General features: G+C 38.0%; 5 protein-coding genes across 10 annotated transcripts; 2 read left to right on the top strand and 3 right to left on the bottom strand.

Annotated features, from left to right (window-relative positions):
* Positions 1-16208: 16208 nt before the first annotated feature.
* Positions 16209-17830, top strand: LOC111016850 (dof zinc finger protein DOF1.7). The gene has a single exon (XM_022292391.2). It carries the CDS (start codon positions 16780-16782, stop codon positions 17434-17436), a length of 657 nt encoding a protein of 218 aa, XP_022148083.1. The 5' UTR covers positions 16209-16779; the 3' UTR covers positions 17437-17830.
* A 3902-nt stretch (positions 17831-21732) lies between these two features.
* LOC111016979 (glutamate receptor 2.7) lies at positions 21733-25964 on the bottom strand. The gene is made up of 5 exons (XM_022292599.2): positions 25400-25964; positions 23989-25313; positions 23082-23391; positions 22600-22994; positions 21733-22420 (listed from the first exon to the last, which is right to left on the bottom strand). Exons 1-5 carry the CDS (start codon positions 25683-25685, stop codon positions 21914-21916), a joined length of 2823 nt encoding a protein of 940 aa, XP_022148291.1. The 5' UTR covers positions 25686-25964; the 3' UTR covers positions 21733-21913.
* A 3420-nt stretch (positions 25965-29384) lies between these two features.
* LOC111016862 (dentin sialophosphoprotein-like protein) lies at positions 29385-38465 on the top strand. Of its 4 annotated transcripts, XM_022292412.2 has the most exons (13): positions 29385-29828; positions 31588-31814; positions 32782-32849; positions 33095-33172; positions 33384-33733; positions 34067-34135; positions 34419-34507; positions 34785-36718; positions 36818-36938; positions 37059-37136; positions 37265-37376; positions 37882-37944; positions 38032-38465. In XM_022292412.2, exons 1-13 carry the CDS (start codon positions 29472-29474, stop codon positions 38080-38082), a joined length of 3597 nt encoding a protein of 1198 aa, XP_022148104.1. In that variant the 5' UTR covers positions 29385-29471; the 3' UTR covers positions 38083-38465. The 4 variants fall into 4 exon arrangements, with proteins under 4 accessions (XP_022148104.1, XP_022148103.1, XP_022148102.1 ...); XM_022292411.2 differs by having other exon boundaries at positions 29386-29828; positions 34785-36938; positions 37894-37944; XM_022292410.2 differs by having other exon boundaries at positions 29386-29828; positions 34785-36938.
* A 1094-nt stretch (positions 38466-39559) lies between these two features.
* LOC111016861 (large ribosomal subunit protein eL28y) lies at positions 39560-41393 on the bottom strand. The gene is made up of 4 exons (XM_022292408.2): positions 41242-41393; positions 40947-41109; positions 40025-40188; positions 39560-39867 (listed from the first exon to the last, which is right to left on the bottom strand). The coding sequence occupies exons 2-4, from the start codon at positions 41092-41094 to the stop codon at positions 39739-39741; spliced, it is 441 nt and encodes a 146-aa protein (XP_022148100.1). The 5' UTR covers positions 41095-41109; positions 41242-41393; the 3' UTR covers positions 39560-39738.
* A 1537-nt stretch (positions 41394-42930) lies between these two features.
* On the bottom strand, positions 42931-51871 carry LOC111016868 (Amino acid dehydrogenase family protein). 3 transcript variants are annotated; one of them, XM_022292421.2, is made up of 16 exons: positions 51470-51870; positions 50304-50906; positions 49675-49804; positions 49379-49580; positions 47852-47938; positions 47714-47773; positions 47513-47599; positions 47059-47130; positions 46789-46844; positions 46514-46599; positions 45584-45674; positions 45325-45482; positions 45141-45232; positions 44296-44376; positions 43693-43766; positions 42931-43421 (listed from the first exon to the last, which is right to left on the bottom strand). In XM_022292421.2, exons 2-16 carry the CDS (start codon positions 50863-50865, stop codon positions 43346-43348), a joined length of 1914 nt encoding a protein of 637 aa, XP_022148113.1. In that variant the 5' UTR covers positions 50866-50906; positions 51470-51870; the 3' UTR covers positions 42931-43345. The 3 variants fall into 3 exon arrangements, 2 of the variants coding, with proteins under 2 accessions (XP_022148113.1, XP_087983624.1); XR_002602225.2 differs by lacking the exon at positions 42931-43421 and having other exon boundaries at positions 43687-43766; positions 45152-45232; positions 51470-51871; XM_088127498.1 differs by lacking the exons at positions 47513-47599; positions 47714-47773.
* Positions 51872-52356: the final 485 nt, after the last annotated feature.

The raw sequence follows: 52356 nt of genomic DNA, 5'->3' as shown, positions 1-52356 counted from the left end.
TAATAACTAAAATTTCAAAAATAGTATTAAAAAGCAACATATAGATTGTCATTTATTAATTTATTTTAGTTTTATAGAAATTAAATTTTTTTCCTATATATGTTTTTATTAAATACTTTTTAAATCTTAGTTAAATATGAAAAATAAGGACAAATCTTATTACCCCCTTCTTTTCCAATTTTTTAAAATTTTAAGTTAGTGTAGTTTTAACTCTCGTTTATTTTAGTTCTTATACTTTCAAAACGTCTATTTTGATTTTGATCCATGTTTACAAAATTTTAACAAAAAAAAATATAAATCGTGGAAACCATATAACACAAATTATGTCTACATTTCAAAAAGTATAATGAATTAAGTACGAGGCTAATGTTGTGATTGAAACAAAATGAGATAAAACATGAAAACAAATAGAAAAAATGATACTTCTTCAAAATACAGGGATGAAGATGAATATGAGAGACTAAAATGAACAAAAAGTTAACATTAATCAAGATTCAAGTTTTAAAAGTATAGGGCCAGAATAGGGATGTTCATGGGGTGGGGCAGGACGGGGAAGGTTTCCCTGTCCCCATACCCAGCTCCCATTTAATTCTCCATCCTCGAGAAATTCCCCACAAAGAAATTGCGGGGATCGGGGCAGGGTTCCCCACGGGAAATCTTTTTCCCATTTCTTTTTTTATTTTTTCAAATATTTTTCAATAAATATTTTTTCTTAAGTAAATTTTTATTCAATTGCTTAGTTTCTAAATTCTAATTCTTTCAAATATATATATTAGGTGGGTGGGTAGAGAAGAATGCATACTTTTTTTTAGTGTATATATAAAAGATGATAATATGATTATTTGATGATAATATAATTATTTTAGTGTGTATAATGTATATATAATATTAAAAAAATCAGGAAACAAGGAACGTATTCCCTATCCCTGTCACCTAATTTAGATGGTGAGGAAAATTTTTACCTCATCTCTGTGGTGAGAAATTTAAACAGGGATTCCCCACCGCATTTAAGTGGGTCCTTACTGGATGAGATTTCATAGGGACAATAAACATTCTTAGATTATAATGAATCAAAGTTGAGAGTACTCTACTAAAATTTTAATTATATTTTAAAAATTTTATTACAAAAAAAAATCAAATTTAATTTATAAAAATTTGCAAACTAAAAAGAAATACAATTTTTACAAATAAATAAAAGGATTATAAGATCTATTGATTTGTAAATAGGGGTGAGAAGAAGAGAAAAAGAAAATGGTAATAATTAGGGCTTATTTGGTGGAAGAATGAGAATTCGGAATTCGGAATGATCAGGATCGTCCACGTGGTGGTGATGATAATGAGATATGATTCAGTGCGGTGGGCCACACCAATCCTTGAAAAAATGGACAATGGCAATTGGCTGTGTCTGGTGTGCCTTGATTGACGGCTTGGATTTATTTTGGGGTTTTATTGCGTTCCAACTTCCTCATAACTCCCACGTTATAAATAAAATGGTGGGCCCAACTTTGTTGTCCATTTTCATCATTAACCACACTGATTACCAACGCATTCTCGCATTTTGCTTTCTTCCATTTTCTTTTCCATAAATGTTTAAATATTATTTTTATTCCTATATTTCCTACTTTGCTCCGCCGTCCATTTTGGTTAATGTACTTATCACGTGTATTGTTTTAGTCTTTATGATATTTTGAAACTTACATGGACTAAAATAGATGTTTTGAGTTCAACAATATATGATGATGAAGATTCGAACATTTAACCTTTTGATATATAATATATATTTTAACCAATTGAACTATGTTGATGTTCCGTTACTTAGTATTGCTTAATGATTCTGTCGAGAGCTAATTTTGAGTGAGTTTAAGCATTTTGGTGGTATATATGTTAAGTCAATCTGAGTTTAGCTCAATTGGTTAAGACACCTATCTCCGACTCAAAAGTTGCGAGTTTGAAGCCCTACCCTCACATATTCTATTAAAAAAGAGAGAAAGATCTAATAGACACAAAATTGATAGTTTATCTATTTGAAACTTTTTTATAGCATAGAACCTAAATAAATACAACCTTCAAAGTTCATTGATCTATTATATAATTTTTAAAGTAAGAAGACTTAATAGACACGACACAACCTTTCAAATTTAGGGACCAAAATTGTAATTTAGCCTATTTAGTTTAACTCTATCCTAGTATTTGTAGTGTCAATTTTAGTCCCAATACTTCAAAAAAAAAAGGATTTTTTGGTCCCTTAGTCTTTCTCATTTTTTCGATCACAATTTTAAGATAACATTACACTTAATTTTTTTTTTTTAAATATTGTCATGTTTTTATATTAAATAATTTTCATCAGGTATATAATTTGTGTTGAGATTTTGCAAACATAAATCAAAATATATATGAAGACTAAAATGAATGTTTGAAAATATAGAAACCAAAATAGATAAAAGAGCAAAAAATATTGAACCAAAATGAATGTTTAAAGATACAAGGACCAAGATAGATTTAAAATAAAAGTTTAAAGACAAAAATAGAATTTTAACCTTTTATTTATTTATACTAATTTTTAAAACCATGTTGTTAAGTTCTGTATCAAAAAATAAAAATAAAAATTAAGATACATTACACTATTAGCCCAAATCTTAGTATTTTTAAGTTTCAAAATCTATATATTTAGCCAAAATGAAGATTACAAAATTAACACTACCATTTAAATTGATTGATATAATTTAAACATAATTCAATTAATTATACATATGTTTTTACTAAAAAATCGTGAATTCTACTGAAAGTAAAAAGAAATTATTGGACGTGACATTTTTTACGTCTCTCTCTCCCTTATTTAATTTGATCCTTTAAAACTTTAAAATATTTTTCATTTAATCCTCGAAGAGTGCATCACTTTGTATAATGTGTCACACCATCCCCTTGAAATATATGACTTTCTACATTGGAATGTCCATGTGTTTGTACAGTTCCTTCGTATCTATCTCCTCAAAATTCATATCTATCTTTTTTGTTTTTCACAATGCATTGACTTTCAACCAACTTATTTATGATTAACTTAGTATTAATAATTACATTAAACATTATCCTCAAAGTTTTCAAAGTTTACTATGGAGGAGGTAAGATGGTTTCTGAACTTTTTAATTAATTTTAATATAAAATATGTTTTTGGTCCCTATCCCCTCAAGATCGTGGCTCTTTTGGCTCTGATACAATATTAATATTCATGGGGTTCCATCTCAAAATCAATTGGCAATGAGAGAAGTAGTCCAGGTCTATTATAAACTATTGTAAGGTCCCTATTCTTTTCAATGTGGGATCATTGACACACAAGTTACCAATCTTTTGATTTTGTCCTTTTACTAAAACAGGTTTAATAGAAACAAAAATTTATTAGACATGTACGTAACTGAAAAAACGTATTAGACATTGTTTGAGGAAGAGAATACCCTGGACACGTGGAGGACCCCTATTGGTGCTCCAAGATAACTCATGAGTCATGCCCAGCTCGGGCCGCCGAGATCACCACCACTACCGTTGACAGATGCTAAGTATGAGGGCCGAGGTGAACCTGGCCGAGGTCCGATCTACCGGGAAGCTCGGTGGGGGCCGAGGTGAGCTACTGTCAGCGGCGTGATTATCGGGTGTAACCGTCGGTCCCGAGATTACCGGGTGTAACCGACGGTCCCGAGATTACCGGGTGTAACTGTCGCGAGATTAGCGGGACTACCACCTATAAGTAGAGGACCTCACTCCACGATCAGGTACGATGATTTTCTAGCCTCGAACTAAACTGGGAATCCGACCTATACTGACTTGATCGTCGGAGTGCTCACCTTTTTGTGCAGGTCCGCCCAAGTATTCAGATCGGTCCAGAGGCCGAGTTCGAGCTGCAATCTGAAATACATTGTTGTGCATATCCTTGCATAAACATTTGGCGCCGTCTGTGGGAACGACAATCTAAGTCATCCCAATTCTTTTAAACCAACATGCAAGCGAAAATGGTTCAACCCGCAAACTCGACCAATACGGCAGATCGAAGGACCCTAGCTGCCAGCGATGCCCACCAAAGGGAGGTCGGAGCAGCAGTGGTAGAGGGGCAAGGTCGCGACGGCCTAGCAACAGAACCCCTCCGCAGGTCGGCACGAATCACCGCGCCTGTTCTACCACCTGCGCACCCCCCAAGGACATCCAAGGCCACCCGTGGCCAAGGTGGAACCTCTAAGAAGGGCGCCCGGGGTCCAACCCCGGCCCCGACAAGTGAGAACTTGGACGCACTCCAGAGAGAAATGGAGGCAATGCGCACAAAACTGCGGTCCATGGAGGAAATGTATAACGAAATGATATTAGCTGCAGGCGCAGGGTCCCGATCTGAGAACCGAATGATGCGCGTTGGCATACGCGAGCAAAGGGGTTCCCACCTCGGCCCAGTCGAGGAGGAACATCCCGAAGACAACGAGAGCGAGGGACACACTCGCCAGAGAGGAGACCTCCGTGAACACCTCAACAGAAAGAGAGGTTCATCTCTCCGAAAAGGACAGTCACCATCCCGCTCACACAGGAGCTCCAACCAGCAGGCTGAATCCTCTCGCAACCCAGCAACTCCTACAGGAGTGATTACAAGGGAGGAGTTCGACCAGCTGAGGGGCCAGCTCGACGCTCAGGTGGAGGCCTTAAAGGCCAAATGTGAGCAGAAAGAAGGTCCACTGAACGATGGCGACTTGAGAGAATCGCCCTTCACCTCGGACGTTTTGAAAGCACCGATCCCTCCGAAGTTCAAAGCTCCTACCGTGAAACCTTATGATGGGTCGAAGGACCCCAAGGATTATGTTGAGGTCTTTGAAGGCCTCATAGACTTCCAAGCGGCATCAGACGCAATCAAATGTCGCGCCTTTCAGATCGCGCTTACTGGCAGCGCGCGATTGTGGTATCAGAGACTGGCAGCCAGGTCGATCTCGACCTACTCTCAGCTGAGAAGGGAGTTCCTCGCCCAGTTCTCTTCTCGGCATTATGACAAAAAGATAGCGACCCATCTCGCCACCATCAGATAGAAGGAGGGTAAGACGCTGCGAGAATATGTCACCAGATTCCAGGAGGAACAATTGAAGGTCGCACACTGCTCCGATGACTCGGCCATGTGCTATTTTCTCACCGGTCTAGCCGACGAAGCCCTCACGGTGAAACTTGGAGAGCAGGCCCCGGCCACCTTCGCCGAGGTGCTTCAGAAGGCGAAGAAAGTCATCGATGGACAGGAGCTCCTCCGAACCAAAACCGGCCGACCAGAACGAAAGATCGGCCGGGGCAAAAGTGGAAAAGATATAGAAAAGGCAGATCCCAAGTCCAAGGACAAGGGATCCTTTTCCAGCGGCCGAGCTGAGTATCGAAGGGCGGAGAACGGACCTACCAGGAGCCGACCTTACGAACGGTTCACCCCGACCATGATTCCAATTTCCGAGATCCTAACGAACATCGAGGAGTCTGGAATGGAAAAACTACTCAAGCGTCCTGAGAAGCTTCGGGAACCCCGGAGAGGCGCAGCAAGGACAAGTATTGCCGCTTCCATCGGGAGCACGGCCATAACACGTCGAACTGCTGGGAGTTGAAGCGCCAAATTGAGGATCTAATTCAAGACGACTACTTCAAGAAATTTGTGGGAAAGCCCAAGACCAGCTCGGCAGAGAAAAAGAAAGAGCGGAAGCGTTCGAGGACGCCGCCCCGGCGCACTAACCGACCTGCGGTTATCAATACCATTTTCGGAGGGCCAAGCGGGGGTCGGTCCGGACATAAAAGAAAGGAGTTAGCTCGTGCAGCCAGGCGGGAGGTGTGCATCATCAGGGAGCAGAGGCCGACCTGCCCAATCACCTTCGACGGTGCAGACTTGGAGGCGGTCCACCTGCCCCACAATGATGCACTTGTGATCGCTCCCTTGATTGATCATGTGGTGGTCAGGAGGGTGCTGGTAGACGGAGGCGCATCTGCTAACATCCTGTCCTTACCGACCTACCTCGCCCTAGGATGGACGAGGTCACAATTGAAGGAAAGCCCGACGCCGCTGGTTGGGTTCTCTGGAGAATCGGTCATCCCAGAGGGTTACATCGACTTGCCGGTCACGCTTGGGTAGGACCAAACTCAGGTCACCCAAATGGCCGAGTTCATGGTAATTGACGGTAGATCGGCCTATAACGCCATCTATGGGAGACCCATCATCCACTCATTTCGGGTCATTCCCTCGACACTTCATCAAGTTTTGAAGTATTCCACCCCCAATGGCGTGGGCACGGTCCGAGGAGAACAGACCACTTCGAGGGAGTGCTATGCCTCCGCACTCAAAGGCTCATCGGTCTGCGCCTTTGAAACTCTCGCCAGTAGGGATGGGACGCTCGAGTTCAAGGCCGACCTGCCGAGGAGGGAGTTTGCCGCACCCACTGAGGAGCTCGAGCTTGTTCCTCTGCTTAGTCCCGAGAAGTAAGTAAGTATAGGAACCAAGTTGGGGGCCACCGACAGAGAGGAGCTAATCCACTTCCTCAGATCCAACTCGGACGTCTTTGCATGGTCCCATGAGGACATGCCTGGCATTGACCCGAAAATTATGACACATCGCCTCAGCATAGATCTGTCATTCCGACCTGTAAAACAAAAAAGAAGACCTATAAACAAGGAGAGGAGTGATGTAATTGTTGAGGAAGTTAGCAAACTTTTGAATGCTAAATACATAAGAGAAATTTCGTATCCCGAGTGGCTCTCCAATGTTGTATTAGTTAAAAATCTAACGGAAAGTGGAGAATGTGCGTAGATTTTACGAACTTAAATAAGGCATGCCCGAAAGATTGCTTCCCACTCCCAGATTAAGATCATACCGCATTCATAACAGACCAAGGTCTGTACTGTTACAAGGTCATGCCCTTCGGTTTAAAGAACGCATGAGCGACCTACCAGAGAATGGTGAACAAAATGTTCGCCAAGCAGATCGGCCGGAATATGGAAGTGTATGTGGACGACATGCTCGTCAAGAGCAAGCGGTCTAAGTCGCATCTTTCCGATCTGACCGAAGCCTTCGAGGTTCTAAGGACATATCAAATGAAGCTCAACCCAGCTAAATGTGCCTTTAGAGTCTCTTCGGGGAAATTCTTTGGCTCCATGGTGAACCACCGGGGGATCGAGGCCAACCCCGAAAAGATTAAAGCCGTGCTCGAGATGGAGGCACCCAAAACGCTGAAACAGCTTCAGTGCCTCAATGGCAGGATTGCAGCCCTGAACCGGTTTGTTTCAAGATCGACAGATAAGTGTCTCCCTTTCTTCAAAGTCCTACGAAAGAAAGGGTCGTTGGAATGGACAGCAGAGTGCGAACAAGCATTTCAGCAATTGAAGAGCTACCTCTGTTCGGCACCTTTGCTCGCCAAGCCCCTGCCAGGGGACAAGCTCCAATTGTACTTAGCAGTGTCTGACAGTGCCGTCAGCTCGGCCCTAATCAGGCAAGAGGAAGCGCGACAAAACACGGTCTACTACACAAGCAAGGCTATGACCGAAGCCGAGGCTAGATACCCTCAGATGGAAAAGTTGGCTCTCGCTTTAGTCACCTCGGCCCGACGGCTTAGACCGTACTTCCAAGCCCATACTGTGGTGGTGCCCACTAACTTGCCCCTAAAAAACATCTTTCATAAGCCGGAAGCTTCTGGACGCCTGATGAAGTGGGCAATGGAGCTAAGTGAGTACGACATCCAGTTCGAACTTAGAACTGCGTTGAAAGGGCAAGCAGTGGCAGACTTCATAGCCGAGCTCACACCACCTTCCGAGCCTGGCGAGTCCGACCTACCGTGGACAATCTATGTCGACGGATCCTCCAATGAGAAGGGGTGCGGGGCCGGGGTCCTCTTGCTCGGACTAGGAGGCGAGCGATTTGAGTATGCCTTGAGGTTCGGCTTCCGGACTTCCAATAACGAGGTTGAGTATGAAGCATTTATTGCCGGTCTACGAATCGCCAGAGCATTGGGGGCCTCTTGTGTTAAGATCTTCAGCGACTCCCAGCTGGTTGTGAGCCAGATCACAGAAGAGTACCAAGCCAGGGACTCCCGAATGGAGAAGTATTTGGGCAAGGTCAGATCGTACCTCGTCCAATTTCGAACTTCCGAAGTAAGCCGGGTTCCCCGAGCAGAAAATTCTAATGCCGACGCCTTGGCCAAGTTAGCATCAGCGTACGAGACCGACCTGGCCAGGTCGATCCCCGTCGAGATCTTAGATAATCCCTCGATCTCAGAGCCAGATCAATGGAGATCGATGCTCTAGAGTCCTCATGGATGGACCCGATTGTGGACTTTATTGGGGGCAATTCACCACAAGACCCCAAGGAGCGCAGAAGGTTGGCAAGGCAAGCAGCTCGGTTCGTGGTCCGAGGTGGAACGTTGTACCGACGCGGCTTTTCCCTGCCTCTATTGAAATGACTAACCCCTGAAGAGGGCCTATACGTCCTCAGAGAAATCCACGAAGGAGTGTGCGGCAATCACTCAGGCGCCCGGTCGCTGTCAGCCAAAGTGATCCGATAAGGATACTATTGGCCGACCCTCAGCCAGGACGCCAAGAAGTTCGTTAGAACTTGCGACAATTGCCAACGCTACAGAAACATAATCCACCAACCTCCCGAGCTGCTCACCCCCATCTTGTCCCCGTGGCCATTCGCGCAGTGGGGGGTAGATATCATTGGTCCTTTCCCTTTGGGCAAAGGCCAGACCAAGTTCGTTGTGGTTGCTGTGGACTACTTCACAAAGTGGGCCGAGGCCGAGGCACTCTCCCACATAACGGAATCCAGGTACGTCCTTTGTATGGACAAATATCGTATGTCGCTTTGGTATACCGAAGGCCATTATGACAGATAATGGGAAGCAGTTTGACAACGCGAAGCTCAAAAACTTTTGCAGCAAGCTTGGCATAAGTCACCTTAGCTCGTCCCCCGCACATCCGCAAGCAAATGGACAAGTGGAGGCAGTCAACAAGATCATCAAGCGAGGCATCAAACTTAGACTGGACTCCAAGAAAGGCAGGTGGGCCGATGAGCTACCAGAGGTTCTATGGTCGTACCGGACCACCCAAAGAGAATCGACGGGTGAGACCCCGTTCTCCCTGGCCTTCGGCTCCGAAGCTGTAGTCCCGGTTGAGATCGGCATGCAATCTGACAGAGTAGAGCATTACGAGCCTACAGCAAATGAGGAAGAGCTGCTCCTCAACCTCGACTTGCTGGAAGAAAGAAGAGCAATGGCCCAGCTACGCCTGGCGGAATATCAGGGCAGAATGGCCAGACACTACAACGCCCGCGTTCGACCTCGGACCTTCTAAGTCGGACATCTGGTCTTAAGGAAGGTCCAAACCCATGTGGGTGCCCTTGACCCGACCTGGGAGGGGCCGTTTGAGGTCAAGGGAATAGTCCGACCTGGGACGTACATATTGGCCGATCTGAAAGGAGACGTCCTCGCGCACCCGTGGAACGCGGAACACTTGAAGCGTTATTATCCTTGAAATGCCAAAAGGGTTTTCAATGGATCTGTAAAAACTGTTTCAAAAGAATTATGATCGGAATAAATGTGATGATTTAATTTCATGATTCCGAGTTCGACCAGAAATTAAATGGGGGCCACGGACTCCCACACGATCACATTCCAGCAGTCGGTTAAAATCCAATCCTCCAAAACCTAAGGGTACGAGGTGCGATGCCAAAACCACTGACGAACTTAAAATTCAAACCTTCAAGGTAAAGGGGCGATGTGAAAAGTTCAAAATGATCAAGCCTCCGAACTTGAGGGTACGAGGTGCGATATGAAGAACAGCTACGGACTTAGGATTTTAGCCTTTTAACGTTTTTTAAGTTAACGGTGCGATATTAAAAAATCCAGAGTTGGTGCAATGCATTGAATACTAGACAGAGATTCGAATTCAAAATTTCAAGTATTTTTGAAGGCGCGACCTCAAAAGTACGAGGTGCGAGGTGACATTGGCTTTAGCTTAAAGAAAAAGCAAAGAAAGGAAGGCAACAAAGTAAAAACAAACGAGAAGCCTCTTTATTGAATGAAAGGCAGAGCCAAGGCTTATAGACCTTGCAGCTCTTCCCTAACACTTACAAAAGAAGAGAAGAAAGACAGAGAAAGGCCTCATGAAAGGTGATCGCCTAAGAGCCTGCTTGAGGAGCGCCCTCCTGAGTGGTGCCGACCTGATCCTCTTTGAGGTCGGAGTAGTCAGAGTCCAGATCTCTGACGTACTTATCCACCAACGCTTGGGGGCCAGGGGTGCCACTAGGCCCAGACGCCCACTGCTCAGCATACCTCTTCTTCAGACCATCGAGATCGATCTGAAGGTCAGGCATGTCGGAAGCAATACCCTTCATGAGAAACTTGAAGCCCGCGTCAGAGAAGTCTTTGGCAAATCCATCGAATTCAGAATGTTGCCTGAACGATTCCTCCAATAGGGCTCCATTGCTGAGACGCTCCTTCACCATCTCCAACTCAGCAGTCGCGTGCTTCAGCACCTCCTCCTTCGTTTCAAGCGCCTGGAGCATGTCGTCCTTCTCCTTGAGGAGTTGGAACTTCTCATTCTCCAAGCCCTTGGTGATAGCATGGGCAGCTCGGAGCTGGGCCTTGCGTCTGTCCTCTTCTTTCTTCAGCAGCTCGGCCTTGGCCTCCACCTCAGCCTTCAAAATTTCCACCTCAGAGTGAGCCTTCAGCAGCTCATCCTTCATGGTGGAAGAGGCAGCCTCCAAGGCAGCAGAGAACTCCTCTTTCTCCCTCGCTGCCAGAGCTTCCCTCCCATCCAGCTCGGCCTTCACGGTCAGAGCCGATTGAATGGAAGCAACAAACGCCTGAGAAAAGGTACAAAGAAGAAAGTTAGACCGAGCTACCTGTTAGGTAAATTGAGCAAAAATGAAGACACCAATCTTACCTCAGCGGCTTAGTCGATGGTCCTCTGCAGGACGGACCCCGGGTCACTTACAAATTTGGACGCTCTTCTGACGCAGCGGTCCAAACTTGCAGCCGAGATGCGGGACACCTGGTCCCTCACCCCAGAACTTGACGGCTCGACTATGAACCGTGCTGTCACGTCGGACGTCCTGCCCATCCTGGCCTCAGGATCGTCCATCCGATCTGCGAAGCTCGCAGGCAGGGCCCCACGAGCTCCGACCTCCAAGGGGGAGGTGGTCTTCTTCTTCTTCCTCCTTCGCTTCAGAGGGGCCTCCTCCCTCACCTCCTCGCCAAGGACGAGACGTCCGCCGCCTCGGTCTGACCCCTGGGGCGCTTCTCCCTCGAAGGACCCCCAGAAGACTCCAGCTCGATCACTAGGGCTGGATCTTCCGAGGCTGGCCCTGCCACGGCAGGAGCGGCAGGTTCCGAACTCTGGGCAGCCTCAAGAGCATGGGCTCGGCCCTTGGACTTGCGTTTCACGTTGCTTGCAAATCCGCAAACCATGGCTGCAAAACAAAAACAGGAGTCAACACAAAGTTAGAGGAAAAAGGGGGGAGCAAGCTCGGCATACCAAGTTCGGAGTTCGGCCTTGAGGATTCAATGGGACGAACTGCAGGGTTGTAATCTAGCAGCCCGGCTTCAAGCAGCAGCTTGTCGGTCACCAAGGTTCCGACCTTCCTACCCCTCGAAAAATGCTCCTTGTAATATTTCAGCGTGTCGAAGGAGGCTTGCGTAAGCTCGGGGACTGGTCGGATTGAAACTGCACAAAGACAAAATCCGAGTCAGACCTGAATAACAAAAAAGAAAGTTATCACAAAAAGTAAGAGCTACTTCGTACCTAGGTTCCCAAACCTAGTGGGAACGTCAAAGAAGGAACGACCCGACTCGTCCTTTGCAAGCCATTCCCCGAAAGCGTAGAACCACTTCCTCACCCATCCTTTGATGGAGGTCGGCCCCTTAACTATACCGCTTGCGCCTTTCCTTACGCACATATAGAACCGACCAGGCTTCTTAACTATCCTTTTCGCTTCGAAACACGCGAGGAGCTGGTCTACGTCCAACAGCTCGGCCTCTTCACTATCCCGAGCTCGTAGCCAAAAAAGGATGACCAAAGCGAAAATGACACCCCACCTATTGGGGGCTACTTGAGCCGGAGCCAACCCAGTTCGGAAGAGAAATTCTTGGACAAAAGGGTGAAGCGGAAGCCTGAGGCCGTACTCAAACATTTTGAAGTAGAGAGTGACTCATCCCTCTGGAGGATTGTCAGCTCTCTCCCCCTCCTCCGGAATCCTAAGGAGGATGTTCTCAGGGATAGCGAACCCCCTACGAAGGGATCCGAGGTAGTGCTCAGGTATCCTAGAAGGGTATTCCAAACCCTGACCCGAGGTGGAGGCATCACTATCCTCTCCGTCATCGGAGAACCTAAAGTTTTCTATCTCCTCGAGCTCGGACTCTAACCTACGAGCTAAATCCTCATTGGACCCTAAGTCGCTGCTAAAAGAGGACGACATGGCAACTACGTTCGAAAGAGAAAGTGAGGGAAGAGACCGACCTACCAAGGGTTCGAGCTGCCTTCAGATCGAACTTTAAGAATTCAGGAAACGTAAGGTATGACCTGAAGGATTGGGGGTATTTATAGCTCGTCGGAAAAATTTCCCCACCGTACATGTGTAATCAACGAGCGGCTAGAATCCTCCCGAAGATCCGAAGCGTCGGAATATTTGAATATTCCAACGATAAATCCACCGTAATGGTTATATTTTCCCACGAATAGGAAGTCGCCACGCGTCCAAAGCAAGCCGAATGAACTTCTCTGCCAGGTCGAGATCGGACCAGACAGAGAGGGGGCCAATGTTTGGGGAAGAGAATACCCTGGACACGTGGAGGACCCCTATTGGTGCTCCAAGATGACTCATGAGTCATGCCCAGCTCGGGCCGCCGAGATCACCACCACTAGCGTTGACAGATGCTAAGTATGAGGGCCGAAGTGAACCTGGCCGAGGTCCGATCTACCGGGAAGCTCGGTGGGGGCCGAGGTGAGCTACTGTCAGCGGCGTGTTTATCGGGTGTAACCGTCGGTCCCGAGATTACCGGGTGTAACCGACGGTCCCGAGATTATCGGGTGTAACCGTCGCGAGATTAGCGGGACTACCACCCATAAGTAGAGGACCTCACTCCACGATCAGGTACGATGATTTTCTGGCCTCGAACTAAACTGGGAATCCGACCTATACTGACTTGATCGTCGGAGTGCTCACCTTTTTGTGCAGGTCCGCCCAAGTATTCAAATCGGTCCGGAGGCCGAGTTCGAGCTGCAATCTGAAATACATTGTTGTGCATATCCTTGCATAAACAGACATGTACTAAAAAAAACTTATTAGACATGTACATAACTAAAAGGTTGCATCAATGACTTACACTTTTTAAAGTAAAAAAGAAAAAAAAACTTATTAGACAATTTCAGAAACCTAACTTTTAGATGTTTTTTTAATTCAATGTTCTATTAGACATAATAATAACTTAATAAGATAATACTCACATTTGTCGTACTAAAAAAGATAGTCGGGTATAACTCAATTCTCACCAAAAATTTTAATTGGATCTAAATTAAATATCTAACTTTACTAATTTTATACATTTTTTTGTTTAAATACTATTTTAGTTCTCATATATATGTATATATTAATTTGATTCATTTTAATTTTTTACTTTCAAATCATCTATTTTGTTCTATATATTTTCAATTTTTGTTCCTCCATTTAGTTCATTCATTTTTATTTCTATCTCATTTATTTTTATTAAAGTTCCAGCATGATAGGTCACTTGTTAAATTTTTCTAAATGTAGTCATTACTTTATATTAAAATATTTTTATTGTGTATACTATAATTTTGAAACGAGAAGTATATAAACTAAAATAATATTGAAACCTACTTTCTATTAAAATTTAGAAGAAAAAGAAAATGGTGCCACGTGGTAGAGTAATGTCCATGTTGGATGGCTGAGCTGTCAGTCCACCAGTCGAAGTGGAAGGATAATACCATCGAGCTCCGTCATTATGTGGGGTTCCGACACGTGGTATCGCTCTCATTCGCGGGTGACGGTATCTTAACGCCACGATTCTCATATCTCGCATCGCTTGACACTTCAACGGTCCCGATCACCCCATTCAAATTCAATGGACGGTACTGATTCTGACAGTGATATCCCAATGATGCCTCCACTGGTGGCACTTGCGTTTTCTCCACGCAAATGTTCCCGGCTCGGCTCGGCTCGACTCACACGTTTGAGCCGATTAATTCCCCCCACGCCGCGACCCCTCGTCTTTCGCAAAAATAAATAAACAATAATAAAAGCAGCTAAATAAGTCAACCTGCCAAGAAAAATCTTTAATAATCTCACCTTGTTTTACTCTCATATTTATGCTTTCTCTTATTTTATTAACCGGTAATAAGGATAAAGAGGTCAACCTAAGAAGATATTTGTTCGGTCAAAAATAGACCATTGTCTTAATTATTTAAAAAAATATTTAAAATATATTGTTAGTATAGTTCAACGGGATCAAGATATATATTATTGACCAAAACGTCATAAGTTTGAAAAAGTTGAACTAAGTTCGGGAATTGGATGGACAATAAAATACTTAAAAAAATTGCAACTTAACTAACTGCAGTTGATAGTACGAGTAAAATGTCAAACTAATGAAAAAAAAATTTTTACTCTTTTTAAAAAATAGGAACATTAATTGAAATGAGGTATCAAGTAAAATTGAGATGGATATTTTAAATGTAAATATTCTTTTAAAGTATTAATTAAGTAATTAAAGAAAATACTTGATCAACTTTTAAATGTTTGGTTTTAGTTGATCTAAACATAACTCAAGAGACATCTCTTAAATTTTACTTCTAATTAAGACAGAAGGAAAAAAAAACCCTAAAAATTATTGTTTTAGCCACCAAATTTTGCATGGTATTTACTATTAATTTTTTATTCACCGTTTAACCAAATTTAAATTCTTTTTGAAAACCAACACTCAGCTTTAAATACATGCTAAATAAAAGATGTGGCTGTATCGAACTTTTATCAGATATTTTATTAAAGATTAATTATAATCACTAAAATAAAAGGTTTGAAAGCATAAACCTTAAAATATAATAAACATAAAAAAAGATTGGAGATTAAAATCAAATTAGAATATTTTTATTAGAAAAAAAAAACCATCGAATAATCGATTTCCTTATTGCGGAATAGGTGAAAAGTGGGCTTAGGTCGGTTTGATATTTGTTAGGTCTTCCATTAATGGAAGATCTGATCAAGATTTTGGAATAAAAGAATTAAGGTTTTAATATTTTTTTCTCAATATATTTTAGTCTATATATTTTTTTTATACTTTTCATTTTTCTTCATTTTAATTTATGCAATTTGAAACATTTGTTTGTATTTTTTAAAAGTAACATTTTTTCGCTAAAAAGATAACCGGAATATTGAAGGAATAAAAGAAGGGTGGTAGACAGATGAGCGTTTGCGACCGTTTACAACCACAACCAACATACGGGGCTCTAGAGCGATCCTCCACGTCTCAACAGTAGGGTCGTATAAAAGCTTTAAGAGATAAAGGGCTAGAGGTTCGGCTTACTTCTCCCCCACCTTTTAGCATTTGCATATGCGTCTGTCGATGTGTCTTCGGATTCGACTTTAGCTGAGACTTCTAACATAACATTCACTCCATTGCATTGCAGTTATGGCTCGGAGGTAGGTCGCTCGACATTCTTCTCCGACACATAAATGGAATGAACGAAATTACGTAAGAGAAAGAACCTCTTGGTGGAGTTTTCCTAGAGATATAATAACACAAAATTTCTTGAGATCAGTTATAAATTGTATTAAATAGTATCATTTATATTAAAATTTTACAAATAAGAACAAAAATAGTCATTTTTTAAATATACACATATCAAAATAGATATTTTAAAGATAGATTAAAATGAACCAAAGTTAGAGATCAAAATAAACCAAATTAACAACTAAAACAATATCAACACGTACAATTAAAATGTTGCATGTTCAAATCCTCCATCATCAACCCAAAAAAAAAATCAAGAATTAAGCCTTTTTTTTCTTGTGTTCTCTCTCTAAAAACCTTGAAAAAAGTAAATTAGGAGTGTTCAGTGTTATTCCAAAGTGTCCTAATCCCAAAACCCTAAAAAAAAACCCCATTTGGATTACTTTTTAATAAACAATTATGGCAGTCAGTTGGACTGTCTTGAACCCACAAGCTTAGCCTCTTCCCCAAACCCCACCTAGAGAGAGAAACAGAGGAGAGAGAGATTCCAAAATTCCACTCTAGAGAGAGAGAGAGAGAGAGAGAGAGAGAGCGCTTCATTCATTTCTTTATATATGTCGTCTGGTCGTCTCTTTCACGCGGATATTACAACAAATTTCTACTCGCCGGGAAAGTTTCCCGTCGCCGGCGACTCCCCTTTTCTCCGACAACGTTCCCCAACAAAACCCACTTCAGATTTTCGCGTCTTCCTCTGTAAAGTTGCATGCTTTTCGAGTTCTCTGTCGATTTGCTTTTTGGAAGCCATGAAAGCTACGGCTTGAAGCTTTCTTTTTCTTTTGTCGGTTTTTTGTAGCTCTCTGCTTCCTTTTCTCTGCTTCCTTACAATAGAACCCTTTTTGTCTTTCAAAGCTTGGAACCCTTTTTCAGTCCCCAACTCAGATCACCGAAACTTCTCCTTGGAAACTGAACCAAAATCTCTCAGATTACCCAATTAGCAAAATTTTTCTCGGGAAAATTTCAGTTTTTGGGCTCTTTTTCTAATCTGGGCATCCAAACAATGCAAGACCCATCAACGTTTCAGCCGATTAAACCCCAATTTCCCGAACAAGAGCAGCTGAAATGCCCTCGCTGTGATTCCACAAACACCAAATTTTGCTATTACAATAACTATAATCTTTCTCAGCCCCGCCACTTCTGCAAGAACTGCCGCCGCTACTGGACCAAGGGCGGCGCTCTCCGGAACATCCCCGTCGGCGGCGGCAGTCGGAAGAATTCCAAGCGGGCCTCCGCCGTCGCCAAACGGCCGTCGTCTTCCTCGTCCTCGTCTTCTTCCACCTCCACGCCGAACCCGGGTTCGGATCCTAACCCGACCCGGGTTTACAGCGGTGGGTTGGATCCGGACCGGCGAATGTTGGATATTCCGGGGAGCTTCAGTTCGCTGTTGGCGTCAAGTGGGCAATTCGGGAATCTTTTGGAGGGCGTGGATCCGAATCAGCCGGAGCTAAAAATGGTGGAATTGGGGGAATTTGCAGAGAATTTGAATTCTGGGTCTGGCCGGAAATCCGCGGCGGAGGCGCAGAGCACCGCCGCGCCGGGGAATTACTTGGGTGTCCTTCAAAACGGCGATTCGAGTTGTTGGAGCGGCGGCGGCGACGGCGGCAGTAATGGGTGGCCTGATCTTGCCATTTACACACCAGGGCCAAGTTATCAGTAGAACAGAGACGGCCACAGAAGAAAAATCCGCCATTTTTGCCGGAATTAAGCTCCTGATTGTGCTGATTATGAAAAATTTTATGTTAATTTTTCTGGGTGCGTGAAGAAATGGAATTAGAATCATCAGCTCAGAGTAAGAAGAAGAAGAAGAAGGTGGCAGAGACACATTACGGGACCACCTCAAACATTAGACATTCTATAGGTAAAAAAATTTCTTCTTGTTCTTTTGTGTGTGTGTGTGTGTTTTTTTTTTTTCTTTTTCATTTTTAATTTGATGTGTTCTGAATTTCTATGAATGAGAAGAAAAAGAGAGGCCCATGAATTGGAATTTGTTGATGTTTTTAATGACTCATTATCAGATAGAGCCAAAGCATTATTACATTTTATTTGGGTTCTTTTTCGGCTGTGGAGAAGTTGGGATTTATTTTGATTTAGCTGTTTGTGGATTTGATGTGATAAGATAATGTTGAAATCTTTGGTCATTTTGCTTGTTTCCATTGTCTTTTAATGGTTAGACAAAATATGTTTTGTATTTTCTTTATTCCAAAAATTTCTTCTTTGGTCTTATCATTATGTTTTTGGGCAGTCGGTCTATTTCACAAATTTTATGTTTTTTAGTATATTTTGTGTAGCTACTAATAGGATAATAGGATAATAGGGTTGAATACATGTGAAAATTTTCTAAGTTATTCGAGACACAATTGGTACACATTGTTAAGGATCCCGCGTTGAAAATAAAAATGACCTTACAATGGTTTATAATAGACGTGAGCTACTTCTCGTGAATTAATTTTGAGATGGAATCCAATAAATATTGAAACACAATACACAATTAGATATCCGAACACTTATGGATATAAAAAATTCTTTGAAATAAAATAGAAGAGACCTCCAAGAGAATGAAAATTGAAGGAAGAGGTTTAAATTTATGTAAAATGGTCCCAAAATAATGTTATTGATGAGAAGAATGGATCAAGAGTGGAGTCCCAAATGAGGTGGCAATGGGCGACCAATTAGAGTGGAACAAGTAAGGTGATAGGTGATGTTGGCATTCATTTTTGATGGAGAAGGGTTGTAAAAGCTAGCAAAGCAATGTCTTTTGTTCTTATTTATTTATTTTAACAAAAAAGACAGAAAATAAGGATTGTTTGCCCTTTTCAGCTTGAATTTCATGTCGTATGATTTAGTCGAATCTTACAAATTATCTTCGTGGTCGTAGGTCATTACTATATTGAATGTATGAATGTATGATGTTTTATATTTATACATCAACGAGCTTCTATGTTTTTTTAATAAATATTATTTTTTTGATATGCACGAGTGATTGTGTAAATTTGTGAATAGACTAATTTCACTGGATAACTATTTAACTTTAACTTTACTTTATTTGATCGCTAGAGATATTTGTAGGATATCAAATTTTAAATCGATGGTCATCTTGACTTGAAATATTTTTTATTTGGATGATCATCATTAAGTGTTTGAGTAAAAAAAATAGAAGAATATAGGTGATTTTTTGAGTGAGTAAAATAGAAAAATACTTAGATACTACTCGTTAACATCCATATTGTATTGATCACCATTAAATTAAATTTTGTACAAGTAGAAAAAAAGGGCCTAAAAAGGGATATTTTAGTAGTGTCCAGCAAAAATATAGGTACGAATCGTTGAGAATGCATATATAAATTTACTGTGCATTAGTTGAAACTTTTAAATTGAGTGGTGGTTTATTCATCCATAATACGATATTAGAATCGGAAGTTCTGAAAATCTTGGAATAAAATTAAAACCAAGTTCATGGTACTTTTTCTTTACAATTTTAGGGGGAAAAAAAGGTAGTTTGGGCATGGGCTTGGAATGGAATTCAATCAATGAGTTTAAATTTTGATGTGATATTCTTCGGCCGGAAGAGTTGAATCATCGACTTCCTCTTTCTGGTCCACAGTCCCTCTCTCTCCCATGGTCCACAAGAAAATGATTTTAAAATTTTAGAATTTTTCTTCCATATTTGAAATATAGATATGGTTCTACACTAATTTATTTTTAGTGTCTATTTTGAATGTCTCATGCTAATAAACATATCGCTCTATCTCATTTTTAGTTTAGTAACCCTCGATCTATTTTTATTCAAGTTGTTATTTCTTTTTTTAATAGACATGTGTTCGATAGAGTTCAATCGAAATTATAGAGTTACATGCATCTAGACTTTTGAATCCTACGTTTAGGAGCCAATTGAAGAATCGAGGGGGGAGACAATTGACCCATTCTTTGGTTCTACTTGCATTAAAATAGATTAAATATAAAAGTTTGAAACTATCATAAGTGAAATATTAGTTAGATGGTAAAATTTAGGGTCTGTTTGTTAATGTGTTTTTCGTTTCTAATTCTCTTAAGAAATTATCTAAGCATTTTGTTACTAACGATAGGTCTCTTGGACAACATTTTCATTTCTTGTTTTTCAAATCTAAATTTCTCAAGAAATCTAAGTATTTTGCGACTAATTATGTTTTTTCTATCTCATTTTTTAAAATATTCTTAAAATTGTATAAAAATTTTGGAAACAACAAAAGTAAGTTTCTTCTTTCTTATTTTCGTTTCTAATTTGTTCTAGAACATAAAAGGAAAAGGTTGTTTTATCACATGGATGAAATCTTGTGAAACATCCACGAAAAATAGCTTAAACTTTTAACCATTTTTATGGGAACCTAGTTTTCTTTAACTTTAAATAATATTTTGATTTCTATACTTTCAGTTTTTGTTCGTTTTAGTTTTCATATTTTAAAAAATGTCTATTCTAGCCATTGTACTCTTAACTTTTATTTATTTTAAACTTTATATTTTCAAAACGTCTGTTTTAGTACGTATTTTTAAAAATTAACTATTTTAATCTCTATTTGAAAATTTTTAACACAAATTTTATATACAATACAAAGTTTTAATAAAAATTATGACTACATTTCAAAAAAATTAGTGAGTGAGGTATCATGTTAAAATTGTAATAGAAATAAATGAGATAAAAATTAAATTAAATAGATCAAAATAAATGTTTCAAAAGTATAGAGATTAAAATGAACAAAAATTGAAAATACAGGAAGAAAAATAAAAATTTGACTTTGCGTCTACTATTTCAGCCTTATCGCAAACTTTGTCCTTAGGCCAACAACTTGAACTACGGCCTAGCCAGCTGCTATTATAGGCGTGGACTTTTTTTCCTTTTGACTTTCAACTCTTTGCCCCAACTAATGTCTTTTTTTGACCATGGAATAGTAGGACACTCTTAAGTTTAGATTATAATTATCACTCCAAAGTGAGTTACATGTTCTTTAATTTTTGTGTGGATTAAATCGCTGGTTTAAAAGATTATGTCTTTTCGAACTCTCGTATTTGAAACATGTCTAAAGTTTTAGACAATCGGCACGATGATACGTTGTAAACTCATCGATAGTGACGAATTGATAAATGATAAATACACGTCTAATTTAATTATAGAATTATTTTGTATATCATTATGTGATTTGAATTCTCAACGTGAACATGGAGTCCATGAGAAAATTTGAGATCTGTGGTTGGATTTTTCTAGCGATAAATATATGGTTTAAATACTACTTTAATCTCATATACTTTTTAGTTTTATTTCATTTTAATCCCTATATTTTCAAAACATTCCTTTTGGTTCCTGTGCTTTTTAAATTTTGTATCATTGTACTCTTAGACATAGTTATTTTGGTCTTTTCATTTTCATTTTTACCTCATTTATTTCGATCATAAAACTTCGATTGCTAAATTTCTTGAAACGTAGCCATAAATATGTATTATTGTGTATAAATTTTGTGTTAAAATTTTACGAGATAGGAACTAAAATGATTACTTTTAAGAGTATAGAGGCCACAACATTAGGAAAAAAAACAAATACTAAGATAAACAAAAGTTGAAAATATAGACTAAAATGATCGTTCTGAAAATATAAGAACCAAAATCAACACAGCTGAGAGTAGAAAGACAAAATCAATATTCAAACCTAAATATACCTACGGTTTCAACCCTTTTTTTAATCATATTGAATTATACTTCTTTGCCTATGTTTATTATTACTTTTTTTAATCCAAGGGAGTTTTCTACATTATATTGGTGAATTCTTTCTAATTTTATTACTTTGTCCTATATAATATCCAAAATCTCCTTCAACATTCTATCACTTTATCACTTTGTCAATACTTTTATTGATATTTTCATAAGTGGGAGGATTTAACACCAAGACATCGACACTGGAATATTGTTGAAGAAATAGCATGGAAAATATGAGAAATGTAGACAAAATTATTACCAATATGATTATTTACCATCCAATAATACAGATTTGTAACTTGATTTGATTTTGATTTTTTTGTTATTTTCAATGGTTTATATGAATCTCTTGTTGAGATCTCGAACATTTTCGTTGAAATCAACATCTAATACCTTGACAGTAAGCTAATAAATTACCTGCTTTGTGATGGCAGAGGAGTTGGACTCTGTTCACCATGGAAATCATCAAAGTTACAAGGTGAAAGTCCTTCATTTATGTAGCTTGAATCACAGGATGGGCTGGGATGGGGTTCGAATCTGACATCTTTAACCTCCGGGCTTTCGTCATTACGATTCTTTCTCAATGCAGGCGAATTCGGGTCTTTCTGGTCGAAAGATTTCAAAAGAAGAAGAAACCTTTCCCACATTGAGACAGTGGAAAGCTTCAAGACATGCTTTTGTTTATGAAGAAAACCGGCCAGAGCTACGATGAGTGCAGATGAAGATGCAGCACCTGAAACAAGAAACAACCCCCAAAAGCTTTCAAGCCCAAGTGTGGTGGAAATCAAGCTATTTGGGTCAGGGCTACTGATGTTGCCTTTAAACCATCTGTCTTCAATCTCTTTCAGAACTCCACTCTCCATAATATCAAGTATTCCCTTCGAAACATCGCGTCCGAGCGGAGACCCTTTGGGGAAGACCTACGGTTCATAAATACTAACCGTTGAGAATGTATATGAAAAATTAAATATACCATAATCCATCGGTTTACACTTTTGACTCTGACTACGATTTAAAATGAAATCAGGCCAAAGGGTCGAGAGTTCTAATCCCCGGCTCATATGCTGTTGGGTTTAGAAAGGAAGATTTTCGCACTTACATAGCCAAAGCCGTTGGATTTCAGCGTGGGACCGGCCATGGTGCAATTGGTGCAATATGTTGTTGTAAGAACCTTGAGATAAGGGATTTCATCAAAGGCAGCAGCTATGGTCCCATTTAGGAGCAATGCCCCACAATGTGCCATATTGTTATAAATTACAAGTTTGGATCGATCCAAACCTTCAGCTATCAGCAATTCTTGAACAAAAGAACCATTTGGGTATCCAACATTCACCTTCTGCTGCTTCAGCTGGTTCATATCAGTAAAAGTTGGCTCCAGTTTTTGAACCGTTAGCAGCGATGTAAGACTAGCCGTGTAACTTTGAGTCAATATGAGCACCACAAATAGCCATACAATTACCACAAATCTAGCCAAGTTGCTTTCCACCTTCTCTTCTGTTATGTAGAGAAGGAATTTAGTGAATCATCCAGAAAAAGATACTCAAAATGACATAACAAAGCTACAAGGAGACGAGAGATTACTTTGAGCATAAACCAGGGTTGAGAAAGCAAACCAGAAGCTTGTCCCGATTTCGTGTGAGGGAGGACCTCTAAAATCTTCATTGATTCTGTGCTCAAGAACCCAGATGACCAGTCCAATGAAGGCAAAAGAGAAAGCAGTTGTCACCCAAAGGTTCAATGTTAAAGGCTTCAAGAAAAGCCAAGCCTTTTTGTTGTTATCTTTAAATAGTACAACCATCGACACGCTAGACTCGGAGTATGGCAATGTGAAGTCCACATTTTCAGATCTGCTTTCTCTAATGGATACGTCTCCCACGACTGCATCATATACCTATTCAAGAAATGGTGGTAACCGTTAAGCACGAGAAGTTTTTCGTGAAATGGAAAGCATATAAACTAGTTCCCATCAAAACATCACACTTTCAGCTTCTTTTTCAAATTTCAACTCAGAAAAGTTTTGAAAATTCATTTTCTAAATCAATTGCATGCATTCTTAATCTTCTCTCTCATAATTTGAACTCAAGATTTCTGACTCTACTTTAATGTTAAATCCCCGTTAATCTCAAGTTTATGATGTTGGGTTTAGCCGTTAAGGAATAATCTTTCTCAATGTGTTCTCAAGAGATTCTCTCCAACCTTGAAAACTGGAACAATTGAGCCAGTTTCTAAAGCTTTATTCATCTTAAATAAAGATTTGAGAGAAATGATGAGAGTTAAGCTAATGCAACATCCTAGAAACATAGGGGTACCTCTCGGCAGAGCAAGAATTAGGGCCTAAGACAAGTTCAAGAGAAGCAAAGCGACAGAGATAAGATCATTTTAGACAATTGCAATCAAGATAACACTCTCAGATTATAAGTTCTGTATCAAAGATCATACAAGAGAATTTGATTTTGGGTACTAAATGTTGAAGAAAGAGTATACAAACCCCAAGGCGGACTTGCATAACCATGTCCCCATAGCTACCAGCCATTGCTCCCTTTTTATCTGCAAACCGAATGTATTCATAAGAAACAGCGTACGGTAATGCTTTGATTACAGCTTCAAAGATATCGATGCTGTACCCAGTCGTCTTCGTCCTATTGGTCACTGGGTCTGTTATCTCTCTAACAAACTTACTGACCCCAGATTTGACTGGAACTCCTATTCTCAGCTTCTTTTCATTTGTTGGAGTCTCCCAACCTTTAGGGAAACTGAAAGAATTGGGACCATCCCCTGGCCATATGATATGGCTCAGATTGGCAACAGAAGTGTTTGAGCTTATGTTCGTGGAATTTAAGGTTTGCGTCAATCCATTTTCCGGTGTCCAAAACCCAACCACTGTAATAAATTTGGAATTGAAGTTTATAATCTCGTAAGTAGATGATTGCAGTTGCCCTTCAACCATTCTGAAATCTCCTGCAAGCCCTTTGAAATGTGTTTTAGACAATGCCTCAGAAAGCCTCGGACCATTTTTTGAGACCCCAAGATTGTCAAGATCTGTAGATTTGCCAGAAACACTTGACTTCTTGAAGATGAACTCTGTGGTTCCAACCTTCTCCACAGCCTTCGCTAGAGCAAAAGTAGCATCATAAGCTCGCAACCCAAATATATTCAGTTCAGAAATTTCCTGTTCAAATCTCCTTCCCCATTTTAGCTGAAAATCTTCAAGTTCTCGAGTTCTGGGAATGTGAGTCCGTACACCCAGAGCTCCGCTCATGGCTTCCACGGCGGAATCATCAATATGAGAGGGAGAATTACTCATCCCATCAGTTATAATCCAAACATAACCCGCCCCCATCATCCCAATTTCCTTAGCCATGCTGAAAACGCGAGTCCCAAGCTCCGGCAACATATGAACAACGAAAACCCTAGTCTGCATCGTCATCAGTTTGTAAAGCTCTTTGGCGATCCTGTCATCAGAGGCAGATTGAGGAATCGCTGTCTCGTAGATGCGGGTGTTAATCTCTCGCAGAGCGTCTCTCATGGAGGGCAAAAGCCCCTCGCCGTACTGATCGTCTGAGTGAATTATCACCGCCTGTCTCCAATTGAAAGCCTTGATTATGGCGGCGATGGGTTGTACTTGCGACGAATCGATTTGGGTTGCTCGGAAGAAGTAGGGATTCCGACGAGGATTCAGAGGTGGGGTTGTTGCAGAGATTGAAATTATGGGTACCTGAGACTTTTTCCCGAGATCCGCCATGAAAGTTGCTTGGGTTGAGCTCTGTGGGCCAACAATGGCTTCCACTTCTTCCTTCTTGATTAAGTCTAAAGCTGTACGGTTAGAAGAAACAAATAAGAAAACAGATTAAACTCCGGAGAAGAACAAAAAATTCCTCACAGAAGCTAAGCTCCCAAACCTGCAGCAGCAGCTCCAACAACGTCTCCCATGGAGTTCTTCGGGAACAGAGCCAGCCGGGTCCTGTAGTTTCGATGAAATCCATAGAAATCAGAGAGCGCCATTTCCATGAGACTCAACCCCATCTTCCCAATCGACGAATCGGAGTCAAGAACGACCCCCACCTTGACTGTGGCGATGGCTGCGTCTTCCGCCATGGCCGGGGGAGCTCGAAGCCCAATACACAGGGAGAGGAAGAAGACGAAGATTGAGAAAACAGTAGGCGTTTCCATTGCGGAGCTGGACATGAATGTCTGAGAAAACCTTCAAGGGCTCTAATGGCGGGCTGAAGAATTTGATGGGTAGGGTAAAACATATGTCGAAGAGGACGCGTAGGGCGGGAAATGTAATGGAAATGAGAAGAGGGTTGTGTTTGTAATGGAGGAAAAATGGATGGAGAAAGGGAAAGAGAGAGAAAGAGGAGACTTCATCCATGGCTGAACCTGAGCGGCCATTGTCAAGGTTGACGCGGAACGGAGGTCGAACAAATTATTTTTATGATACAGGGAACGGGATTCAGTCCAACCGGGAGAAATATTGCCGCCAAATGTTGGTGGTTATTTTTATTTTTTTGACCTTTTAGAAAGTTGGTTTGAATGTTTTTTTTTAATTATTCAATTGTTAGAAATATATATATATATATATTGCCTCCGATTGTTAGAAATATTATCTTAACAAGTTGATTTATGTTCATCGGCTCAAAGTTAGTTTAATACATTAACAGTATTACTCGAGTCAAGTAGAATATTATTGTGGAAATGTATACATTTTCATCTATATTTCTATATTTCTGTGAGTTCAAATATGTAAATTGACGTTTCTATAGTATCACACAAAAATAAAAAAGTTATTAAAGATATCAATAAAATATCATGAACGTAATGTCAATTACTGAGTTATGCTCATTTTGGATATCTTTTCAATGTGGGATTTTTAACATGTCCCTCAACATCGTATATTCATAGAGTTTCATCTCAAAATTGATTGGCAATAAAAGTAGTAGCTCATATCTATTATAAACCATTGTTAGATCATTTCTCTTTTCGATGTGAGATCTTTAACAAAATACGGTGAAATAAAGAAATGAAATTTGAGACTACAATGATCAAAATTGATGCTTAGAATCATATTATTTTTCTCACTATTAGATTTCAAGATTTAATTCAAATGAAATTTAAAGTTTAAAGTCAAATTCAACCGAATAAAGTAAAAGTCCAAATTCCAAACTAATCCCCAAACAGCCTTAAAAGTCGGATTTTTTAATATTACTATTTTCAAAATATTAAATCGTTCAAATTTATTTGAAAAACAATACTTATGAAATTTGTGCGACCTCCCTACGTGGTGTATCCACGTTGTAATTCTTATTTTATTTAATTATTTTTTTAGATTTATTTATTTTTACATAGTATATAATATCTTAAAACGAAAATCTATTATCAAAATGAGTATAGTTCAACAGTAATTGATATAATCTTCAACCAATCCTCCACTCCTACATGTACTGCATAAATTTAAAATTAATTTTGGGGTGAGAATATTTTTAAAATTAGTTTTGAAAATAGTAATATTTAATAGTAAAAATCCCTCAAAAATCTTTAGAGAATAATTTTCAATTTTCATTTGGTTGTTAAATATTGCGTGTCCTTCATGGCAGATCCGGAATGGTCAGTGAGGAATTAGAGTACTGCAAGTAAAGGCCAAGTCAAACAAGCCAATACTTCGCCCGTTGACGTCAATAACGACTTGTTTGGTTGGCAACAAATCTTTACCCTTTAAATGGATAGGTCCACATTCTCATTTTTAATTTTATTTGGGCAATTTTATAAATATTATTTTGTACCAACCATCAAATTTGTCATGTTTCTAAATTTTTAATGCATTCAAACATAGTACCATCCATCCAAGTTCTCAATATATTGTAATTTTATTTTGTCAATATATAGTCAATAAATTGACTATTGATTAATTTGCATTCATAGTATACATAGGAAGGATTAAATCAACATTTTCATTTATTAAGTTGTCCATCCCGCCTAAATTTCATGCAACTAAAATCTCTCTCGACCACATATAATAATCAAGGAAGAAAATAGTATACCTACGAGAGGGAAACAATGTTGTTTGAAGCTACTTTTGCAAGCTCATGTGCAGGTTAGTTGAAACTTATTCCGATGTCATATGTTGCTGAAATTATTCGTTGACATTTGAATGTCTTCAACTTTTAGGTATTAGGCTTCACCAACCATTACAGTCTTCATGTAAATAAGTCTTATAATTTAATGAGTGTGATTCAACCCACGAGCTATTGCAAATCTAGTATGATTGCAAGTCACAAACTCGTGAGGACAGTCAATGATTCAGTAGTACAATAAGAGGAGAATACAACCATTTGTAATTTTTAGTTATAACCGTTTGATCCTCACTGTTCATCTCTATAAATTGCTCCAATCCATACTTTCATTGTTCTTTAATTTCCTACATGTGAATTAACATCCGATCCTAACCCTAAAACTATTTGTTAGGAGTAAAAGCAAAATGCTAATATGAATTTCATTTGCGTGGGAAGACTTCGTGACAATCAATGGAAACAAAATCTTTATTTTATTTTATTTTTTCCACTCACTATTTTCTTATAATTGTTAGGGGTTTGTATCTATTGGTGGACCGCCCAAACAATGCATATTGAAATAACTCTTCCTTCTTATTTCTGTCAATAGAAAAAGTAATCGAAAATTAATGGGTAGTATGAGTTTCTCCGAAGATTAGCCTAGTCTCCTGATATGTTTTTCCATAAAAACCAATGTCTTTAACAATCAAATAAAACTCATATTTCTCGTCTAATGTGACATGTCAACCCCTATTTAAGAAAAAATTTACTTGAGCTAGATTTAAGCTACTTCTCATTGCTTGTATGCATATATATGAATTTGATCTTTTTTAATATAATGTGAGGATAGGAGATTGAACCTTCAACTTTTAGAGAAAAACTATTGAGCTATACTCATGTTGATATATGTGAATGAAATAAAATTAACTTAAATATAATTCAACCGGTTAAAACATTGATAATTTTTTTTCTAAAGAATGTCATAGGTAGGGACAATAATATAACTTTTAAAATATAAAAACTATATTGTATAGAGATTAAAACATGGACTAAAAATGAATGTTACCTAATGAATATAATAAAATAGGCAAGTTACATTCAATGGGAATTTGAAAAGAGAGAGAAAAAATGGTGAAAGAGACTATACTTTTTTCTTTTTAGTTCAACAAAAAGTGGGGATTAAATAATATTTTGGCCAATTAAACTATGCCAATTTTTTTATTTTTTTGCTATTGTATTTTAACTTGTTTTAAATCATAGATGTTTAAATATACGTCAATTTTCTTCGATTTAAAATGGTCTCCATTATATAATATCAGGCAGAAAGGAACCAGAAAATAAAAGAGAGTCAAATATTACTTTAATAACAGCAGAGAATTGGACTAATTTTAAATTCTCAAATATCCATATACAATTATTTTTTACAGTTCGATTTATAATTTGACGTCATTTTTCATTTTGAATAATTCAATAAATAAAATTTAAAATCCACTTGCCAAATCTAGTGAAATTCTTCACTTATAATTCAAATAAACTATTTTTTTCTCAAATTTAAATAACACCAAATTAAAATAAACTATATATATAACGATTCGATTAGCCATTCTAAAAAAAAATGAAGAAGAGATTTTTCGATTTTAGCTACTAATAAAAAAAAAGAAAGAATTATCTATTATTATTGGTCTGGTCGGGGTCAATGGGCCGAGTTGGGCTTTACGGACAGGCCCATAAAACTTGGATCCGGAAAAGGGCACTAGAAAATACTGTAATTGCAAAAATGGGCTCATAATATGTAAAAATTAAAGAGAGGGCCAGAAAAGAAAAACAGGGACTTGTTAATTTTTGGTGTGTTGTTTCATCTGGTCTGGGTCCCAAAACCTGGTGCGACCACCTTCCGTCGTCTTCCTCTCTCTTTTCCATCACAATGTATGGCGGCTCATCCAAGCTCGGCCGAGCTGGCGGCGGCGCGGGCCGGGGAGCCGGCGGAAAGCGGCCACACTCCTCTTTTCCTCTTGCACCTACAAACCGCCCCTCCGGCCGTCTTTCTCTCGGCGGCGGCGGCGGCGGTTCCGTCGCCAATTCTCAGAATCGAACCGCTACCGCAACCACATCCGAATCCGTGGAAGAAAATTTCAGTCTTGTTACTGGTAACAACCCGTTGGCTTTTGCCATGATAATTCGGTTAGCTCCGGACTTGATCGATGAGATCAAGCGGGTCGAGGCGCAGGGCGGGACTCCGAGGATGAAGTTCGATGCGAATGCCAAGAATTCTAGTGGTAATGTAAGTTGTCTCTAATAAATGCTCTTTGCTTTAGTCATTCACATCAATGCGAAAATGAAGATTATTATACCCTCTTGTGTAATTTGCGAGTATGGTGGTATTGTTTAGATTATTTGAACTCGTGTTAGATACTTCAACTGCACTGTCGAATATATGCACAAGTACTTGTACGGAATCACGGATTATGCTTTTGTTCACTATTTGCTGGATTTCGATGTGGGTGTTACTTTGACACTAAGTTTGTGAATTTTGCTTGCTTTGTGGGATCTCTTTGTGCAACTGCTACTTCATTACATATGTATCTTGGTCCTCATGGTTCTATTTAATTGGAACTTGTCGCCAATTCGTGCATTAATGCCTATTTCTTTATTCTTTTGACATTTGTGACATTATTGTGTCTACCTTTCTAATTGGGTAACAGTTAATTACTGGCTGAGTCTAACAGTTGTATGTAAGCATATTCGAAATTAGTAAATGTAGAGATGAACCTTTCAGATGAATTGGTGAATATGAATGCTGTACGGATTAGATTACCAACATGGAAAGCCGTGTAAGATAAGTACTTTTTGACAAGTTGATCAGGTTATATCATTTGTGCTTTTATGGTTTTTTAGAAGGGTATATCAGAGTTTGAATTCTGCCCCAGAATTAGCGCATGACCATTAAAACTTTTTCAAGTCGGAGTTATACATTGATTCTACCTGCATTCGTAACCTAAAGTTAGAGCAGCTATTTTCTTGTTTTAGTAGACACGATTATTTAATGAATTGAGCAAGTGTTGCTATTGATGGGGCCTTGGTTTTAGTCTTACAATGTGCACAGCATGCTCATAGAGAGTATGCAATTTATGATGGAGGTGGAGAACAAATTTAGAGGAAGTAGAGTGACAGAGAGATTGATGTTGAAAGGGTTAGCTCTAATTCTATTTCTCATGATGCATGAACATGTAAAAAGTATGGGTTTGGGGCTGGTTCTTTGAGACCTTCGATGTTTCTTGGGTTCATCATAGAGATTGAGGGACTATGGTGGATGAAGTGCTTTTGTATTCTTCTTTCAGGGAGAAAGGGAGGTTTTTGTGACAGGCTGGTTCCTTTGCGATTTTGTGGGGGTTTTGGTTGGAAAGAAACAACAGAATCTTAGGGGGTGGAGAGAGATTGGGAGTCTATTTGGTATCTCATTAGGCTTAATGTCTCCTTATGGAGTTCTGTTTCAAATTTGTTTTGTAATTACCAGTTAGGTTCTATTCTTTTGGATTGGAGGCCCTTTCTTTTGGCATGACTTCTTTTTCTGGGCTTTTGTTTTTGTTTTCATTTGTCTCAATGAAAAGTTCAGTTTCTTATAAAAAAACATGTAAAAGTAGTTCTATGTTTCCCTCTTAGCCTTGATCAAGCTCCAATTGTGCATATTCAATTTAAATTGTTTTCTCCTCAAGCCTATCATGTGCCTCTGCGTTCTACTGCTAATAAGAATCAAGGGTCTCAAAGTCTAGTGAAATGGGCTCTTTTGGAAATTTTATAACTGATAATTTTACTCTTCTAGTGAACAGCTGCGAAGGTGATAATAATCCATGTAAAGGCTGAAATACTAGGAACAGTACTGGATTTTCTTTCTTGTTCTCCCACCCCACCCCTGGATAATTTTTACTGAAGTCATAATATATTCACGAACCTGACGTATATTCACCATATCATTGTCTCTTGTCAGTCAATTGCTAAAATCAAGAAAGATAATTTGTGCTTGAACTCAAATTTGACATCAGGTCATTGATGTTGGTGGGAAAGAGTTTAGATTCACATGGTCACGTGAAGTTGGTGGTCCTTGTGGCATATATGAAGAACGTAAAAGCGGTGAGGATGGGGGTGGTTTGCTTGTTGAATCAGGCCATGTTTGGAGAAAATTGAATGTGCAGCGTATATTGGATGAATCGGCTACACTTCATGTTAAGAAGATGTCTGAAGAAGCTGATCGTAAGTCCAAGTCTCGTAGGTATGTGATCATGTAATGAGGATGTATGTTGCTTCTCTAACGTTTGACTAGTAGCACATGTAACCTTACTGCATTCTGCCTTTTTCAATTTAGAGATTATCTATAACTTTCAGGCATTTTTATAAATCTAATTTATGTGTTTACCTTAGTTCTCCACACGATAGTTTTTGCACTATTACTTCAGCTATAATTTTTTCATGCAAAAAATTGTGTTAGGAATATTTCTAGGGATATGTTAGGAATACTAGCACTATATAAAAAGTAAAAACATCCCTACCGTGACCTTGTGTCAAAGGGAGTGCAATTCTCTAGAAACCTCCAAAGCATCCTGAGGTCATGGGGAGTGCAATTCTCTGATTTTTCTGTTTAACATTCGCTATGTTAATCCTCCTCAAGACAAACAAATAAAATCATTGGAGTACTTGACACCCGGAATGCATTACATGGGTACTGACATTTTAATGTAAATTAATTTATAAGCATACATATGATTTATTGTTTTTCTTTGTTCAGAAAATAATTGCTTAATGCATTTGTTTCTAACATACCATGTTTACAGACGGCTTTCAAGCTATTTTTCTATTTAATTAAATTTTGACATGAAACTTTAATATATTTCTTTGTTTGGTAGCATTGGAATACTCTTCAATGAAAATTGTATTTGCTTGCTTTTTATATTTGGGTTTTCCAGGTTTTCAGCATTCTTCCAAGCCATGATTAATTTTGTTTGTAAATTTAAATGTAATATTACACTTTTATAATATCTGTCCTCCCTCCCAAATCAAAATACAGAGAAAAATGGTTTCTGATGGTTGCAATGTAGCATTGACCATTTTTTGTACTTTTTACTTTTGTGACTTCTATATAAAAAGGTTTGTCTGTTGTTATAGAGCTATCTGCGATAATTTCTAGTACTATCTGAAGCTCTTATGCATGCATGCACATAACTTTTGGTTTCTGGCGGCAGAGCTATGTTCTTAGAACCTGAGAATCCAACTATGAAGAGTAATATAAAGGCATTGGTTGCTGCTGAAGGTATGCATTTTAAATGACTTTTTGGCTGGATAAAGTATATTATTTTACTCCTGGCATGGACAGGAGTAAACTTCATTCTTAGATCTGGTGAACGTTGTCTTACCTACCTGCCTTTATGAGATCTATCATTCTATTTATTTGCCAATCTGATTAGCTTTTTGTTATTGTTATTTGATCGCTTTACTGCAAAAACTGAAACTACCCATGTTGAGGTGAAGTTTTCACTAATACCTTACATGTTGCAGTTAATCCACGGAGGATGCATTTTGGAAAGAATAAGAAAGAGCCTCCATTTAAAAAGCAGAAAAGCGAACTATCTCAAGGTAACTGTCTGTGTACATTGAATTCTTTCTTCCGTTTCCTTTTTGTTTTTCTATATGCTTTATACTTACTCTTTTGACACAAAACCATACTGTTTCTCCCTTCTTGAGTGCTTTCTTCCTCTTTGACATATACTGTTTCTCCTAATGAACACTCATGCTAATTAACCCTGGTAATTGAGTAACTATTAACTATTATAAGATGTCATTGCAGTTGGGCCTCCAAAATCTGCCTATAAACCTGGGATGTCATCTGTACCTGCTTCTAAGGATAGGATATCATCTTCACCTGTTCGATCTCCACCTGACCAATCTGGTGCTCCAGTTTCTCAATTTGGATCTGTAAATACCACCAAGACTCGTGTTATTGCAGAAGATATTAGACCTCGACAACCAGCTAAGAATAATGCTGCTGCTAGCGGTGAGAAAGAAATCCCGACCAAAGTCACCAAAGGAGTACTCGAAACACCATTACAGGAAGGGAATGCTGGAGCTAAACCAACAGACTTGCAAGGAATGCTGTATACTTTACTCATGGCAAACCCCAAGGGGATGAGTTTGAAGGTAAGGCGAAAACACTATGCTGGGCTGACACCATCACTGAGAGACGAAAGCTAGGGGAGCGAATAGGATTAGATAGGATTAGATACCCCAGTAGTACTAGCTGTAAACATTGGATACTAAAATTAGATGGTAGACTACTATAGTTGGGATGTTCTATTTCGTTTCAACTTAATTGGAGTACCGATTTCTATATAAAAAAGTATTGGATTTTTCCTGTTGTATGTTTATTCCCTTAACCAAGTTTGTCAATTCTATTGGAAACATATGGCTTTTACAGTTTCCACTTCTCTCTTAGTGCTAATGTCTCTCCCTCTCCCTCCCTCTCTCTTGTAGGCCTTGGAGAAAGCTGTTGGCGATAAAATTCCAAATGCCGTAAAAAAGATCGAGCCAATTATTAAGAAAGTAAGTGATGTAAATGTTAAAATATTAGAAATCTAAGGCATGATCTATTGGCTTAGTATATATTCAATCATTTCAATGATCTCTTAATTCTCCCCGTGTTATCTTGAAACTTACTTAAGCTAAAAGGATCCAACAACAAGGCTTGAATTGAACTTAACCTTTTTCAAACTCAATAATAAATTGCCTGTGTTCCTGAAATCTTCTAGTTTTGTAGTAGTTCTGATGATGTCTCTTGATACATACTGTAGTAGTTCTGATATTATTGTTTAATCTTGACTATTAGATTGCAACCTACCAAGCTCCAGGAAGATATTATTTGAAATCGGCAGTCGAGTCAGAAGGCTCTAAGAAACCTTCATCTGAAGGTGAAAGGTACTGCCTTTGACTTTTTACGGGGCTGAGTTCATCTGGCTGAGTTAAACAGTTGTTCGCATAATCTTGATTTTCGGTTGTTTCTCCTTGAACAATTCAAATTTTGGATGCTGTTAGTTGGACCAACCTCAGCTGTCTGACTGGTGATAGTTTTGTTTTATTGATTATCAATGCTTGCAGAAGATTTTAAACTAGGCTTTACGAGGAAGGCTTTCAAGCGGAAAGCTTTAATTGATTGGTAAGCAGAAGTTCTAATTCACATCTTGTACTTTTACAGCTCTCCTTTCGTCAGCCATCAACAAACCCCCATACATGAAGACCTCCGTGATCAAATACCTGCTCCCGAATCACAGTTAGAAGCAATATGTGTCAATGAATTGGAGGAAAAGATAGAAAACTCGCAAGCTAACAAAGAATCAAATTTATTGGAGAAAAATGGCATCCAACAGCTTTCCCCCAATCTTTTTGGTGACAAGAAAAGCTCTGAAAATAGTGAAGGCCAGGCAGCTAGTTCTTCCGACAATGAAAGTGACAGTGACTCTGAAAGTGATAGCAGTGATAGTGGAAGTGATAGTGGGAATCATAGTAGGAGTAGAAGTCGTAGCCCCACGGGTAGTGGAAGTGGGAGTAGCAGTGATAGTGAAAGTGACGCACCTTCAAATAGGGAGGGTTCTGATGAGGATGTGGATATCATGACCAGTGATGATGACAAAGAATCCAAGCATAAACTCCAAGCTTCTGTAACGGGTGTCTCTGCATCTCCTGCTGCTTGGAGAAGTCCAGATGGTGGGGCTGTACAGAATATAGACAATGAGAAGGAAGATGGTCATGAATCTGATGCAATTGACATCGAGCAAAATTCTTCTGATGATGAACCAGAAGCTAAAATTGATGATCACAGTTCACTTCCTATTAGAGAAGGTGAAAGACGTGTGGAAGAATCAAGATCCTTTTCACCATACCCCGATCAACTTCAAGAGCGCGAAAATTTTATTGGGAGTTTGTTTGAGGACAGGGGAAACACTTTTGTGGACAGTGTCAGGCATGAGCAATCTGACAGCACAGATAGGATATCTAAAGGCAAGTCTAAAAGGGGCTCTGATTTTGAGTGCTTTGAAGAGAGGCCTGATCACACAAAGAGGTTAAAATCAGAAAGTTCAGCTCAACAACCAGTTTCTGGTAGTTGGGGAGTCCAATTACAGAGTTCTCACAATTTATCTCCTAGTAAACTCAATAGAGATTCTGCTAGGAATCCTACCGGTCAAGTTACTAATAAAGGTGAGTTGAAAGGGAATTCTGATTTTGGACCAAAAATGGGATACAAAGAAATAGTTCTAGAAAAAAATAGTTCAGATGTTCCACAAGCAGGTCGGAGGCCCCATGATCAAAGCGGATGGGGAAGGGCTGTAGATACAGCAATCAGACCTGACCAGCATGCTGATAGCATTGGACGTGGCACTAAACACTCTGAAAAGGGTGGTCATGCTAATGAAAGTCTTCCCGTTTTTAAAGATAAATTTTATGGAAATACTGAAAATGAAGGGACAAATGAGAAAAAGGTTTCAAGAAATTCTAGATCAGTTGCTTCAGGGGACAAACAGATGCAACCCTTTGACTCCCATCACAACAAACATGGTGAAATAGTTGGAAAATTCAAAGATGGCAAAGCATTTTCAAGTTCGCAGATGGTGTATTCAGATAATATTAGAATTGGTGCTGACAAGTCCCCTTTTAGTGGAAAAGGCCGTGTTCTCCAAAGAGAGCTTTCAGACCTGGAATTAGGTGAACTTCGTGAGCCCTTTCCTGAGGAGGCACTGGGTAAAAAGAAATTCGAAAGAAATAATTCATTGAAACAGTTGGAGAACAAAGAAAACACTTCAGATGGCTGGAGTTCAGATTTAAATAAAGGAAAATCTACCTTGAAGGCTAGTTTGGAATCTGAAAAGCGGTCCTCACCCCATGTAAGTAACAAGTTTCCCAGCAATCTTGAAGGCTCAAATAAAAAAAAGAACTCAGAACATAAAGTTGAAGATTTGACCAGGCTTAACCACCGGTCTCTGCAGTCCCATCCACAACATATTTCAAGAGTAGATAATGTTGAAGTTGACAAGTCAGCAGTTGAGGCAAATGCAAAATCTTATCAAGGGATTGGTCTAGAAGGCTGTGGAGAAAGCAACAAGAAAGCATCTGCTGGCATTTCTCAACTGCATGGTATGAAAAGAGAACAAATTCCCTCAAAAAAGGGAAGCAAAAGACATGCACCTAATCCAATAACTGAAGTTACTGATGCGCTAAAGAATCCAATTTCAGCTGAGCGTGAAAATAGTGATCCAAAGAGGAGAGATTCTTCTTCAGATGAAAACAGTTGTTCATATTCCAAGTATGAAAAGGACGAGCCAGAGTTGAAGGGAGCAATCAAGGATGCCACTCAGTAAGTTTCATGTATAACTCATTTGAGTTGTTAATGCTACTAATTTTGGCTCACTTGTTCTTTTACTCTGTCGTTAATGGCTGTGATAACTGATCAAAAGATATACTTAATGATTATTAGGTATCAGGAATATGTGCAGGAGTATCGTGATAAATATGATAGTTACCTGTCCTTGAACAAGATCCTTGAAAGCTACAGGTAATGCAGACTTCATTTCATTAATGTCTGATTATTATGTTTAAAAAGTTTGGTGATTTATTTTGTGTCCTGGTATGCTATTCCTGAAAAGAAAAATCATTAATTTATTAAGCATTTTAATCATTTAGGGATGAGTTCTTTAAACTCGGAAAGGAACTCGAATCAGCAAGAGGACGAGATTCGGAGAAATACTTCAATCTCTTGGGACAGCTGAAAGAGTCCTATCAGCAGTGTTCAACGGTATGATCTCTATTATCCTAGTTAGTACCTTTGCTATGAGTTTGCACTCTATAGTATACATAGTTTTTCACGTTCAAGAATATATTTCTCCATCTTAGGCTTGTTGCTTAACTGACATTATTAATTACCCTTGATCAAAAACTCATGGCTACATATGCTTGTACGTTCTCTCTGTGGCCCTCTCATGTTTCATCTAGCTAGTGCTCGTTGTAGTTTTAAGTTTGTGTAAGGTTTTTATTCATTTTGAATGATTTCTACTCCGGAGTTAGAGAGGGAGTTCGTGATCAGAAGTAAAAGGTTTAGGATTTTTAGGAATTAGTTTAAGGTTGACCGTAGATTCAGGCAGGAAAGCAGATGACGCTTGAAGGAATTGGGTGGGTTGCTGTCTTTTACTTGACATGGGCATGCATATTTTTTGTATGCCTTAATCTGAATGAACATAAATATTTTCTCCCCCTAACTAATATGTAATGTTTCTTATATAATGAATTTGACTCAAATAAAGAGTAATCTGCAGAGGCACAAGAGGTTGAAGAAAATATTCGTTGTTCTCCACGAAGAGCTGAAGGTGATTAGCTTTCGACCTACAGGTCTTCATTACGTATCTTGCTTTTTCTAGTTCTCAGTTGTATCTGTTTTTATTTTCTCAATACAGCACCTAAAACAAAGGATGAAAGAATTTGCACAAACTTACACAAAAGATTGAGACGACTCCTGGATGTGCGCTTATATGAGCGATCGAGGTCGTTAAAAGGTAGAGGTAGATGCAAGAACTGCATCAATGAATTGCTGTGCATAAAAAATTAGTCAATTTTTTTACTTGCTATCTTCTCCCCAACCCCTAATTTAGGAACATGTACATTTTTTTGCTCTCCCTCTCTTGGAATGCATTTTCTTTCTGTTTAGCTACAATATAGAGGTTGGACTTTTGTTTTAGTTTAGCCTGACCTCTTCCTGTATAGACTTGCGAGGCATCTGAGTTTGGATATGTTATATTTTGTAGGTTGTAAATTTTGAACATGTAAAAATGTTCCAAATAACTGTGAATATGCTAATATTGTTTGGCAATCATAGGGAATTTTCTTGGAAGTGGAGCAATAAGAAGCTTCTTCTCTCGGCCAATGGATGCTCGGTATGATGAAAAATAAAATGATTGCCGAAATGAAAGTTTTCCCTTATTTGATCATAGCACGTCTTATTTGAAGTGAGAACAAAACGCAAAGATTGTTAAAAGGAAAGAAAAGTAAAAATCTTGCAAATACTCCTAAACACAAAGTAAAAGGAAAAAAGTGTTCAAATACTATTTTAGTTTTCAAGACTTCGGTTTTTCTTTTTTATCCTTATTTCTAAAATTTTCATTTTGGTTATTAATTTTTTCACTTTTATTTAATCTAGAAACTGTATCTTTGAAACGATTATTTTGGTCTTTACGTTTTTAAGAGGTGATTATTTTTGTCTTTTCGTTTCTATGTTTATCTCATATATCTTCATTAAAATTTTAATATAACACTTTATCCATCAATTTTTTTGAAACGTAGTTATTGAAGAGTTTTTATTTCATATAAAATGTATTAAAATATTTCAAAATAGTAATTTAAATGGAAAAAAAAAAGAGATGTATTAGGATTCAAGAAACCGATGACAGAAAATGATATGCATAATATTGTTGACACTTTTTTAAAATGTACACAACATTTTCTAGCATGATTATACTTCATATATATGTTGGTTGATATTCTTTTGTAGTAAAAACAATTGATATTCTTACTCAAATATAAAATAGGCAACAATAGAATAGATGTTTGAAAACTAATGCCACTTGTTCGAAGATTTAAAGTGAATTAGACCAGACTTTTCAAAACTGCAAAATAGTTGAACACTGCTAATTGAAAAATGTGTAGATTATGTGACATTTTAAAAATTTTAAGATATTGAACACTAAAATATCGCAAGCTGATTGAAAGCAAAGTAGTAGATAGATACAAGATGCTTATTTAAAACTTAAAAACACTTGTTGCATTTCTTAAATGTGAATAATACAATAAATTTTTTAAAATATCAAATTAGAAAATGCACACTTTTATGGTTTTAACACATTTAATTCGACTAAGTCATAAGATTACTTATTTTGTGGTTAAGGGTCGTGAAATGTTTAGGAACTTTCAAATGCAATTTAGAAAACGTAACAAAAACTAAGTCATAAGATTACCGCCAAAGGTTCATCACAACACGAAAATAATCATATAATAACGCAAAACATAGTAAGACATTGCCAGACTACTCTTCAAATTCCAAACTGCACTAAAAGGTTGGCATTCCAACAAAAAACACAAATGGAAAAAGCAACATTCTCATAACATTCTCACTTCCTCAACGCTTGCCTGTTCCTCTTCTTGACCCCAGACTTAGCAACCTTAAGGCTTCTGTTCACAGCGCTCAATCTTGCTAGGGCAGCCTTCTTCAGGTCTGGCCTGTAGTAGTTATCGGCCACCTGCATCCCGGAGGGGGGTTAACGTCGATATTTCAACAGTATAAAATACTCGAAAGAATTAAGGGGTAATACTTTGCTAAACGGGAGTATGTGTCACAAGTGTAGTTGACCAGGGGAAGCTAAAAATGAGATACTAAATGCCTGAACCTTAAAATACCTGGTTTGTTACAGCCTTTGCCATCCTACGGAATTCCTTCTTCATCAAAGATTTATGAAGCAATGAAGCAGGTTTGTTCTGTTTCTTGCTCTTCGTTGTTGCAAGCAAAATGGATTGATCTTTACCTCCAGGTTGAATTGTAACAGTTTTCTTGTTGGCCAGGCCTAAAACACAAGAATCTCATTGAACTTCTAGAGATAAACCTAATTCAATGTTTTCTCTTCGATCTCACATAAAAAAACCCTCTGATACTTCACTTACCACTACCAATAAAGTTCCAAAAATAAATTTAAATGTTTCTAGAATTGTAATATGTAAGAAAAGTAAACCAAAATTACTCAAACCAAGGAAAGCCAAGCAGTCTTGAATTCTAATACTTTTTTCCCGCACACACGGATATAGAATTGGTCAAAGGAAACTAATTAATCAAAGGCCAAGCATGTAATCCCAAGCACGAAATAACGACTTGAATACATTTAGTAAAACTAAAACCAACAACGTAACTGATCATTCATAGTGCACCTACGGACGTTCATGTATATAATTAATAAATCCACAGCCAAAAACAAGTAATCAAGCTGAAGAAACGGGGATGGTAGTTGAAATAATTCACATGAATCTATGTACATCAGTTTGCTGGCCCCTCCCCCCAAATCCAGAATGCATTATATATCCAGAAAACCTCTAACTGATCAGATCATCCAAACAATAAACCCAGCATCTTTTAGGCCATCTTCAAACGAGCTTGAGAGAATCAAAGCAAGCAACATTCTAATTATTTCAATTTCCTCTGCTTAATCCTTTTCCCCAATACAAATCAATCATTCAAAAACCTCCAAATAATAACGACAGAACATATTTACGATCCCGCTCCACATTTAGACAAAAAACCCTAATAATAAGATGATTTAGGACGCCTTACCAGAATGCTTGTAGGAGTTGAGATTGTATAAGTTGTTGGGCTCTTTGCTGAACTGAACGCCGGCTGTTCCCCTGCCGAACTCCTTCACCAAAAACGAGTTGTTCCTCTTCACAATCTCCCAAATCAGTTGTCCCGAAACCGCCGCCATGTTCTTCTTCTCGCCCTGCAACACGATGCGAAGGATCCAACAACATTCGAAGTTAGTCTAGCTTGAGCAAAACATAATAAATAAGCATACATCTTCGAGAACACATGAAAAAAATTGAGACGAAATCGTTGAGAGAAGTCCAGAGACCTGGTTCGCGCTAGGGTTTTGTCTCAGATGGGCAAAATGGGGCGTGCAAAAAATAGGAGGGAGTTACTTGGTTTTTATACTAAACCCTAATTCAGAACACGACTCTCTCCCCCTTCGATGGGCTTAGGTTTAGGGCATGGTATTTTAATTCCTTATTAATTTTTTTTTGTTTTTTTGTTTATTTTATTTATTTTTTTTGTTTTTATATTTGTGAGTGTTAGCGTGTGAACATCTCAACTAATCTCACGGGCTAATTGTCTGACCTATAATATTGGTGTCGAAAAATGTATAAGAATTAATTTTCAGTGGGTCATTATGGAATTTCAATTTATTTTAAAATATTTTTTAATACTAGAAGTATTAAAATTCTTATTTTTTTTTCTTTTTTAGTACAAAAGAATATGAGGATTTTTTAATATTACAAAAAATATAACTAATTGTTTAAATATACATATTTGTAAACTATTTTTTAAAATATTTCACTTTTAATTACCCGACCGGAGGTTGCTCGACCTTGTCCAACAAAAGTCGGAGGTCAAGAGGCGACATGTATGATGTACCCACGTTTCTTTTTTTTTCTTTTTTAAGTTTTATGAAAGACTTTAGATGCAAAAACAATCTAAGAATCAAGGTTTGAAATGTCGATGTCGATGAAAAATGTCGAGGTCTCGAATTTACGGAAATATCGATGGATATTTTGAAAAAAAAATATGAAAATTGTGAAAATCAATGGAAATTATTTGAATTAGTAAATAAAATTTTAATTGTAGCTTAATTAAGCTAAATTGATCACTTTTAACCGTCATATGTAAAAATACGAATAATTTACTTATGGAAATGTTGAAACAAAATAATGAGGATTTATAGAAATCAATTTGAATTAGAAAACTCTTTTTGAAAAAAAAATTAATAATAATAATAAATAACGATACCACATTTAGTTTGAACCAAGTTACACCTCTACTCAAGGATGTTACTTTGCCATTCTTATGTCATTTCCAAAGATATAACCATTTTACTACCAAAGTGTGTGATTCTTGTATGTGAAGTTAAACCAGGAAGAAATCAATTTTATAATACCTCGATATATTATATGGTTTCATACAATAACTAATATTAAAGATTAAATCAACGCATTCAAAACTCGAATGGTAATCTATACTAGAAAAAGCCCATCCTCCACTGCTTTTATGTATGCCTCAATGCACTTTCATTTAGCATGTTCAGTATCATAAATCTACTGTTATATTAAACATATAATCAACCAAAACATATTAATTGCGAAACTAAAAACAAAAACATTATTAAATATGTTTCTCTTAAAAAGTTAATAGACGTTTAAAAAGTACAGGGACTAAAATAAACTAAAGTTGAAACTATATGAATCAAAAAGACATTCCGAAAGAAAAATAACCAAGATGAACCAAAGCCAAAATACTGCAAAATATTACACAACTCTGAGAAACTTAACCATGTAAAATTTCAAACTAGATCTTTTTAGCTTTCAAAAACTAAACAAGATCTCAATTTGACCTTAGCATAGGTTTGTTGACTTTTGCAGGGGTAAATGATGTTGCTCATTTCCCAAAGTTTCTTCCCAAACAACCCCCTTTGTTTTTTCTTTATGATTATGAGGAACAGAAAGCTTAGAACAGAGGAACAGAGCAACAGCTTGATGAAGGCACAAAATCAATGGTAAGATGAACAAATTTTTATTTCCAATCTCTATGTATTACAAGATAGTAACAACCACATCTATCGGCAGTATTATAAATGGCCAAATAAATCACACATTCCTGTTCAGAAATCCTGAGGCCCTTTTCTATCCTAAGCAGCAGTAGCCAATACTTTACAACAAGTTTGATCTCCTGATTTCAACATTTTGAGCCTTTTGAGATCCCAGGTATGGCATCGTGTATATATGGCCCAGACACCGGTGTCGTATATTTTGGTTTCTGGGCATCAGTTTAACCTACCTGATCTCGTAGTCCACAGCGGTACGATACACGGCATGCCAACGAGTGCGTTTTTGCAAGAAATCTTGATATTTGGCACAAGAGAAGAAAGCAACTTTTGCAACCTCTCGTACTGTGCTCATTGTTTATTATACACAACCTTGATCAGTCATGGCTTGAGCAACACTCAGGAAAGCAGAAATGACTGCTCCATGAACTAGAGCCCTATCAAGCAGACGAAGAGTGCACGAGTCTTGAGAAGGAATTAAAAAAAAAGACCACCATCTCAATATTTTTGTTTTTTCCAGCTTGGAAAAACCAAGTTAAAACTAAGGGCTGAAAAGTAAAGAACTAAGTGCAAAATGGCAAATGAGGTTATTGGGTTCGTTTCTTTTCTTTTTCTTTCTTTTAACCGTCTTCACTCTCGATCAAACCAACAATTGTAAGCGAAAATTTTAGTAACCACATAATGGAGGCAAAGTGGAGTAGAACTCACTCGGGACTCTCTTTTTGGTAACCAAAATCAGCTGCTGCTTTGAGGGCCCTCTGGTAAGTCTGTCTCATAGCTTCCTGCAAGTTAAAATGAAGATGGAAAAACCATAAAAACGATTTAAACAAACCACGAGTAAAGTAAATAAGAAATTTAATTACGAGCTTGAGCATGAAAAGGGGATGATAATCTCCATGTGGTTAGCAATGTTAACTTTCAAGTCAGCAGGCAACCAACGTTGTGAACAAATAATCTCCTTTTTTTTCTTTGCAAAATTGATAAATTCAATTCAAGTTCTAAATGACCAAGCATAGAACATTTTAGCTCACGCAGAATCCATTTAGCAGAAAAAGTCAGATCAAGAGTTCTTATAGTTCTTAAAATTAACGTCTACAGTTTAGAGTAATCATATTGAGTAAAGAGATTCAGTAATTGTTCTCCTCACTCATGGGTAGTTAGCAAGTGAAAGTATTTTGAGGGTTTGACAACTGCAAATAGAAGTTAACATCCACGGTATTGATTAATTGATCCTAGCAAGTAAGAAATCCAGAACTATTTCCCTTAATTGAATAATCTCACTAGAGGGCAGGATAAAAGATAGACTCTCACCTGCAATTTAGATTCGAAGTCCTCTGGGGACCAATGCATCAAATTACATGCATGGTTTAATTCAAGTTCTCCAGCAACAACCTGCAACAAGGAAGCAACAACAACCAGATAAGCCTTACATTTTTAATAAGTGATAAAAACGAAAAGATCCAGAGCAGAGCCGCCTGACAGATTCATTCACCTTAAACTTGTGAATCAAATGTCCTACACGTTGCAACTAAATTTAACACTAGAATTTTTGGAGGATTCATACCATGCAAAGAGTTGAATCAAGTTAATTCAAGTTCTTCATACTATGAACTATAGATTCTTTCTACACATATTTTTATAGTTCTAAATATTTGGTGATGATATTCATTTCAACAAGGCAACATAATTTTGAAGTCAGTGAAGTAATGCTTATAACAGTAGAGGGTGAACTGTTAAACTCCACAGTTTGTGCTTAAGACCAAAACCTTCTCAAGAACCATGCAGTAACTGGCTGCCTATAAAAGTTTTAAGAGCATTCTGTAATTTCAACGATGTAACGCAAGTATGAGAGCTTATTATCAAGTGCCACCAAATTCCGATCATGGTTTAATTTTTCTAGGGATCAATGGCTTTACTATTAAGAGTTCCTAGAAGTTCTCCTATTTCACAGGGAACCGACATAGCAGTGAGCTGATCCAAGCATTCCTGAAGTATATTTGAAACAAAAAACCACATCAATCGAAGGATTTTTCCTACTTTAACTACTATCCCAATTTTGGCTGGAAAAAAAAAATGCAACCCGGATTTATTCTTAATTTCCTTTTTAGACATTTGTTGCACATGCATCATGACAGAGTGGATGAAGTGAATCGCACCCCTCCAGCACCTGCAGCCATTGCAGGAGCAATGAGAATATTAGCTTTTCTTAGCACATCAACGGCCTCAGGAGTACATGGCATATTTGAACCTAGTGGGGAAAAAGCACGACCATCAGTAAGCACGAAAAACAAATATATTATAGGGAGATATGGAAGTAAAAACAAAAACTGTGTTTACTACCTTCTATTAGAATACGGCAGCCAGAATTAATCAGATTTATGGCATCAGCTTGATCAATTTCATTATGGTAAGCACAAGGAAACGCAACATCACACCTTTCATTCCAAGGTTTAGCTTCGTCATAATATTTAGATCGAGCATAAGTCTTTGAATAGTCCCTAAGAATACCACATTGCACAGCATGAGAAATGTTAGTTATCAAAAATGACAAAAAAAAGTGTTGGAAGTCAACTACGAAAGTGGTAAGATGAGATCACACCTTAAACTTCTCTGCTGAGCCTTGATATCTCTCAAAAAGGATATCTTCGTGTAGTCAAATCCATCTTCGTCCACTAAATATCCCTTTGAATCTAAGCCATATTTGATTGTAACATGTTAATTTTACGAGACAACCCCTTGACCTTATTACATTTGGTTGCTAAAGAAACTTGTAGGATATTAAATCTTAGATAAATGGTCACAATGATTTGAACTTATTCCTTCTAACCCTTTTACTTTTTTTCATTGACTCGAAGGATCATGAGGCCAATCCATGGTGATTAGGAGTTAGGACTATCCTATTTTAATTCATAGCTTACACAATACAAAAGACATAAAGCTTTGACTTTTCATCAAACACCCCTACAAGAATCTTCAAACAAATCTAACTCAGATAGGACCATGGATTAGTTGCTAGTAATCCAGCTTTAAAAAAATTATGTTCAGAGATCATTAAAGAAAAATAAATGTCCCAATGGTATTTTAAATCACTGCGTAATTCACGAGATAATCATAATGCCTCAAACAAGTCAATGTTGTGAAACTTAAAACACATTGAGCTGGAAGTCCAAATATTTTCGTAATGAAACATTCTCCATAAATATTTTAACTGAATACAATGCAAGATATAATTAAAAACTCATTAGAGACATCCACAAAACTCGTGCTCACGAGTAGTTCAGACCCCTTTAAACAAAAAATAAAGGAGCCTTCCTCCACCATGGAAGAGCCAACAATTAATTGCATGTAAAACCTACTCGTTTGATATTCAAATATCTGGCCACAAAAATAACTAAGCAAAAAAATTCCCTCACCTAGTTGGAAAACTTGGTAATGAAAAAGATGACCTACAATGCTAGAAGAAAGGTACTACAGCATTTTCTACCTCATAATGTAGTTCATCTGGTTCAAAGAAATATTTGAAAATCACCTGAGACAGTAATGGGGAGGGCACCAGAAGCAATAAGCTTTTCAAGAACATGCATCGCAATCTTCCCAGAACCGCTTACAACGCATCTAGAGTAAAAATTCATAAGACTTAAGACACCACTAAAATTTATGAAGTTAGAACTCTGAACAGAGAGCCTATAATCATGGAAATAAGTTTAACAACCAGCATAAATTTAGCCCCTGAATAAAGTACTTCTATACTAAGAGGTAAATAACTCCTATTCTAATTAGAGCATCTAGGGATGGGTATGAAACCTCAATCCTTTGAGTTCTTTATTCATGTCTGTAAGTATAAGCTGTGCAAAGAAAACCTGCACGTGAATGGAAAAATTGTAAATATTAATACATATACAACTTTGACATGTTCAGGGTTACTTCAACCCACAACAAAGACAAAGACATAAAAATGGATGGCACTGGCCACTGAGTAATCATCTAAGAAGCCACGATCAAGCTATATGTGAACTAATTAAAACCTGGTCACCATATATAGATAGAGCATCAGAAGGATATGATGTTAATTACCAGACCATATCCAGTAGCTTCTGTTCGGAGGCTAGACCCAGACCAAAATATCCTTGGCCCTGTAAAACTTCCCTGCATGAGTAAGCATCCGCAACATATATTTTAAGTTTCTTTCAAGGACAACTATATACCTTACAACGAAATTCATTCATAGTGTAATCTGGAATATATAAAAAGTTGTTGAGCAGGCTATGCTCATGTGCATCAAGTCCACAATGGATCCTAAAATGATTTACAAGTCCATCAACAAATTACACAATTCTTTTTAAAAATTGAATAATCTTTCTCAAAATTTTATTCCAAAATACGTCCATTTCCTTTTAGTTCCAGAAGAATATAATGAGAAGCAGAGCACAAGATGTCAAGATACACGTGCTGTTGTTGCCTTAATATTCCACTTTGACATCAGATGTGAAAACGACCATCTTTTTTCCCTACAAGAGTTTTAAAGTACCTCAAAATGACCTGCTAATCGTCTATATTGTCCAAACAGATATCCCATTTCTCGAGTACCAACACCCATCTCCTCAGAAGGAAGGTCCTAACAGCAATAACGATTTTAGCATATCACATGTATACAATCAATATGCAGAACTTTGAACCTGAAAATCTACACGGTATTAGAAGAAATAAAAAGCCAATTTTCTCCATTTACCTTATCAGGGCCTAAGTAGCGATATATCTCGTTTATGAAACTTTGACAAAAGCGCATAATCTGGTAATTTATAAGAGACTTTTAAAATTTATGGAAGTGTTAAACATAGATGACATCACATAACAGTATACAGTTCACCTCGTTATCACTTTTTCCCTTCGGATCAAAATCACTTCCACCTGCTGCCCCTCCTAATTTGTAAGGCGATAGTGCATTTTTAAAAGTCTGTAGATGGACAAAAGAAATTTGTAAAACAAACTTCATTAAAGATATGAAATTTACGGAAGAGGGGGGAATAAAGTCTCAATTGTGCCAGAAAGTTTTTTTTTTCTTTTTAACAAATTGTGGCAGAAAGTTATAGAAGTCTTCCAATTAGCATATAAAGAAATAATGTTGTAACTACAAAAGGTTATATAGAGCTTCAGAAAGAAAGCAACATGATCCCCAAAAAATTTTAAAATGCTTCTCTTCTCCCAAAGAAATTCCTCTTTTCTCTTGAGCCAAGAGGTCCAAATAAAAGTTCTTGTAAGATTAAGCCAAAGAATTTTATAATCATTCCTGAAAGAATAACTGCCAAGAATAAGAGAATGCAGGCTTTTGATAGATCTAGGAATGGTTGTTTCCCACATGAAAGAGTTTATCAAAGATTGCCAAAACCATGCAGCATAGGAGAAAGCAAGGAAAATGTTATATTGAGTCTCCTCAGTTTTGCACATAGCGCACCAGGTTGGGGAAAGATAGCAATTTGGGCTGCCTACTATGTTAATATTTATCATATATTGGGTCCATACACCCTAGCAGAAGCTGTCCGTCGAAGAACTTGAACTACTAGTCTGTTATCTTCATCTCAACTCCTCTTGTTCTTTCCTTAGTCCTTTCAGCATACACTTTATGGATCTAACTAGGATGCCAGATCAAGATAAAATTATCATTACGAAGTTCCTGGAAAAGTTGTTCTTGTTCAAGGCTTAGAATGTACGTATATCGGTATATGATGAATCCAAAACTCTCATAGTCATTCTTTCTTAGGATGGTGACCTGTTATTTTGCTTAATATTGTCCAAAAGAAACTTTACCAACACAATTAGTTCTTCTCAAGATGATACAATACTAGAGCTAGAATATAATTCATTTTGGTGGAGGAGAATCAGCGGAGTGTGGTGAGTTTTTTCACCTATCTGGTTGGTTTTGGCCGTAAAGTGGGATCTCAATGATTGTAACTGTTATGGCAATATTTGTTTTTAATGAAATCGTTTCTAGTCAAAAGTCCTAAATAAATCAGGGAACTAATATGATTTTCAGAATAATATATACCAAATTAATGAGAACTTAATCCATATAAGGTTAAGAAGAAGTGAAAACAGGAAAGCAACTAGGATTACATTCCCTCACGTCATTTGGAAAGTGAACAGCCCACGTTCTCAAATTTTCCTCAACAAACTTTACGATGCACAATCACAAACCACTACTCCATAAAACCTGGAGACACGTGCCTCAAAACAGCAAAACAACATTTACTTCAAAGATATGCAGTACCCCAAGTAAATATAACCGGCTCATATCCATTTAGGATAAAATTGTACCAGATCCAAACTGATAGTCTGATATTTAACATAGTATACCATTTGTAAATATAAAAAGAATACTGGTATTTAGTTCCGCTACCTGTTCAAAACCAAGGAACTTGGTGATACTTAAGTTCATCGATGGATGAAAACGAAGACCACCCCTACAAGGGCCCAAAGCCTGGTTAAACTGAACGCGAAAGCCTCGATTGACATGAGTCTCACCTCTGTCATCCACCCATGGAACTCGAAAAAGAACCATGCGCTCAGGTTCTAATAAGCGCTCCATAATGTTGACATACCTGAAATAATAAGACTTATAAGTCCCCAATCTTTAATTTTAAATAACGGAGGATCAAAAAAAAATTATATATTCAAATTTCAAGGTAAACTTACTGAGAATTTTTTGCAATGACCCGTTCTAAAGCATGAACTGCTTCTTGTACTGCTTGTATGAATTCAACTTCATGAGGATCCCTTTTCAGTGCAGCTTCAATGATCGATCCAGCAGTTTTGGACATGAGAGCTTTGTTTGAAGATAATTAGCAAAGAGAACTCATAAAATGACAAATGTAAGAAAATATTAAGTAAAAGACTTCATAGTTATTTAATGCAAGTACGAGAGTGATGTAAAGCACATGGAAGCATAAATCTTCAAAAAGTTAATTTCATCAACATGAGTACCATGGAAAAACTAAAGGTTTCAAGTAAAATTGTGCTTTTATTTTCTTGACATCAAATGACAGAAAGAGAATAGGGATGGTATAGTGTCCATAGCACCAATCTTATAGGGTTTAGATCATAGGTGGAACTTCATGGTAGAGTGCTAGCATCATCTTAATTTTCTCAACACATACTAAAGTTTCGATTATCATAACTTAATAGAAAAAAATTAACACTTCTGTTCAAAGAATACCATTTTTTTTCTCTATGGAACATGGTCCTTCAAAATTGAATACCTAGTTTCACCCCAAGAGTGGGGAGAAATAACATGAGGAACATCAAAAAACATGGAGAACTCCTACCTTTTACATATATAGGTTTATCAACGATAATCTTGTCCTTGGAGGCCATCTGAAGCCGCAGAGCCTCTTTGTGAAGCAGACTGTTGTTATGTTCTTCAAGTGCACTCATCTGCATATTTCGGCTGCCTTCATTTCCATAAGGATTTCTCCTGTGCTTCCTGCCATACTCCTTACAAACAGAACAAAAGATCCTGGGAGTTCCATCCTTTACATCAACATAAGCCCATTTATATGTATCAGCCCATTCCTCTCTCCATCTTTTCACAACCTTCTTCTTCCGTTTGGCTGGTTGCGTTTTTGACATATATTGGTCATCATTGGAAAGTTGAGAAACCAATACCACATGCTTACTCTCATCATGATCTTCGACAGATGGTTCTCGTGCCGGTCCACCAATGATAGGAGTAGTAGCAAACGAGGGATCATCATCTCCAGGTCCAATTTCCAAATCAATCTCTTCACCAAGCTCTCGAACTACCAAGTGATGCCTTTGTGCTTGTTGAATCAAGTTCATATCATCCATTGAGGTATTCATACCTAATCCGCCGACCGGTAGCAACATCCAGCATGTCAATTTCACCTATCCCTCAAAATATTTTGTTTCTGTTGGAACAGAAGGAAATCATGTCACTAACTTCCGAATAAAACTTTTACTTTCGAGACACTAATCCACGGGGCTGTAGAAAAAATCAAGGAATAAACGCTTCCAGAGACTATAAAAGTATGACTCGTCAAAGTTGATTGAGTTTTACAATTCTCGACATAACCTAGGGCATGATTCCAACCTTTCTTTCTCCATCAGTTGGCAGCCTTTAGTCTAAGCGAAAATGTTACAAATTCGTTAAACAAGCAAGGAGGGCCAAGGTGTAGTTTCTGACTTATCCCAAAAATCTGAACCCCAACACCACCACCCCCCCCCACCAAAAGGAAAAACCCATGTCAATTGCATCCGAAATACAGTAAAAGGGAACGAAATCCTGAATTACCAGCAATACATAAAGACTTAGATTAGAACCAGCAACCAAACAGCTAAAGAAAACTCGTAATTAGAACAGTTTTCCAATTCGAGAGAACAGCCCAGAGCTGTTTCCCGATCTTCGAATATTGAAGATGTTAAAATAAAACGCAGTTCAACTTCAGCCATAATTTCAGTATTCAAGACTTACAGTATCGCAGTGGCAACCCGAGCAGAAATTTCTTCGGCCAAGCTTTCTAATCCTTGTTCCAGCTACAAGAGCTGCGGTAGGCGAAAAACAAAGAGTGAGATCGAGCACCCGTAAGTGGTTTCTCTGATCAGCCACTGCTGACGAAACTCTCGGCAGTGGATAAGGGAGAGAGAGAAGCTTGTTCCGGTGGCGCGTTGAAGCGAATGCTCCTCGAACCAACTGCAATGGAAAATTAGGAATTGTTCGTGAGAAGAAACTGAGAGAGAAAATCCAGTTGATCTCTGTGACGCGTGCCTGAGGCAGAACAAGGTGCAAATACCATCTTCCCCTTTCCCAGTTTTCTTTTTTTACTTTCTCTCTTCGTCTGAAATTCTCTCTCTCTCCTTTTTAAGTTTCCATTTCTCCAAATAATAATAACAAATATAATATATATATATTATATATATTTGTTCACCTTCTTCGCTTTTTCACTGTTTTTTTCCTTTAAAATTAGAGTTGCAAAATGTTTTCAAAGCTTTATTCATAAATTTCGACTTTTTCAGAAAATGGAAACTATATGTGTGTGTATATATAGACATAAAAAATGTAACTACCGTCAAATATACATCGCTTTCTTCATTCTCCAATTTTTAGTGTTATATTCATGTGAATAAATTTGTGAAATATATATATTTTTTAATATTATTTTGGTCATCTACTTTCAATTTTTGTTTATTTTAATATCCAAAGTATATTTTGATCTATATAATAATTACTATTTTGGTCTCTATTTACAAAATTTTAACCTAAATTTTATACCTGACGGAAATATTTTGATAAAAATTTATGATTGCATTTCAAAATATTTAATGAGATAGTATCATGCTAAAATTTTAATAAAAATAAAT

The sequence above is a fragment of the Momordica charantia genome (assembly GCF_013281855.1).
Source record: "Momordica charantia cultivar OHB3-1 chromosome 8 unlocalized genomic scaffold, Mcharantia_2.0 BLBB01000008.1, whole genome shotgun sequence".
Taxonomy (NCBI): Eukaryota; Viridiplantae; Streptophyta; class Magnoliopsida; order Cucurbitales; family Cucurbitaceae; genus Momordica; species Momordica charantia.
The sequence above is the reverse complement of the archived record's forward strand: the minus strand, read 5'-3'. Positions and strand labels throughout refer to the sequence as shown.

Coding starts and splice junctions, on each gene's coding strand:
- LOC111016979 (XM_022292599.2), bottom strand. CDS start 25,685: ATGTCCAGCTCCGCAATGGAAACGCCTACTGTTTTCTCAATCTTCGTC. Junction 25,314..25,399: donor TGTTGGAGCTGCTGCTGCAG/GTTTGGGAGCTT, acceptor CTAACCGTACAG/CTTTAGACTTAATCAAGAAG. Junction 22,995..23,081: donor AACCCTGGTTTATGCTCAAA/GTAATCTCTCGT, acceptor TCTACATAACAG/AAGAGAAGGTGGAAAGCAAC.
- LOC111016862 (XM_022292410.2), top strand. CDS start 29,472: ATGTATGGCGGCTCATCCAAGCTCGGCCGAGCTGGCGGCGGCGCGGGC. Junction 32,850..33,094: donor GGCATTGGTTGCTGCTGAAG/GTATGCATTTTA, acceptor TACATGTTGCAG/TTAATCCACGGAGGATGCAT. Junction 33,173..33,383: donor GAAAAGCGAACTATCTCAAG/GTAACTGTCTGT, acceptor ATGTCATTGCAG/TTGGGCCTCCAAAATCTGCC.
- LOC111016868 (XM_022292421.2), bottom strand. CDS start 50,865: ATGTTGCTACCGGTCGGCGGATTAGGTATGAATACCTCAATGGATGAT. Junction 47,774..47,851: donor AGGGAAAAAGTGATAACGAG/GTGAACTGTATA, acceptor ATAAATTACCAG/ATTATGCGCTTTTGTCAAAG. Junction 45,233..45,324: donor CTGCCGTATTCTAATAGAAG/GTAGTAAACACA, acceptor TTTCCCCACTAG/GTTCAAATATGCCATGTACT.
- LOC111016850 (XM_022292391.2), top strand. CDS start 16,780: ATGCAAGACCCATCAACGTTTCAGCCGATTAAACCCCAATTTCCCGAA.
- LOC111016861 (XM_022292408.2), bottom strand. CDS start 41,094: ATGGCGGCGGTTTCGGGACAACTGATTTGGGAGATTGTGAAGAGGAAC. Junction 40,189..40,946: donor CAACTCCTACAAGCATTCTG/GTAAGGCGTCCT, acceptor CTTGTGTTTTAG/GCCTGGCCAACAAGAAAACT. Junction 39,868..40,024: donor CAAAGGCTGTAACAAACCAG/GTATTTTAAGGT, acceptor TCCGGGATGCAG/GTGGCCGATAACTACTACAG.